Here is a 72,089-nt window from a genome sequence, read left to right as displayed (position 1 = left end):
TGCTTCTAAGAGATCCCTAAAATTTAAGAAGATCACATCCCTTGGTGATTGCCTAATCCCTGGGTTAGTGTGAACCCTTTTCTCCTGCTTCTCACTTCCCTTTCAAAGTACATGAGCCACACCCTTTCCCCTGTTCTCTTCATTCCCTGCCCCAGCTGAAAGTGAACAAGGAAGACAGTCATTGAAAAGGAGAAAAGGAAAGTATTATTTATGGAGCACTTGTTACAAGGCATGTTAGGTATTTCCAGATAAGTTTGCTATATTCATTGAGATCCTTACGAAAACCCCGTGAGGTGGGTAAAATCCCTACTCTGCACATGAGAAATTGAGCTTCATGGTGATTCATTTATTTTTTTTCTCTGTGCCAGGCACTAGGGCATGGGCCAGAAGCTGAGCCATAGAAACCTGCTCTGGGTCACAGAGCAGGATGGGGGAGGGAATTGAGGTCAGATCCTTCGGCTCATGCCTTTACAACTACATCATGAACAGGGCTGGTTCCCTGTTATCGAGATCTTTTGTGACTGGCACCCGTGTTCACACAGCTTGCCGAGTTTCTGGTTCGCTGGCTGGCTCTGCCTTTCCCTCCCAGTGGCATTCTCAGTTTATGGCTGCCTCTCAACTTTGGAGTCCTCATGTTACTTTGCCCTTGGGTGTCTGTAGCCTCCTGATTCCTGATGACCCACCTGGATACACTTCCTCTTCCATTTAAGGCCAGCTGAGAACTGTTCACCTGGCTGTAGTGTCTAAGTTCCATTTTGTCCCCCAAACTCCTGTTTGCCAAATATAGCCCAAGTAGGACCCAGTCTCTTCTCAGTTTCCAAGCACCTTTCACAGTCTCCAATCCAAAGCCTTCCAGTCATTTCTATCATACCCTTCAGCGAGAGAAATCTTTCAAAGCTGTTCTGTTTGCTCTACCATTTAGTATTTTTTAAATACTGACTTATTTTTCTAAATTAAGTCATAAAGGTACATGATGAAGTATTCATGCTCTCTGTTTTTTAAATCAAAGACAAGATCAAATTAGATCTAGTTAGGTTTTTTTAATAAATTGAATACAGACAGTAAAAAATATGCTTATGGGTAAATTTGGTTTAAATATATGGTCAGAAAATTACAAAACTATGAGATTTTTGAATGGCCATTTAGCCTACCTTTTACCTCCAGGCAGGAACATGGCTAATGTTTACTAAAAGAGAAAGAGAGAAAAGAGGGATTCCATTACATTAAAAAGAAAACAAAACAAATAGGAGATGAACTATCTCAGTTATCCATCACTTAGGGTCATTAGTATTGCAGATTGCCTTATTTATGAAAGAGTCTTAGCTAGACAGAAAGCAGGGGTTGAGTAAGTTTTATAAGGAAAGAGATTTTCCAGTGGCAGTTACCCAATTGGTAAAATTCAGTATGTAATGGCCAAAACTACAGATCATGATAGTTTACCATTTTTTTAATTTCAATAAATTTTAACTAATAAGAATGTATTTCCTGATCCAAGGTAAGATATGAATGATCAAATCTCATGCTTCAGGCTACAAAGTACTGCCAAAGAACAGAGTTCCCTTGCATTTGTTGACAGAGAGGCAGAGAGAGAAAGCAAGCAAGAAAGAGAGAGGGATTAAGAGAACCACAATGGGCCGGGCACGGTGGCTCAAGCCTATAATCCCAGCACTTTGGGAGGCCGAGGCGGGTGGATCACGAGGTCAACAGATCGAGACCATCCTGGTCAACATGGTGAAACCCCGTCTCTACTAAAATTACAAAAAATTAGCTGGGCACGGTGGTACGTGCCTGTAATCCCAGCTGCTCGGGAGGTTGAGGCAGGAGAATTGCCTGAACCCAGGAGGCGGAGATTGCAGTGAGCCGAGATCGCGCCATTGCACTCCAGCCTGGGTAACAAGAGCGAAACTCCGTCTCAAAAAAAAAAAAAGAGAACCACAGCGCACACGTACTATGCAACCCATCTTCCCTCCCTGGAACTCCTCACTGATTTCTCAATCCAGCCACTCCAGTTTCCCAATCAAGGACCTGTGACTTTGAAATACTGATGGCGTAGTGTTAGCCCCAATATACAAAGTGCTCCCACTTTTTGTCACTTCAAAATCTTCCCTTTATTTGCCAAGATAAACCTCCTCCCTCTAAGTAACATAAAAGTATGGTTTTTCTAAGTTAACATAAAGAAAATAATACAATGCCTAATATTAGTATATGACTTTTTTAAGCAACAGAAGACTGTTAAAGAGGCTGTTATTTAAAACTGATTGAAATGAATTCAGAGTACAGGCCCAGTGCCAGGCGGCATGCCTTGTAACCCATGCTTGACTCAGCTTTGTTATATTAATCATGGTAATCCAAAACATAACGGGTTTAAGTGTGTGTGTGTGTGTGTGTGTGTGTGTGTGTGTGTGTTATTAAGGTTGTATTCAAATTAAAATACTAAAAGCAGAAGAACAAGCACAGAAACTGTAGTGTGGGGATTTGAATTTGGCAGAAATGGGTTTAAACAAAGGCCTTGCCAATTACTAGCTGGATGGCATCAGACAACTAATGTAATCTCAGTTTTAGCTGGAGAGATTAAAACAAGAAATGTAAAGAAGGGAAGACAATGATTCTGATCTCCTAGAGAGATTGTGAGGATTAAAGGGATAATAGCCAGAGTGTCCCGCACATAATAGATATTCTCAGAAAGTGATATTATATTTTTATTACTAATTATAATAAGTTTCTTGAAATTTGGATTTAGAAATTTAGAGAAATTCCTATACCTTTTCCAGCTAAAATATATATATATTTGTGAGTAGTATATTTAGTAATAAAAGCCTCAATGCAGAAATTCCAGAACTAGCCTGCTTAACATTTTGCAGTTCCTTAAAAAATAAACATTCTTGTTTCACCAAAATCAGATTCCTTGGCTAATATGTAGGATCTCCAGGTCCTTGTTATTCAAAGCATGGTCAGAGAAGCAGCAGTAGCAGCACCGAGGAGCTTGTCAAAGCTTTAGAATGTCCAACGCTATTCGACTACTGAATTAGAAAACATATTTAAACAAAATCTCCAGGTGATTCATATGCACATGAAAGTTTGAAAATAACTGCTCTAGTACAATGGTTCTCAGACTTTAGTGTGTGCTGGAAGTTCCCTGAGAACTTGTTAAAACAGATAGCTGAGCCCTAAATCTAGATTGTTAAATTTAGTACTTATGGATTAGGGCTAAAAATTTTGCATTACTAACAAGATGATGCTGATGTTGCTCGTCCAAGAACCACACTTCAATAATAATGAAGACATTCAATAGTTCAACAATTAGAAAACAAATAAAGTGTTTAAAAGAAAGAAAATATTAAAGATTAGAACCAAAACCAAGGAAACATACAACTGACAAATAATAAAGAAAACACATAAAACCCAAAGTTGTTAAGAGATTAGTGAAATAATAAACTTTATATAGATTGAACAAGAAAAAAAGAGAAAAGGTGCATATTACAGATATCAAGAATAAAAGAGAATATGTCTCCACAGACCCCAAAGGGATTAAAAGTTTAATAGGATAACATTATGGATAACTTCGTGACAACAAATTTGAAATACTGATGAAATTGACATATTTTTTAATGTCTTTGTATTTTAAAACTTTATGTGATTTAGAATATTCCCACAGAGAAAATTCTGGGTCTGAATGGCTTCACCAGGGAATTGTATCAAATACTTATGAGAAAATAATACCAATCCTACAAAAATCTCTCAGAAAATGAACGATAAACATTTCCGAGGTCATTTAATAGGACCAAAATTACATTGATATCAATGACACTGCAAAAAAAAAAAAAAAAAAAAGAAAACTACAATTGTCCTCCCTTATTTTTAATTTTGCTTTCTGAGGTGTCAGTTACCACAGTCAACTGCAGTCTGAAAATATTTAATGCAAAATTCCAGAAATAAACAATTTACACGTTTTAAATTGTGTGCCATTCTGAGCATGAAGAAACCCTGCAACATTCAGCTACACCCTCCCTGGATGTGATGTAGGCCTTTGCTTAGTGTCTCCATCCTGTATACTGTCTGGATCTTCAGATGGTTGTGATATTGCAGTGCATGTGTTCAAGTAACCCTTATTTTACTTAATAACGGTCCCAACGTGCAAGAGTAATGATGCTGGCAATTTTTGTTTGCCAAAGAGAAGCCATAAAGTGCTTCCTTTAAGTGAAAAGGTGAAAGATCTTTGTTTAATAAGGAAAGAAAAAATATGCTGAGATTGCTAAGCTACTGTATGAATGAGTCTTCTCCCAGTCATGAATCGTGAAGAAGGAAAAAGAAGAAGGATGCTAGTTTTGCTGTCACACATCAAGCAGATGATCCTCCTTCTGTCTTATTGTCAGAAGGTCAGTAGTAACCTAACACTAAATCACATTGCCTGTATCAGTCACCTCACTTCATCTCATTGCTTAGACATTATGTCATCTCACACTGTCACATGAAAAAGAAAGATGAGATCAGTACAATAAGATATTTTGAGAGAGAGAGAGAGAGAAGTCCTCCATGAATAAGGAGAGACTATTGTACCAAAGACTTTTCCTAGTGAAACTCCTTTATATTGTATTAGCAAATACGATTCAGTAATACAGCATAATAGGGTAAAAATAATATGATTATCTTACTAAGTGTACTCTAAGCATTTGAAAAAATCTAACGTACATTCTTGATAAAACCTCTTAGCAAATTAGAAGTAGAGGGCAAATACTTCAATATGATAAAGGCCATTTGTGAAAAAACTGCAGCTAACATCATAATCTATAATTGAAAATTGAATATTCTCTCTTTGAATATCTATCTCAAAAGCAAGAATTTCTACTCTCATTTCTTTAATTCACTTTGTATTCAAAGTCCTGGCCAGTGCTACATAACAAGAAAAAAAGTAAAAGACATACAGATTGGGAAGGAAGAAATAAAATTGACCTGATAATACCTACAAAAAATCCTAAGAAACCTAGAAATAGAAGCCATTAGAACTAATATAAGTGTTTAGAAAGATGATAGAATACAAAATCAAAAATCCAAAATTAGTTCTATTTCTATATGCCTGAAGTGAACAATTGAAAATTGAAATTAAAAACAATATAATTTATAATACTGTCAAAAACTTAAAAACATAGGAATAAATTTAACAATGCATGTGCATGCCCTCTACACTGGTAATTACAAAACTTTGCTGAAAGAAATTAAGTTAGACTTAAATAAAAGTAGATATATACTATGCTTATAGTTTTGAACAATCAATACTTTTAAGGTGTCGCTGAAATAAAATGCCAAATTCTTAGCAAGCTTTTATGTAGAATGTGACAAGCTGATTTTAAAATTTATATGGAATTTCAAACGACTAAGAAAAGTAATTTGAAAAAGGAGGAAAAATGTTGAAGGTCTTAACACTCATAATTTCAAGATTTACAATCAAGTTTAAAAAATCAAGACAGTAGGATGTTATAAGAATAAACACATAGATTAATAAAGCAGAATAAACTGACTCTCTACCTCCTGTTTCTTTCTCTCTTCTTCTGAGCCCCTCTGTTTCTCCTTCCCTCCCTTCTTCCCCTCCTCCTCGTTCCCTCTCTTCTGTCCTCTCCTTCTTCCTCCCTTCTTTTCTCCCTCCTTCCATCATTTCATCTCTTCATATTTATCTGTCTTAAACTTATATTTGATACAGATATCAAGAAAACTGAATGGGGAAAGTATAGTTTTTCAATAAACCATACTGAACAATTAGATACCTATATTGTGCTAAATGAAAAGCAAACCATTTACAAAAGCAATATTATACAATTCCACTTATATGAAATGTCCAGAATAGATAAACAGTAGAGACAAAACATAAATTAGTGGTTTTCTGGGGCTGGGCAGAGACATGGGGGAAAATGAAGAGTGATTGCTAATGAATATGGGATTTCTTTCTGGAGATGATGAAAATGTTCTAAAATCGATTTTGTTAATGGTTACACACTGTGAATATAATAAACACCATTGCATTGTACACTTCAGTGGGTGAAATATGTGATACATAAATTATATCTCCATAAAACTGCTATATTAAAAAATATATAAAAGAAAAAAAGGTAGCATTTGAATAGATAGCACCCAGCAGTCATTAATTACTTCAACATGAACAATTTCAATTTGAGTTCAGAGAAGGGTTATAGAAGCCAAATTATGTTGTTTGTTGTTAAAGTTAAAAGGAAGTTGTTGAAAACAATGAAGTAGACCACTCATTTAAAAATTCTACCTGCAATGAGTAAGCAAAGGCATAGAGAATGAGGTAATGGACTTTAGAGACCTGGAAGAGGAATCTCAGGGAGGGCTAGGGATCAAAAACTATACATTATGTACAATGTAACTACTTGGGTGATAAGTACAGTAAAATCTCAGAATTCACGACCATATAATTCACCCATGTAACAAAAAAACCCTGTACTCCCAAAGCTATTGAAACAAGAAATCTTTTGAAAAGTCCAAATAACAAAAATTTTAAAAATTAAAATAAAATATCTAGCTGCAAAAGAAAGAAAACAGTCAACCGGCAAGATCCGTGGTAAATGAAATGACATCATAGGAGGTGAAAGGAAAAGATAGAGAAGAGGGCTATGGGAATGGGAGCTGATGGTGAAAGGCTTGAGGGGAAATGGAATCTAGAGAAGTAAAAGGAATTAACCCTGGACATTTTGACATTAGCACTCTGTAACCGACATGAGAAGGAAAAAATGAAGAACAGGTGTTGCTCACAACTCAAGGCGTAGCAGTGTGGCTCTTGCTGAGGTGACATTACTCAGATATCCCTAAACCTCTCTAGCATTTGAATACTATCCATCCAGACACTTGGAGTGTTTGCATGCATGTGCATGTGTATGTGCATGGGTGTGTGGTGGTGAGGAAAACAGTCCTTCTCAATGATGTGTAAGTAAGAAAAAATGACAGTACTCATGAGGAAAGCTGACAGTTTTGAAAGTACGGCATTTATGGGGAATTCTCAAGCCAAATTTAGAGATTTTAAAACCGGGACTGACAGCTCAATGCCTGCGAGGTTCAGGTGGTTAATACACCCACAGGGTATTGAGCACATATTATATGCAGGCACCAGTCTAAGCACTTTACATTCACAAGCTTATTTCCCCTCACAACAATCATATGAGGTAGGTACTCTCAACCTTACAAGACAGAGCATCAAAGCACACACAGGTACAGGAACTCACCAAGGACAGAGAAAGTATGTAGAGCGGGGTGTCGCATCCAGGAGGTTTGACTGAGAGCATATGCTTCTCAGGAATGAAGCCATATTGGCTCTCGGCAAAGGGATATCCACAAGGAAATGGTCCGACCAGGGCCTACAGGGAAGAGAAGCACCTATGACTACCCTGGAAGGAAGCAGCCATTACTTATGTCCAGCCCATTCCTGACACACACAAACATGAGCCCAGCGTTCCCAGATCATAAGAGGAAGCCACAATCTAAACTTATAAATAAAACTTCACACTTTTTAAACATTGGAGACTTATTTTTCAGTTTGAATATTATTGGCAAATGTGTCAACAATCCAGATATGGCACATGATAAGCCAGTGTGTGACCTCTGCTTTAAAGAGACCTGTAGTTGCTAAGGCTGTCCAAGATGAAGAGGAGTATACATTCAAAATAGGAAGTTTGATAACTTCAGAAGCTTGAGGTATGTAAAAATGAAATTTTTAAATGTACACTGTAAGGGGCAAAAGTACATAAAGGAACAGGCAACCTAACAAATATGCATGAAGAAGCAAACTTGGTAATACCAGCCCAATGCAAAGAGGAGAAAAGGAAAGACATTTCAAAGTAACAAACAATGCCAACAAGAATGGGGGGATCCTGCACTGACAAGGACAGTTGGAATGAGACATCACTCACCAAGGAAGTTAAATGTGATCTGGAAGAATACATCTTTGCTGTGAAAATCCTGCCCCACTGACATCAGACATACTGTATTCAATGAGACATTAACAAGTAAGTAGCAAATCCACACCTCACAAAGTCATTGGAAAAAGAAGGGAAGAAATGCAGATTGGTGTGGGCCCAAATACATCCCATCTTTAATTAAATATTTTAAAACTCTGACTCTCCCAGGCAGATGCAACCGGGAAATGTAAATGGTTCGAGAAATCCTTACCAAGTTTTTTTATTCTTAATAAGGTTGAATACTTTCCATCTACTTATTCGACATTTGTGTTATTATTTTATGAATAATCTTTTCTTATCCTTTGCCCATTAATCTATTTAAAGTACCATTTTGACTATAGAGTTATTATAGCAGTTCTTTTAAATCGCATCATGTAATACAAGTTAGCAGGCGGTGACACTGGCATTCTCACCCATGACTGACACTTTGAAAAGCAATTTGATATATGCGTCAACACAGTGTTACATCTTTTTACTTAATAATATCACTTTTGGGAATGTATTAACAAATTCACCTGAGACACAGAAAAAAATGTTTTGTGAACAAAGATATTCAACATTGGAGGTACTTATAAGACTGCAAAACTGAAAACACAGTAGGTAAAGTAATATTTATTTTTTTAAAAAATAGCACAGAAAATGCTTAAAATATCTCAGAAAAAGGATGTTGAGATGATATTACCACCGCTGTGCAAATATACATAGAAAGATTACTAGAAGGAAAATATCAAAGTATCAACGAACAGGATTATGGATTATTATTTTCTACTCTAGTGCATTTTTCATATTTTCTTCAATAAATATGTATTGGTTTTAATCATACACCACTAACATGAGACCTGAAATGCCATAATTAGAAATACATTTCTTTACATCATGAAAACTCAGATAATCAACTCACATATAAGGCCAGGCACAGTGACTCACAGCTTTAATCCCAACACTTGGAAGGCTGAGGTGGGAGGAGTTTGAGACCATCCTTAGCAACATGGTAGTATCCCATCTCGACAAAAAAATTAAAACTTAGGCATGTGGTGTGTACCTGTGGGCCCAGCATTCCCAGCTACTCAGGAGGCTGAGATGGGAGGATAACTTGAGCCCAGGAGTTTGGGGCTGCAATAAGCCATGTTCCTGCCACTACACTTGAGGTTGAGTGACAGAGCAAGACCATGTCTCAAAAAAGATTTATATAAAGATGGCTTGATGATGGATGAATGGATGCCTGTGTTATATAAATGTCAAGTGGCAAGTGACAAGTGGTAGGTAGAAGGTAAGTAGCAGAGATTTTCTTTGAGGATGTATCAATGGAGGACCCCATTTGCAATGAAGAGAAACACTCTATTTACCTGCTGTACACATAATAGAAGCTGTCAGTCACTGGAGCAGCTGCCACTGCAAGTTGGGTATTTATTCTGCAGAGCACAAATGGTCTCATCTGCATTTCACTACTAGCTTCTGAGTCGACATCTGAAGTGGGCCCATCTGATAGGTGGACCCAATGTAACATGCTCAATCCAAACTGCAAGGGGGACTAGAAAGTGAGTACCTAGCATTTTAGCTTCTGTCATGTGAGAAGGGGTGTCTATCTCAGGTGAGGAAATTCCCCAAACTCAGGAAGGAGGTTCCCATATGATGGCAGAAAGGACAAATGCGCAATACGGAAGGTATATCACTGAGGACCTATGAAGGGATGGCTCTGCCTTGCTGCACTGGATGCCTTGCATGTATCCATTCAAGCAAGAGTTAGACCACAGCTTTTCTGAGTCTTGGCAGAAGTACTTACGAATCTCTAAGAACATGATGGCCAAGAACATATCTAAGAAACAACTATGAAGCCATCTACTATGCGCCTTCCTATTCCTGCTTCTTGTCTTGGGTTTCTGATGAAGTGCAAGCCTTTGTATCAACCTTCTTGGAATAGAGGTGCAGAATATAAAATTTCTTAGCTGACACCTAGAATTGATTCCTCAGAAACAGGGTATCTCACAAACAGTGATTCATCTGATATTTTTTTTTTTTTTGCTTTTTTAAATCATATGTTTTTATTAATTTTTAACACAAAAAATCTGTAAATAATTAGGGTATATAACCTGATGAGGCTAAATATAAGTGTATACCCATGAAAATATCACCACGATCTGTGCCATAAAACCATCCATCTTTTTTGGCTAGCATCTATGACACTCTTCTGTTAGCGCTCTATACTGTATGAGTAACGAATTATCCAAAAAAAGTGGCTCATTGTATCTTTACAGGTCAAATCCTTTAGACCTTGGTTTTGGCCGCACCTTTTCTTACATATGTTTCCAACCTAAACCATCTCAAACAAGAAAATTGATTGAGCCATGGAACTATAAACTGGATCCAGGAGCTCAAATGAAATTATGATGATACGGTTTCTCTTCTTATTACAGATTCTGTTATCTCCAGTTTGGCTTTTCTTTCCAGAAAGTCTAGCTCCACAAGATGGTCTCTGGCATATCCAGGTTCAAGAAATCCTTAGAGCAGCAATCCAGTGGAAAGAGTTTATCTTTTCCAAACAGTCCAATAGGACAGGAACCCCAGAAATTAATCTCAGGATGGATTTGGATCATGAATAGATTATAAAAACTTGTCAGGGCGCCACCATGTTCTTATCCTTGAAGGTCACAACAGAACTTTTCCTACCCAAACTACACAGTCTGAGTTTGGAGAAATGGGATTCATTAAAGGAAATGCCAGAAGGGGAAAATACATGGGGCTCAACAAGCAAACCACTGATGTTCACCTCAAAGAGTAACGTCTGAGGCTGTTACCAGCTTACATCATGTTCAGGTGTCGTTGAAAGGGAGATTGTGTTGAACTTACAAGAATTAGATGTAGTAAATAATGGGTGAGGGTGGACATGAAAATGTGGAGGAGATAGAAGAATGCTGATGAATAAATAGGAAGCCATAAAATGCTGACTTTATAAATACTCCCAATGTCTGCTGGCACTGACCTTGACAAACAGAAGGGGTCAAGGTACCACTCATTCCATAATGAACATATAAGAGCCTATCCTAATGCAGGGAAATAGGTAGATATTTGCAAAGTCAGAAATAAGACATACGCATCAGGCACACATTTGCAAGAGATGCTTTATAATCATGCATAGGAATTACCTCGGGTCTTGGTTAAAGGCAGACTCTGATTCAGTAGATTTGAGGTAGGACCAGTGATGCTTCATCTCTAACAAGCATGCAGGTGATACTGAGTCTGCTGGTCCACAATGGCAGCAACAATCTAGGCGGCAAAACTCCGATGTGCTATTCATAGCTTCATTGGTGGTGCAAATCAAATCTTTCATTTTGTTGTTGCTGTTTTTTTATCTTTCTGCTCAGGATTCATATACCAGAGAGCATAGATATGATTGGTCTAACTTGGGCCATATGGTCACGTCTTGGCTAAGGAGCATTAACTGATGCATGGATAGGAGAAAGGTATTTCCCCAAAGGCAAAATTAGTCTGCTGGTACGATGAGAAGAAATAGTGTGTGTTGAATGGTTTTGCAGGGGTATGTATTGTGGTAAGGTACACAGCAAGAATCTGAAAACAGATCACCAGACCAGGACTCTTCCACAGTGGCCTGGGAATATCATACCTAGACTGATGTGATGTGTCTAAAACAGTGCTGTATGACCTATTCACAGTCCATTTTCAAACATTTCTGTCTGCATTACTGAAGGGGCTGAAAGTTACAAACTGCCTTTGAAGTACCCAGCAATAATTACAAACCAATCACAATGACAAGACCAAAGGACGCACAAGCGTCCACTGTTATCACACTGGACTAGGTAACAGTTCACTGGGTTGTCCCTGTCTGGAAGAAACTGTTTATTGACCCAAGAGAGTTCTATTTTGTACACAAAATTGTCTTTTGTGCCTGTAAAGAAACTCTTAGTTGCCAGCTTAACCATATGCTACACCTCCTGCCTCTTACAACTCTGTTAAATCCCATGACCCCCCCAGGCCAAGGTTCCATCTGGCAGAATTGCTCAAACCACAAAAACAAACAAACCAGCAGCAACGTGAAAGAATGACAATTTTATGAATGTGTACTGTGTGTGGGTCCTTCTCTAAGATTTTACATGTATTGTTTCGTTTATGATGCAATATATGATTTTGCACTAGGTCTTCACTTCCCGGATTCCTTTACCCATATAGTTCCAGGTTAAGTTTGGCCACAGGAAAAGCTAAGTTGAGATTTGGTGAGGTGGAAGTGAAGTGATAGCCATTACACTCTGGTCATCATTGGTTCGAGGTGATGAGACACAGTTGCAAAGGTGCTGGTGGGTTTTAGGCTATTCTTGATTTTTCCTGTTTTATGCTTGCTTCTTTGCCCCAACTGCTGGCCTCACTGACCAAAAGTTGGTCACCAGATTTAGCAATAAAAATACAGGAATATTCAGCTAAATTTGAATTTCAGATAAGTAGCATTTTTAAAAGCATGACTATGTTCCATGCAAGAGATTATGTGCAATTATCTCAAATTCAAATTTAAAAGGGCATCCTGTAGTTTCTCTGGACCCTAAAACAGGCATACCTTGAGGTGCTTTACTGAGAACTCAGAGAGGCAACAATGGCAAAGAGCCAACCACCTTCACTTCATGGGCTTCTACAACAGCTGGATGCACCACGCTTCTGGAAATTCACAAGTTTTTTTCCGATGTTTTTCAGAAATTTATTTCCCTAAATTCTTCCCATGGTTGTATAAGGTTGAATTCCTACAATGCATGCTTTATTCCTAACACTCATGAGACGTCTACTTCCCTGATTAAATGCTAACTAATACTCCATATGACTTTAACAGAAAAGTGGTATTATTCCTACTTCACAATAAAGAAAATGCAGCAAAAAGAGGTAAAGCTACCTGCCCAAAATCACACAACTGATCATCAGTGGAACTAGAACTCAAACCCAGTAACTCTGATATAATAGCCGAGTTAACTTCCATAACTTATTTCCATAGCAGTATTTCTTTTTTTTTTTTTTTTTTGACAGAGTTTCGCTCTTGTTACTCAGGCTGGAGTGCAATGGCGCGATTTCAGCTCACCACAACCTCCGCCTCCTAGGTTCAGGCAATTCTCCTGCCTCAGCCTCCTGAGTAGCTGGGATCACAGGCACGTGCCACCATGCCCAGCTAATTTTTTGTATTTTTAGTAGAGACGGGGTTTCACCATGTTGACCAGGATGGTCTCAATCTCTTGACATTGTGATCCACCTGCCTCGGCCTCCCAAAGTGCTGCGATTACAGGCTTGAGCCACCACACCCGGCCAGCAGTATTTCTATGTAGAGACAAGTATTATATAACTGTCACATCAATATTTATAAATACATAATTTATATTATGTATATCTAATACATATATAAAGCATGCATTTTGTGGGTAGTATGTAAGCTTGTATATATAAACTATATAACTGATTGGATAGATACAAATATTTACCCTGTATATAAAATTTAGCTCCAGAATTTCATAAAAACCAGTTTTTCAATGTTGTCCCTGGCGGATATCAAAAAATACCAACTGTGTGCAATTGAAAACTCTCAACTGCATAGAGTTGGTATTTTGATATCTGCTAGTGACAACAGTTGAAAAACCAGTTTCTGTAAAACCCTGGAGCCAAACTGTCATACAAACAAAAAGATGAGTGCAACTGCTTCTTTGGATAATATTGGTTATTTAAAAAGAAAGAGAGAGAGAGAAGAAAAAAAGAGACTGAGTTCATTAATGTTCAAATGAGGATCCATTTGAACAGAGAAGGTTAATGAGTACACAGCGTGGGACGAGTCCTGAGACAGTTTAAGGCTGTGAAACAAATGCAATGTTTAAACGAAAATGATAGATAATTCCACTTAATGAGTACACAGCAGACTAATTATTGCAATAAAAAATGTTTAATTAAAAAGAAGTCTGCTTTCTAATGATTGTACTGACTGTAAACCGGTTTAGAAAATCCCAAAGACAGCTAAAGACAATATATGTAAAGACTGCAGGGAAAGTTTACACAAAGAAGATAAGTGTATTTGTTTATTATCATGGTGTATAGTTAGCATTCTAGCAATGCCAGCCTCCTTTAATACAATGTTTCCTGATCTCTTAAGGAAACACCCAGGTGAACATGGGAGAAGAGAGTAGTTGGAAACAAAACGAAGTCATAGCAGAATCATTTTAATACATTTTAATATTAATTCAGAGAAAATACATTTTAACACAAATTTGTTTTTTAAAATGTGAAATTATAGCACATTCCATTCAGGTCATTAGTGCCAAAATCCATTCCCGGGATCAAACTATTAACCAAGCCTATATAGCTCCAGTTTGTGTTGGGACTTGAGAAAGTTAGATAAGGAGTATTTTCACCTTCTGCTTTACTTCAACAGCCACCAGTGTCTCAGTGGACAGGGCACATAACTGGAAGAGAGTAGAACTAGGAGTTTCAAAGCAGGGCTGCAAAATGTGATGCTTTCTGCCTCTAATTTCTCTGTGAGTATAAGAGTGTGTGTGTGTGTGTGTGTGTGTGTGTGTGTGTGTGTGTGTGAGAGAGAGAGAGAGAGAGAGAGAGAGAGAATGAGAGAGAGAGTAGCAGGTACACTGATTTCCACATTTATCTTGCATCACTTCAAGAGAGAGAACGAGACAGAGTTCAGGTATGGATAGTGTTAGTTATCAAGCAGGTACACTGATTTCCATATGTATCTTGCATCACTGACAGAGAGAGAGAGAGAGAGGAGAGAGTTCAGGTATGGATAGTGTTATTAGTTATCAATTTCAATATGGGGGAATCCATAACGATTCATTTTCTGGGCCTATTCTTCCCTTGACTTGCCCATTTCTCTTCCTCTTCCCAGACAAATGGAGAGATGAAAGCAGTGGTGTGGTGGGTCAGCCTGTACCAACTCATGAAAACTGTCAAATTTTTAAATAACTTGCAAGATCCCTTTTACAAAATTTATAACCATATTAAAGTTTAAATTATATACACTTACAAGTAGATAAATTATATTAGAAACAAAAGTAATATTCAAACTCAACAATTTTGAATGTTGCCCTGGAGCTTATCTACACTTGTCATTTCTGTTGAGTGTATATATTACTGCATACCTCTTTGTAATTCTACCCTCAGTGACTTCACATTGGTAGCTTGAAATTGACCATGGCAGAAATATTTACACCACAGAATCGGCATGTGCTAGAAATTAGAGCTTCCCTCTCCCCACAGTGGTTGTTAAACATTTACCAACACAGCACTGAATAGAGGCCTTCATGGGGAACTGAGCCATGGTGGGTAGATTCTATGTTTAAAGGTTGGCACTTAAACTCTGGCTGCTGTTGGAGCAGAGGGAAGTGATAAGAGCTGAGTCTACAAAAGAAAACCCATACAGATGTGATCTCAATGCAGTGATCTTCTGAAGTAGCTGGTGAGAAAGAAATCAAGACTGGCTAGGAGTTGTTGAAATGAGAATTTAGAAAGCCCAACAAAAGCAGAAATTATTTTTTTTAAAAAGTAGACTGATGATGAAACCTCAGAACAATTATTCAACTGAGTAGATCAGCATGTTTTATCAGTTGGTATGAGACATGGATAAGGGAGAAGCATTTAAAAGCAGGTACACTGATTTCCACATTTATCTTGCATCACTTCAAACACAACTTTGGTTTTCTGAAATTATTTATTTTTTCTCTATTCAAAGCTCTCTACCTCTCAATACCTGATCTACATTTAAAAAGAATGAAATTGGATTAAAATAACTTACACTGAGGTATTATTAACATTCCTGAATACTAGGATCAATGTTCTCTCTTTCTCTCTCTCTCTCACACACACACACCACACACACACACACCCACAGAGAGAAAAAGAGAGAGAGAGAGAGAAAGAGAATGGGAGTCTTGCTAGAATAGAATTCATTGATAAAAACTATTGGAAATAGAATTAGTAGCAGATTGGTAGGTTCCTAGTTGTGGAATAACTGCACATAAGAATCAGATGACCCTAAACTGAGCTGTGAAGTTGTAATCATGCTACATGATTAGAGAAGCATTGTTTCACCTTGCCTTTGTGATTATCTGCTGTGATGTGGCACATACTTGGCTCCAACTGTATCCTACCTGTTTATTATTCATGAATAGTGAGAAACAAGAGTCTCTGTCCTGGGCATTGTGGTCTAAGCCCTGTGGTTTCAGTTATATGATATACCAAACTAGCAGTAGAAATTGCACCAACAGGGTTTATGGTTGGAGGCACATCAGTCCTGCCCTGACATGATCGAGGGTTGGAGTTCAAGCCTTGCATTCAACTAGGATTGATGACCCTGAGAACTGGGACATAACCAGTGGCACAGAGTTTGCACAAAGTCAGCCCCTTTTCTGGGAGGTCAGTCTGCAGGGGATCATTCTTGGACAAGTTTATCCTTCTTTTTCATTGACATATATTCCCTGGATTCTTCAGGAAATTCTTGGAATGTAATTGATGAGTTAATTATAATTATATATATATAGTTACATATATAGTATATATAGTTAAATATCTAGTATAGTATATAGAAATATATAGTATATATAGTTACATATGCTACAGATATATATGTTATATATAGTATATATGTCATATATGTATATACTGTATATACAGGTATATATATAATATATACATATATATAATATATATACCTGTATATACATATATGTATATATTATATATGTATATGTATATATGTTTATATACATATATAACATATACTATATATAACATATATAACATATCTATAGCATATACTATAGTATATATCTATATAGTGTATACTATAGTACAGACTATATAATTACATATATTAATACACAGACAGAAATATAATATATACTATATCCTATATATCTATATAATATGTAGTATATATTATATTTATATATGTAGTATACATTATATATCTACATACTATATGTTTATATAGTATGTAGTGTATATTTCTGTCTGTATATACTATATATGTCTATGTATAATCACTTTAATTCATCATACATATATACATATTTGTGAGTTTGCATGTATATATGTATATTGATAATTTATATATGTACACATACATATATGTGTGTGAGAGAGTGTGAGCTAGTGAATGACCATTATATAAGATACAGCGTGAAGAGTGTTGGACAGTTACAGAGATCAAAAGGAAAAACAACAGAGGGCCTTTTGAAAGAGGTACTTTTCAGGCAGGATCTTAAAGCATAGATCAAATTTGAATATTCAAAAGTTTAAGGAGGGAGTTGGGATAAATGGAGGGATGAGCAAAGGCACAGAGATCAGAATGTGCAGACTTATGAGGTATAACAAGTTGTTCAGTTTCTCCTTTACTTGGGATGCAATGGGCAGCCATCAAAAGCTACTAGGAAGGAAAGTGGCATGTCTAGGCTGTGCTTTGATAAAGTCAATGTGACAGAACTATTTAAAATTTAGCAGCAGATAAAAAGACTAGACACAATAAAATCAGATATTCGAGAAAAAAAGAAGAGGTTTAATTGACTAAAAGAATAAGGCATTGTTTTAAGTTTTAGGAATAAATGAATAAGACAGATGTATGAGATATCAAAAAAGTAAGATTGCAAAGATTTGGAAACTGGATATAGAAGTACACTAGAAGAAAGGTATTTTTGTACAATGAAATTAAAAACTGAATAACTGGGAATATGGTAATAGCAAGAACAGAAGAAACACAAGCAAAAGGTGAAGTTTCGTAGAGAAAGATAAAATTGCCTACAAGATATATTGTATCAGTCTGTTCTCATGTTGCTAACAAAGACATAGCCAAGGCGGGTAATTTATAAGGGAAAGAGGTTTAATTGACTCACAGTTCTACATGACTGAGGAGGCCTCACAATCATGGTAGAAGACGAAGGAAGGGCAAAGGGATGTCTTACATAGTGGCAGGCAAGAGAGCTTGTGTAGGGAACTCCCCTTTATAAAACCATCAGATCTCATGAGACTTATTCACTATCAGAAGAACAACATGGGAAAGACCTCCACCCCATGATTCAATTACCTCCCACTGGGTCCCTCCCATGACACATGGGAATTATGGGAGCTACAGTTCAAGATGAGATTTGGGTGGAGACATAGCCAAACTGTAGCATATGTTGAGCTTAAAGTAGATGTTCATTCCAACAGACAATTGAAGCAGAGGTCTGAAGTTTGAAAGAGAAATCAGAGTTAGGAGTGTAGATTAGGGAGTGAAGCAGACAATGTCATTGCTTTCCCAGATTCCTTCAAATCCCTTTACACCATTTCTGTGCACCCATGTTTACACCATTTCTGTGCACCTGCCTTTACACTTTGGTGTGGATTCCATTATCAGCACCTATGGCTCATTTTTGGAAGACAACTTTGAGCTCCTAAGGGTGCATTACTTGCATGTGCAGAGAACTGGAAGAGTTTGCAGTCTATGTTCCTCCTTCCCCTTCCTCCTTAGCCTTCAACAGTGATAGATAGGTGAAGACCTGAAGACAGAAGAAAGCCTTGCCTCAGATTGTGCAACACTGAGTCATAACTCACATTCCAAGTTTTTCTGCCGAATTAGGTTGACTTTTGCCTGAGATCATACTCTTGGCCTGGCTTCCTCTCCCTTGTCCTGTTTTGCTTACCTTTTTTATCCCCTCAGACTCAGCACAAGAGAGTACTTCTTTAATCAATCAATCACTTGTATATTAATCTGTATCTCAGGAAGCCAGGCTGAAGACAGGGCGTTGTTTGATAGTGTTGATCAAGCCTTCTATAGTGTCACTGATTTTCTCATTTTTTCTATCAAATACTGAGAAAGAACTATGAGATTTCTAATTGTGGATTTCTGTACTTCTCCTTGCATCTTATTATTTTGCACCATCTATTGTTAAAACTTTTATAAGGTGTATTAACATTTCAGAGTGTAAAGCCTTCTTGATAAATTGACCCTTTTTGTCATTATGCAATAAGCTGCTTTGTCTTTCATAACTTTCCCGGCATTAAAACCAATGTAGCCTGATATTAACATGGCCCCTTGGGTTTTCTTTTGCTTATTTTTTTCATGAGATACTTACTTACATCCTTTCGCTTTTAATATCTTTGTGTCTTTACATTTAAAGTAAGTTTTTCTGTAGATAGTATATAGTTGTGTCTCACTTTTTATCAAATCTGATCATCTCTACCTTTAAATTGAAGATTTGGAGGGAATTTGCATTTAATGTAATTAATGGTCTAATTTTAGCATCTTCCTGTTTTCTATTTGTTTCATATATTCTTTGCTTCCATTTTCATCTTTACATGACTTCTTCTGAATTAATTTTATGTTGCCTCTGATTCTTTTATATCTCCTTTGTTGACTTATTAACTATACCTGCCTTTTTCTTGTTTTCTAACTTATTTAGAGTTAATAGTATACATCTTTAATTTTCCACAGTCTATCTTCACATACTATTATAGCACTTCAAATGGAGTATAAAAATTTTGGAACACTACTGTGGCATTTCCCTCTCAAGACGTTGGTGGTGTTGTCATCATATATTCCATTTTTGCATATATTATAAATGTTAAATACACTCATAATTTTTCTTTAATCAAAGACTATAATTTAATTTTTTTTAATTTTCAATATGTCTTGTAGTTACCTAAATATTTACCCTTTCTGGACATTTTATTTCTTTGTTTCAGGCAGATGTAAATTGATACTAGTTGGAATTTCTTCAAATTTATGCCTGAAAGACTTTATCATTTCCTTAGTGCATTTTCTGCTGCTGTCAATTTTTTTCTGCTTCTCCATATCTGAAAAATCTATATTTCATTTTCAATTTAAAGGATAGTTTTGTTGTGTATAAAATTAAGTTTACAGTGTTTATTTTCTTTTAGCAGATTAAAGATGGTCTACTTTCTTCTTGCTTAAATTGTTGCTCTGTATGTAATATGTCTTTTTTTGATGTATACTAAAAGATTTTCTCTTTATCATTGCTTATAGGTAATTTGATTATGATGTACCTTGGTTTTGATTTTATGTTTCAGTTCTTAAGATTCGTTGAGTTAATTTGATCTGTGGGTATAATTTACAACATTTTGAAATCTTTCAGCCATTATTTCTTTAACATTTTTCGTGTCTTCCTCTCTCTTTTCTCCTTTTGAGACTTTAATTTCAAATATATTAAAACATTTGGCAGGCCTCCCTACATGCTGGGATTAGTGGCTCATACCTGTAATCCCAGCACTTCGGGAGGCGGAGGTGGGTAGATCACTTGAGGTCAGGAGTTTAAGATCAACCTGGCCAACATTGTGAAATCCCGTCTCTACTAAAAATACAAAAATTAGCCATGCATGATGGTGGGCACCCATAATCCCAGCTACTTGGGAGGCTGAGGCAGGAGAAATACTTGAACCCAGGAGATGCAGTTTGCAGTAAGCTGAGATTGCACCACTGTACTACAGCCTGGGCAAGAGAGCGAGATTTCGTCTCAAAAAAATAAAAAATAAAAAACACTTAATGTTGTACTGCTGGCTAATGCTCTGTTCATTTTTTCAGCTATCTTTTCCCTTGTGTGTTTCATTTTAAATAGTTTCTATGGCTGAGCATGGTGGCTCATGCCTGCAAGCCCAGCACTTTGGGAGGCCAAGGCAGGCAGATCATGAGGTCAAGAGATCGAGACTGTCCTAGCCAACATGGTGAAACCCCATCTCTACTAAAAATGCAAAAATTACCTGTGCGTGGTGACGCACACCTGTAGTTCCAGCTCTTCTGGAGGCTGAGGCAGGAGAATTGCTTGAATCTGGGAGGTAGAGGTTGCAGTGAGCCAAGATTGCGCCTTTGCACTTCAGCTTGGCAACAAAGCAAGACTCCATCTAAAGAAAAAAACCTTTTTATTTTCTGTGTCTTCATGGTAACTAATCTTTTCTTCTGCAGTAACTAACCTGTTGTCAATCCTCTGCAGGTATCTTTCATCCTAGACATTGTAGTCTTCATATCTAGAGGTTGTTTGGATGTTTTTTAATGTCTTTTGTGCTCAAATATTTACTCTATTTTTCAACATAAGATACATTTATAACAAGTGTCTTAATGTTCTTTTTACTACCACAATCAACTGTGCGATTTCTGATTCTGCTTGTAGTGAATAATTATATCCTCACTACGGATTCTATTTCCTGCCTCTTTGTATGCCTGGCAATTTTTCATTAGATGCCAGATACTGTGAACCTTATCATGATTGCTGGACATTTTTGTATTCCTATAATCTTCTTGGGCATTGTTCTGTGATTCATTTAAATCATTTGACCCTTCTGATGGTTTTTATAAAGCTTTGTAAAGCAAAATAAAAGCAGCCTCTTTTTTTTTTTGGTCTAAGGTTGACTTTGCCCAGTTCTCAGGCAATATCCTTCTGAATATTCTATCCAGTGCTCCATTAATTAGATTTTCCTCTCTGGATGGTAGAAACATGCACTATTCCTGGTCCCTCATGAATTCCTGGGATCCTTCCTCTGTGCCTTTGGAGTGTTTCTTCTGTGGCCTTGGTTAAGTCAGTCATGTGGTAGTCAGTACTCAGTTAAAGATTTAAGGGGGACCTTTGCTGGCCTCCCAATCTTTATCTGTATGCAGCTCTTTTCTCCCCAGTACTCTGTGAACTCTGGCTTCCTTGGCCTCCTTAAATTCCCAGCTTCACCACCTCATCTCATAGAGACCTCTAGCTTCCCGCCAATGTCTCCCTTCCCTGTGCTCTGAAAACTCTCTCCCAGCTGAGGAAATCGCAGGGCTCACATCGTTTTTTTCCCATCTCCAATGGATCACTGTTCTGCGTTACCTGAAGTGCGATGTCTGAAACTATTGTTACATATGTTTTCTCCGGGATTTTAGCTATTTCGTGCAAGGAAGGTTAATCTAGTCCTGGTTGTTGTATTTTTGACTGGAATTACTCATTGCTATTTTTGATAAGGGGAATATATATATATTCAAAGAGGAAGACTGCATATAAAGCAGAAATTGAACATTAAGGAGAGAGAGAAGAAAAATAATGAATTAATTTCCTAAGGAAAATACAAAGGGGAAATGATTTAAAAAAATGCTGAGATGGGACTCAACTTTGCCCAGGGAAGAAACACTTCTTATGAAACATGAAGTAGCATAGTAACAATGAAGCATCGAAATTTAGATGCAGTCAGTGTTCACTTGGTCAGCTGATTTTGCTTGAGTTCCTATTATACAATGTGAATAAAATTCAACTGTTTCCTCCAATGAGGAAGAGGGTAGATGGAGGAGGGAGGAAAGTGAGGTGTGATTCCCAGCACAGTTCCTCCCCATTCCACTGCAAAAAAAAAAAAAAACTTCTTTCCAAATCCTCTAACTCATGAGCTTTTCATATTCTTGATAGAAGTAAGGGGTTTATAGATTGTCTAAGGAGCTCACAGTCAGCCCACTTTAAAACTTCTGGTGATCTGATTCACAGCTGACATTGGTATCTGATATGTACCATCTCCTGGTGCCTCCACTGAACTTTTCAACTTAATATCCTGATATAACACTAGCAAGGAATAGGAGACAAGTAAAAATCCAATTTCAGTTCAGTGAGATACGTTCTCTATGTGACTTAAGCACAGCAGGTTACAGAAACACACTGGGTGAGAGAGGTCCATACATAATCTTAAATGGGCAGAGAAAGGCTGCCAGAAAGATATATCCCTGTGACCCAAAAGATACAGGAAATAGGTTTCAGATATGGGAGGGGTAAAATTAAAAAAAAAAAAAAGGATGTTTCACAAAAGAGAGGAGAATGTGAAAATTTAGAGGCAGTAGATATTGAAGCTGTAGGTAGATCAATAAGGTTGGCCAGGTGGGCGAGCTCATCAGAAGCCATGTGCCAGAAATACCTTGAATGCACTCCAGGGCATCTGTAATTGATCCTGAGAAAAGCAGATAATTGGAGGTGTTTTAAGTAGAGGAGTGATTAATCAATTTTCTGTTTAGAGATCATTCTGATATTGGTGCAGAGAATGTAAGAGAGGGAAATTCACTGTCAGAAGCATATTCCTGTGAGAAGAGCATTGTGAGAGGGATAGTGAGAATCAGAACAATGGGAATGGAAAGTGGATATAATCTAGAAAATAAAATGGTAGCACTGTCAGAACCTGATAACTGACTAAATATGTGTCATGAGAAGGAGGTACCTAGGGAAACACCCAGGTGTTTGTCTTGGATAACTGGATTGATGGCAGTGTTTTTCAATGAAACAAGTATTACTGGTTAGATGTCCTAAAACATCTTGTAAACTAAAAGAAACTATGGAAGGGTGGAACAGCCCAAATTTGTTTTTGTTTGGTGAACATAATGTCTACTTGTGACAGGCACAAAGACAAGTAAAACAAAAGAAGCTGTGGAATAAGAACTGAGAGAAATGTTGCCAGGCCTGGGGGTGAGGGTGAGGTAAGAGGAAAGTGACAGCTGGGAATCCCTAAGGCCCAGCCAAGGTTAGACAACATGACTTAGTAGTGAAACCAAGAGTCTTCATTATTACCTTCTTTCAGCAACCCTTAGCAGCGTGATGAATGGTTCAGAGAGGCCAGATATAGATTGTGGGTTGAACTCAAGCTGAAGAATATGGAGGGTGAGAGTAAGTTAGAGTCAAGTACAAGAATGGAAGCAATGTGGGACCAATACGAGCATCACTAAAATGCTTTCCCATAATCACAGGCTGGATGTGGAAGCTAGAAAAGCTAGAAGGGGGCCCAATAAGAGAATATGAGGGATGGAAAGGCTGGAGGCTGAAGAACTGGGGATGAAAGCGAGAGACCAGTAGGAGACAGTCATCAGAATGTCAGCATCCAAGAGAATGGCAGAAGCAAAATTCCCAATCATAAGGTGAGAATTTATTGAAGCAAGTAGTTGTGAGTCAAGATTATTGAAAGTATTATAATATGAATGTTGACATTCCATAAAAATGGAGTTCAAAGGAAGTCTATGAGCTGGGTTAAAGTTATGCTGGGAATCAGAAACCACAGAAACAAGATGGGAAAAGAACAGAAAGGTGAAACTGTTAAGAGCTCATAGTTAGTGTCCTGCAGGAAGAGACGGAGGGGTGGGGTGGAGTGGAGTGGAGCTAAGTGCGTTTTCTTCCTTTGATTTGAGAGGTGTTGCCTTCACTAGAAGGAAACTGGTATTATCAAGAACAAACAGGTATTGGTAGTGATGATAAGAGGAAAAAAGTTCTAGAAAAGGGCTCTTTTCCAAGCAGATAATATGTTACAATAACAGAGCACTCGTTAACAACCTTTTTCATGCCACTGGTCACTGTGAAAGCAGGAAGTGGAAGCAAAGCAAGGATGGCTGAGGATACGCAGTACAGCAATGAAGGTGCAGTAAGAAACACAGTGAAAGTGTTCTCCTGGGTGGCAATGTTAAAATAAGCTCACTTGAGGCTCTTCTGAATCATTAGCCCTTCTAGAAGCTCCAAGGACATATTAAGTTCATTCACTAAAACATTTTGGGCATATTGTAGTTGCAGATCATCTCCATGATTACTTCTTTGAAGTCTCCTCTTTGAACATTTTAAAGTGCTTATTGAGAATTCTTAGGCAGACAATAAAACAGAAAGATCATCCCCTGCCAATCAATCAGTTTGAACACAGAAAGGGCTCATTGATCAAACGAATCAATGCAGAACACTTAAAATATCCTATTAAATAAACACCACACATTAAATACCAGAAAGTGGTGACTAACAGGTGGAGAGAGGAGGGATATACAAAAGGTTTCACCCACACCCTGTTTTGTGGTTTTTACCCAGATGCCACCACCACACCTATGAGTTTCACCTATTAAAATAATAGAGAAGTAGAGTAACCAGAATCTGCTGACCAGAGTATAGTGCTAAATATAGTTCCTCAAAGACTAAACCTGACAGGCAAGGTCAGGATTCAACTTAGAGAATGTCTGATGACATTAGCTAATGTTTTTTTCCAACCTGGTCTACCTGTGTGTGCTGATTTGCTTGTAGATTTGCTCATCTTGAGTAGAATCTTTGAGAAAATTAAGCGTATTCCTCTATTGCACTTGCAAAATGTTAACGTTAAAACCAAAGATAAAATGGAGATACATGTGATAAACTAGAGTAGGGAATTTGAACCATACATAGAATCCCTTAAAAAAAATCCCTTAAGCATTTAAAAGGCAATAAGCAAGTTATTTTATACCAGTGAAATTAATAATTAAAAGTTTTATGTAAAAAAAATATATAACCCATGGAACATCGTGTGTCCACTGGGCAGTTACACATGCCTGTGTAAGGAAAAGAACTATTATCATATCAGCTAGTATTTAAGGAGCTTACTGAGCGCTAAACTCTTTTCATGTTATCTGATCTAATCGGAGCATCTACCAGAGGATTTCACATCCGCGTTTCACTGACGAGAACACCGCAGGTGCACAAAGCAGCCACTGACCTGCGGGGACCCCGGGCCAGCGGCTGCTGCAGCTGACTCATCCGACTCCCACGCGCGACGCTGCCCGAGTGGCGTTTAAAAAGATCCCACTCGAGTCCCATTTAAAATACATGCACCCCGCTTTTTACGTGTGATTGGTGACCTCGATTTTACCTTGTGAGTCACAGCCCCAAGACCTGCGTATCTGTCAAACTGAGCACAGTGGGCGAGGGCGCGCTGTGAGAGTTGGGGAACAGACAGGTGGAGAGCACAGGTGCAGACTAAGGAGAGGACTCGAAAGTAAAAATAGCGATCAGGGGTGTGGGGCCGCGCATGGAGACGCCGGGGCAGCGCTGGCGCTGGCCCGCGGAGCAAGAGGCGAGGACCACGGGGCTGGGAGGACCGCACCTGACGGTGGCCGCACCTGTGCACGTGATCGCGAGCCGCTCGAGCGCCCGGGCGGAGCCGCGCTCACCTGGGCCCACGTGACGGGGCAGGGCCCGAGGACCCCCACGGCCACGCCTCCTCCCGCGCGGCGCGCCTGGACCCCGCGGAGCCGAGCGGCAGCGGCGGCGGGAGCCGGGGAGGCGGAGGCGGGCGGCGGCGGCGGCGCGCGGAGACGCAGTAGCGGCAGCGGCAGCATGTCGGCCGGCGGAGCGTCAGTCCCGCCGCCCCCGAACCCCGCCGTGTCCTTCCCGGCGCCCCGGGTCACCCTACCCGCCGGCCCCGACATCCTGCGGACCTACTCGGGCGCCTTCGTCTGCCTGGAGATTGTAAGTGGGGGCGCCGGGGAGAGGGTCTCGCGGGAAGCGAGGACAGAAGGCGGAATCCTTGTCCCCCGGGCTGTCTTCCTCTGCGCCCGCACCGGCTGCTTCTTTTCGACGTGGCCTTTTCCTGCGCCCCCTCCTGGGGTCTCCTCGGTGCCCTGAGCCGCCGCCCGGGCCCTCCCGTCTGGCACCTGTTAACGCGGGCACCTGCTCCCCCGCGGGCGACGGAAATGGCCTGGGGAGAGCGAGCAGGCGGCCCAGCAGGGCTGAGCACTTGGGAATGTGGAAAGGAGAAAGGTGTTGGGGCTCGGAGGCGCCTTTAGAAACCCAGGACACGGCCAGGGGCCGGGCTTGGCCGGAGTAAGCTCCTGGCTTTCGGCCTTGCCTGTTGCTAACCTGCCATTTTGTTGGGTGGTGCAAAGGTGTAGCCTGTGACTGGGTGACCTGGAGGCTGCCACGCCGTGGAAAGTGGGGGCGGAGGCAACAGGAAGAGGAGGAGGGCTGAGGACTTGAGCATGCTTTTTCCCCACTCACCCTTGCCATCATTAGTGCCCTTTGGATTGGAAAGAGGAGCTGGGCAGAAGGCAAGGCAAACAGAAAGGTGAGATATGTGCCATGCACTTGGCAGTTTCGAATCCAGTCGGCGCAAGAATGGTGGGGGAAAGGTGGAAACGTGGCTGTCGCATTCTTCTCTGCCTGCCTTTGTACCAACTCACTCACTTGTCCTCTATGCAACTCCAAACCTTTTCAGCACACTTCCTTGGGCCCAAGTAAAGGTGGGGTCACCTGCCTGTCGTGCAGCCTTTTTAGGTGGCACTTGAACTTTTTAAATGGAATCTTATGGAGTTGGAAACTTTTGAAGCTCCTTGTAGACAAGGAGAAAATGTGCAAATATAAATTGGGCAACCTGAGGTTGCATCACGCCCTGAGAATGGCAAATAAAAAGAGAAATGTTAGCGAGTTAGTGCCTTTCTGGCAGGCTGGTGTTGTTTGCTGGGGTTAGGATTTTCATCTCTCCCCTCACCCTCGCCTTTTGAGTTTGCATAACCTGGATTTGGGTCGCTTTGGTTTCGCTTTTCTGCTTGTGGAGCTGGAACACCTTATGAGCACTGTTCTATTACGCTAAGGCAGCCAAACCATCCTAAGTTAAGTTTAGCCCAGATTGGAATCTGAAAGAGGACATGTGAGTGAGTTGCAGGCAATGACATAAGTAATGGGATCCTGACTGCGAGGCTGATTTGAGTTTGAGCCTGGTTCAGAAGCAACTGAAGTGCTTGGGATGAGGTGCAAGCATCCATGTGGGAAGAGCAGAGAGAGGATGGCATTGGGCTGGCTGCCTTGCTGTGGGAGGGAGACACGTTTAGAACAGGAAGATCTGCAAGGAATGATTTCTTAGGTTCTTGGCTACTTCATTCCGTGTTCCACAAGCTTTGCCTACCTCTTTGAGAGGCAAAAGTTTTTTGCCTACCTCTTGGAGAAGTTTTGCCATATCTTCATTCCACCTGTCCTAGAATTTACAGACAGTTCATTGAAATACCTTCTAGGCTTCAATACTTTAGCCTCTTCTTAAGCAATAATATGAAATTTCAAATTTGATATTCTGGTTATATTTTTCTGTTTATTCAAATTTATATGTAAAGATACATGTATGTAAATATATACATATGTATATGCAAAGAAGGCTTATCCATATGCCATCTCATCAAATACCATCTCAAGAACCTGTAGTCATGTCAGACTTTTAGAAAACAAGGCCTAATTCAGAGGAAAAAGAGTAGAAAGTGACTTACTCAATTTTCCCCTCCCCCTACCCCGTTATATCTTAAAATCTAGCTCAGTGGTTAGTTCTCAATTCTTGCTGTACTTAATAACTTGGACAGCTTTTTAAAGTACTGTTGCCAGCCCAGACTAATTAAATAAGAATCTCCGGGGGAGTGCCAGAGTTCACTAGTTATTTTTTAAAGCTTCCCTGGAGATTCTAATATTCAGACTGTAATATACAGCAGGGAAGCACTGTAGAGAAGACAGCTCTGCTCTCAGAGATGTGAATTCTCTCTACTGCTAAAACTTCCACCACTCCCCAACCTAGGAGGAATCCCAGACTCACAGCACTGTCCAATCTATTCCTTTTATCTCAATTCCTCTGGTCTCTTAGCTCCTGAAACATGCCTCACACTCTTGGCCAGGTAGAACATCATCTCTTTCAAAAGCTTATCAGTTTGCTTTTCTCTTTTTATGGCGAACTCAATAAGTTTACATTTTAGGCCCCCTTTACCTCCTTTATTTGAATATAAATCTCCCCCACCCCATTGAAAAATGACCGAAATGTTCCAATGAAACTGGTGACCTTAGAGAAAAAGGAGACCACACTAGAGTCAAACTAGCTCCTCAGCTCTCATCCCTTAGGACTGTTTAGAGAAATGGGTTTACATGCTTTAAGAGAGCAGAGCTCAAAGCTGCCTTATTTCTCCTATATTTAGAATACCCATCTTGAGTGGATGTGCAGATAGGAGCTCCGTTAGCACTTTCGAAATACCTTAGCTCCTAGATGTCTCAATTTCCCTCTGATTCTTTTAAAATTTTCCATCTCCTATGCTCCTCCTCGAAAATTCCTCAACCTGTAAATTAAATGTGCATATTTCTCAAGCACAGTCCTAAATGCTAAGTGATCTCTATGCTGAGGACCCATTATTTTAACCTCTGCCAGCGTTTCTGGATATCCTCAAACTCCATTTTAATTTTGACCTTCTATTCAAATTCATTTGTCTTTAAGAGTTCTTCATTTCTGTCCCATTGCCTTCTGAAACTTAGCATGTGAACATTGTACCTGACAAGGGATGACTGGGCTATCAGGAGTTGACTACCCTACTCACACCACCTTCTTGGAGTTTGGTTCTCACAATAACCATTTAACTTGGCTCAAGGAATGCATTCCCAATCCCCCTTAATGTACTATATTCACAGTCTCTCAGATGTAAGTCATTTGTTGGGGAGATACTACAAAATATATAAATAGTGCCAGTCTCCCAGCACCAGGTAAAGCATTATAGCACTGGCTTCTTAGGTGGAGAATAAGAAGCACTCGCTTCTTAGGAGTGATGTTTTGTTTTAAGATAGGTGTGTTCCACTCCTGGATACCTAATTGTCAGCCCCTTGATTTTGGCCTTAGCAATATTTACCAATGCATACTTGTCACAGTTTAATACTAAGTTAGTATTGCAAAGCAAGCTTTTTAGTTTAGGATGGAAGACATTACCTTGTAGATTCTCATTTTCAAAATCTCAGTTTTCTGAGTGAATATTTTCTAAAAATCACTCATTGGGCATTTACTGAATATACCTACTATGTGCAAGGCACTCCTCTGAGAACAAAGATGTTTAAACTCTTCCTCACCAGAAAGACCTATAACCTAGTTGAGACAATATGCACAAAAGTAACTATCATTCAGGGAAGAAGTAATTAAGAATGGGAAGTAAACTGCAGCTAAAACATTTTCCGGGTGGGTCTGTCTACTTTAAAAAATGACATTGAAGCATCTGCACTATTGGGCTGAACAAGATATTTAGGGCCCCTTTTCTCAATGGGCTTATCTTGTAAAATGCACAAGAAAAAATGAATTTTAATAGTATTAATTGCAAAAAAGAACACAGATCATCATTGAATTCACTGTGTTGTATTTTACAATTTCAGTTTTTAAGAAACTACTTATATTTGCCAAGTTATTTATTCACATTTATCTTTGTGAGAGATTCTCTGGGACTCTAATTTACATGCTTCCAATGGCAGTGTTTTGGGTGACACCATAATTTTCATTTACTCAGCATGTAATTAAAAACATACTATGCATGAAGCCTTCTTTTATGCCCTGAAAATGGAGCAACTAACATAGCTCCTGCCCCTAAAAGAAATTACTGTTTGGTAGAATATAAAGTCATGAAAAAATTACAGTGCTGTGTATGAAGTGCTAATATAGCTTTATAAGAAGTATTGTGGAAAAGCAGGGTAGAGTACCTCTGACTTCTGAAGAGGCCAGAACAAGCAGCTTTAATAAGTGGGGACATTTGAGGTTGGCCTTCAATGATGAGCCATAGTTTATTAGAAAATGGGAAAGAGAATTTCAGGTAGAAAAAAGGACACGTGCAAACATGGAGACAAGGACAATGACAAGAAGGTTCTGTCAGTTGTGAGATTTTGGTGGGCAGATCAGGTTCTGGTTTGCTGAGAAATGCTAGGCCAGGGCGTTGGATTTATTATCTGTGATGGGAAGCTGCTGAAGGACAAGGATAAACTTGATCCAACTTGTGACTTAGAAACTTTTGAGTGATAAAGTTTGGTTGTAAAAGAAAGAGATCGAGGGCAGGGGGAGCAGTTAGGGCGCCTATTGCAATTGTTTATATAAGAGATGAAAAGAACCTGAAATAGGACCAAGGGAAGAAGGATAGCAAAGAAGAGAGAGAGGTTTGAGGTTTCAGAAGTCAACTAAGCATGTAAAGTTTGACTTGCCCCAAAATGATACCTAGATTAAACTTAAATATAAGATGTAACTCAGAGGAATTATGCCAGAAAAATAAATGTTAATAAAAGGATGATTGTGAGGGAGGGGCTGTGGGAGGGACAGATGGAGTCATCCAGATAAATCTATGGAAGGGACTTCAAGTTATTTTCAACTGAAAGCTTTGACTTTGGACTAGATAACATGTATATGTTCTGATGTATAGAGTTTTCTTTTATTGCCCAGAAAATAAATTTTGACTGTGAAGGGACACTGTTTATTTGCAGTGTACAAGAGAGCTATCCATGGACATAGTTGTCTCCTAAATGGGTTTTAAAATTTTAAGTATTTTTTTTCTTTTGCCTCTGGATTAAAAATCTTCATCCACATTAAAATAACCTTTAGGCCAGGCACAGTGGTTCATGCCTGTAATCCCAGCACTTTGGGAGGCCAAGCCAGGTGGATCACCTGAGGTCAGGAGTTCAAGACCAGCCTGACCAACATGGTGAAACCCCCATCTCTACTAAAAATACAAAATTAGCCAAGCATGGTGGTGCATGCCTGTAATCCCAGCTATCTGGGAGGCTGTGGTAGGAGAATTGCTTGAACCTGGGAAATCAGGCAGAAATTTGAGGTTTAAGAAGTCAACTAAGTATGTAAAGTTTGACTTGCCCCAAAATGATATCTAGGCTAAACTTAAATATATGATGTCACTCAGAGAAATTATGCCAGAAAAATCAATGTTAATGAAACTTAGCTCACTGCAGAGGTTGCAATAAATAAATACATAACCTTTGAAGTTTCTAAGAGAAAATAAACCAGTGGCCCCACCAGAGATTACTATCAACAATCATTTGCCCCCACTGGCAGTCCTTTAAAAAAAACTATGAAGAACTGAAATACAGAATACTTTAAACCAAGTAGCTGTAAAAATTCACCTTGAGCCCCAAAGGAAAAAGTCATGGAGAAGAGATTTGTTTGGTAGAGCCTGATAGAAATATTGTATGTGGTGGTAGGAGCTGTGGACATTTGCAATGATATGGCTGAATGGAAATGACTGAGTTTCATGTACGTGCAGTACTCAACAAATGCTACTTGTTTGTTCTATAGTACAAACTGAGCAGTGTGTGAAAATAGTCTGGAGACACTGGCTGGAGGGGAGAAAGGCAGGTTGGAAGTAGATGCTTTCTTAAATCTTGCCCAACATGTAAACTGCCATAATTCTTCTCCAGGTTTCTACCCTTTGACCTGAATTTCCTAAGTGTCCTATTTCATATGAGAGGGCCATGTCCTTTCATAGACAACATATATGACAATCTGAACTTTTGTATAATAGCTATGAGAAGGAGGAAGGAAAAAAGAAAGTAAGGAGAACATGATTTATATGGGTCTCTCCAATGTCAGTGCATGCAGGAACAATTTTAACCTAAAAGTGATAGTTACTTACAAATGTGAAAAGAGAATTTTCCAAATCCAGGGGAATTATTATAAACAACAATAAAAAGAACCAGGACACATTTCTCCTCTGTAATATGAGCTTTCCATTTTAGGGTCAGTGTCAGCTATTTAAACAGCTGAATTGGAGGTTTAGGTCAGATGGGGAGGAAGAAAGTAGAACTCTCTGTAGCACTCTCAAACTTATTTTTAAAGCTTTCCAATGTAAAGATGAAAAGTAGAAGTTCTTTTGCAATGAGTATCAATATATTTTGGTCATTAGCCTTGTATGTATGTCATTTCTCATTACATCCAAGAATTGTTTGTTTTCCTTTTCCTAATTAAAATTAAAAAAACACACACACACACCTTGCTGTCTTGCATCTCTAATGCAGGCCTATACCAGGGCAGTCCAGAAGCAGTTTGGGCGGAAGTCAGCATGGTTGCAGGACAGATGGGGACTGATGAGGGGAGCAGGAGGCACTGGGAGAAGGCACAAGACTTACCCAGGTCAAAAGTTCCAGGAGCAATAATAGTAGGAATAGGTCATGTGGGCAACTACGGAGCCCAAAAAAAAATATTTAAATTGGGTGTCATGAACTCAACTGGCAAGAGGTACAAACTTTCCCATAACTTTTCATCTCAGCCTCCTGAGATCTGATAATAAGTGGTGGGTGTTGCCAGTAATAGCTTGAGAATTGAGAAGTACATGTTCTTGCTTCACTCATTTTCTTTTCTTTGCTTTTTTTTTTTTTTTTTGAGACAGAGTCTTACTCTGTCACCCAGGCTGCGGCGCAATGGCGCGATCTCAGCTAACTGCAACCTCCTCCTCTCAGTTTCAAGGAATTCTCTGCAGCCTCCTGAGTAGCTGGAATTACAGGCACCCGCCACCACACCAGGCTAAATTTTGTATTTTTAGTAGATACGGGGTTTCACCATCTGGCCAGGCTGATCTTGAACTCCTGACCTCATGATCCACCTGCCTCGGCCTCCCAAAATGCTGGGATTACAGGCGTGAGCCACCATGCCCATTCGATTCACTAGTTTTCATGCCTATGTTTGGACATCCAGCATGAACCAGGGAGTGAGCTGGGTTCCAGACAGCAATGTGTTCCTAGCATCCCAAGCTGCACTTCTAGAACATTCTCTCCTGGAACCATTCATTACACATGCTGGTTGGATTCCATTCATTACACACCCAGTTGGTTTCCATTCATTTCAAGAAGGATGGACTGAGGACCTTGTGTAGAAAGCACCATCCTAGGTTCCGAGCATACAGAGATGTTAAAGGCAATGTCACCAATTCTGACGTCACAGTCTAGTGAGTGAAATAGGCATGTGGACCCGTGATTTTAATCCACTTGTAATTGCTGTGGAGAATACATGCACCAGTAACCGTGGAAGCACCAAGGGATGGCATCTGGTCAGGGAAGTCTTTCTGGAAAACGTGGTACTGGGTTAGTTATTCAGCAGAATTTTTACTGGCAGCATAGACAGAAGCATGGGCAAATGTGATCAATTCTCTATTCTCGGGTTGAAGGGCAGAGGCTGGAGTGCAAAGAGAGAGGGCTGTAGGAAAAGAAGCATTACAGGGGAGATGGTGAGCTTGGGAAGGGGGGCAGCAGTATGCCTAGCAGTGGTACCACTGAACTACAGTTGCATTGTGAATGAATCTACACTTGTGTGGGCTGCCTTGTAAATATATCTACCAGTCATTATATCTGTTGGTTGAAGTATGTTTCCAGTTTAAAGAAATATTTCAAAATGCAAGTTGTACATAAAATGGAGCTAATGTAGGTAATCTTGTTTTCTAGCTGATAAATTCCTAAACATACTACACCCATCTGTAACCATGATGTTTCATGTGCAGCACCCCATAAGTAAACATCCATTAAAACACAAGGGGTTACAGGTGATTTTGATGAAAGGTGTGGACCGTGTCCTCAGAAAAATGCATGCACTTATCTACCCAATTTTATATGATTTTAGGGAATCATGTGGAAAATGGGTAGAAACCTGCTTTAGAATGAACACTAAACCGTGAGAGGGGCAGAATAGCATAATGTTAAAATCATATGTTCTGGAAGCCAATTGCCATGTTCAACTTATTAACTATATAACTAGGGACAAGTTATTAATGGATTTGTACTTCAATTAACTTATCTACAAAATAGGAATAATAATATTGTCTCAAGGTTTGTGAGGATTAAATTGGCACAAATAAAACGCTTATAACAATGCTTATAAGAGCTCAGTAAATATTAAGTAATATTTCTGCTATCACCATTAGCTTCAACCTCTTACTCTAACTCTACAAACCAGGCTGGGAGACACCTTTTTTTTTTTTCACCTTTCCTCTATGCTTGCTGGTTGTTCATTCTCACTGCAGTAGAATAATGCAATGTCCAATATATAGATAGCAGGAGGATTAGAAGGAGGTAACTTAATACGGAAAGTTCTAAATAATGTTTTTCCTTATGGGTAGTTTAGCCAGTCTTCTATACTTTCAGATTCACTTACCTTTTACAGTTCTCATTCCAAACATTAACTGAAAATAGGTCACAGTAGAAATTAGCCTGTTTACTTTGTGGGTATACTAAGATGGAGGTGTCAAATTGAAAAAATTGTTAGCTGTCAGAGGGCATGTTTAAAAGCAGGTAATTAGGAAAGAAGTGACATTTGAAAAGAAAAAGGGCATTTACAAAAGGTTTCCTTTGGGAACATAAGACCATCCAAATAGGAGATTTGTTAAGGCGCCTGTAATCCGTGCACTCAGAATTGCAAGGGTTGCTGCTTGCCCAAGAGCATGTTTTCCCATGGGACGATGTATTTTTCCCATTCCACGGTTTCTAGTGAAAACATGTTTTAACACCAACTCTGAGGGTTCAGTTTAGTGTGATTTGCAGATAAATACTTCTGTGGTTTTCTTATGCGTGGGATTCAGCCAAGTCATACCTTTCTGGTCTGCGGAGACCAAGTGAACATAACAAACCTATGTTAAACCACAAAGAAGATCAGTTGTTTTAGGAATGTGTAGCAATTTAATACCTGCAACTCGGAATATATTTGAGGACTTCTGGTGTGTACCCAGTACACCTAAAGATGGGTTAAGAAGATAGGAGGTCACCGAGTCTCAGGGGAAGACTGATACCTACTTCTGGGAGGTTTTTACCTTTGTAGCGTCTGGAAGCAGAGGTAGTCTTTTTGTTAGAGCTTGAGGTTTGAAGTCATAAGCACTGACTTAGTTTCTTAAATTTCAAATTGAGGAGCATTTGGCTGTTTTATATATAATTATTGGACTTTTAAAAACACTAGAAAGCAGTGGAAGGTAGTGATAGGGAAGGGGTCAGAATGTGGATTCAGATCCAAGATGATGAGAACAACGTGGGCGAAACATATGATTGTTCTGAATACCTTTCTTCACAGTGTGTACTCTGCAGTTGCTACGGCATTTATCATCTGTTCTCTGTCAGATTTAACCATGTTTGTGCTCTGCTTTTTACCTCCAAAAATGTGGCCGCCTCCAGTGTCATCACTACTAAACAGGAATGCTGATAATTAAACTGTTTTTGCAAATACTCTAAGCTCACTAATGCCCAGAATTAGATGAAGTGAATAGTCTGAGCATCGGTAATCTCAGTTTTTTAAGTTCAGTTTTTTCGTTGGATCCAAGTTGGGAAGCTCAAGAAGAAAAGAGCTTTTGTCAAAAGGAAATCACAAAGTAGGGAATAACTGAGTTAAGGCCAGAGTGACCTGTACACCAGTATGACGGTCTCAAAATGAGAAACGTGGCTCTCCAAAGTCGGCTCCATTATATTCTTTCCCCCGTCCTCTCTCTTGCAAAGCGAGCCTAGATTTCACAGAATCTCAGACCTAGGGATGTATCATATGTATGTATGTGGGTGAGAGAGAGGGGGTGTTCATACACTTCTTCCTTCTCCCCTTTCCATGCAGCAACACCCCACAAATCAGGAGGTGAATCTGACCCCCGCTCATGTGGCACTTAGTTTCCTTTCCAAGCCTTTGACCTGTTTGAAGAGCTGTAATTCTGAGTACATTAAGAACAGTTCATCTATACTGTTTTACAATACAGCCTCTGCTGTCAAAGCCTTGGTCTGTCTCGAAAGCTTCCTTTGAAGCCTGCCTCCCCTGCCTACCTTTCCACATTCTTCCCGTTGTATTTTTTTCTCCCCTCTCCCAGCCTCTCAGCGCACACTGTGTTGAGCTCTTTTTATAGCACCCCCCACAATCTGCTCCTGAATCCATTTAATGGTGTCTCTTTCTTCCTTATTTCAAGCTCCTGGAGATGGAACCTTGCCTTTTTTGTTTTTTTCTTGAGTGTTCTTCTACAGTGCCTAGCAGTAGGTTTGGGGCTGGCCTGTTTGAGATCCAGTCTGGGTTTAGTCAATGCTGTGTTTAATTCCAAAAGATCACATAGCCTCCTCTTTAGAGGTGTGAATGTTTCATAATCCCTAACTCATTATGTTTATGTATTTGGCTCTGCCTGCCCCTAATAAACAGCAGACAATTGCTTTTTGTTATCCTTTATATTTGCACATAAGTTCTCAGGAAATAACCCACAAGAGCTATTTAATAATGAGGTATGCTTCTTAAACTAAAGTTTTGTAGGTTATTCTTTGTGGGAGAGTAAGAAAATGCTACAAGAAGAAAGTGGGGAAAAAGGAAAGATTGATCTACGAAAGACATTCTTATCACCGTCAGGTATTTATTTGATAATATATAAAAGTGGATAATCTTTTTTAGGAACAAGTTTGTTCCTTCTACAGACATTGATAAGGTGGTGATTAAACTTTTAATCTGCACTGACATTCATTAGATTTATTTCATAACACTTTCTGGATCAATTGTTAATCTTTTATTTGACATTAGGACTTCAGGTATACACCACAACTACACACTTTTTAGACTGGTGATTTGATTATCTTTGCTCAAGTGATCATTTAGGCTTTCAGAAATGTTTCTTCAAAGTAGTAACAAATTATATGATTGGGCCTTTTCTTGAAGCCTGAATTAAAACTTGTTTTTAATATTCAGAGACTTGTGAAGTAAACTGGATATCTAGACACTTAAATGCAATGTACAGATGAGTATTTTTACTATTTGGAGCTCCAGCTGTTCTCATGAGCATTCGTTTGTTCACTAAGCAAATAATTGGGAGCTTGCTCTACCTCACTGTCTCTCTGGGTGGGTGTGTGTGTGTGTGAGAGAGAGAGAGAGAGAGAGAGAGAGATTCTCACTTCCTTGAGGTGTTTTCAGGGCGGGTGTGCAGGCCTAAGGTTTTGTGCTGCCAAATCTAGCCTAGTACCTGACTGATGGTTAGGAAAGGATTACTGTGTAGATTAATAAATGCTTTATATGTGCAGAGACATATAAAGCAGTATGTTCCCAAGAAGGCCTGGTAGCGATCGAGAGCCAAAGGGATTTAATTACAGTGTATCTCATTGATGTAACAAAGCCCTAACAGGGAGGTTGCCCAGAGGAGGGAGGCATAACTGAGCTAAGGGTGGATCTCAGGAAAAAATGTTGTAAATGATGTGTTCATGATTAGATATGAGTGGGAGTATCTCAAGTACACATAGGGAGGGAATGGCATTCACAGCCAACAAGTAACAGGCTACTTTGACGTGAAAGATCTTTGTCGTGGAACTGTGGATTTTTTTCTCCCTGTAATACAAAATGTGAGGGCATAGTAGCAAGAGACATGGATGAAAAAGACATGTCAGATCACAAATGGCTTGGAATACCATGCAAAGAATGCATAGTATGGAGGAGACCAATGGTGACAAATGCATAAAACTCTATCTTCACCCCGTTTCTCCTGCGGTATTCTCCGGTGTTCTCTCAAGCCTAGTGACTCATGCCAGAAATCTGGGTATTTTCCTAATCTGTTCTTTTTCTGTTGTGTCCCACATCTGATCACTTACCAATTATTATGTCTACTTTTAAATGTTTCTCTAATCTAATCCTTTCTCTCTGTCCTCAGTGTTCTGATTCTTATACTCTGTTGGTATGACAGCCTCCTGTGTGGCTCCCCTGCCATCCACCCTTTCCTCCCCAGTTCATTCTCACATTCTAGCCAGAGAGAAATTTCTAAAGGCAAATCTTGACCCTGCTAGTTTCTGCTCAAGATGATGCTGGCTTTGCAGTCACCCTTAGATGAAGTGCAGTTCCTTGTCCTCAGCTTTGGCACCTCCTTGCCCAGTCTCCAGTGCCGTTTTCACCAATCCCCACCCGCGCATGCCCCTCCTGTCTTGCTGGGCTTTGTTCTTCATCTGTGCCGGGCTCCTCTCAGCTCCCACCCTGGAACCCGCTTTCCTCTCTGCTTTATGCCATAGCACTGTGCTTTGGATTGTTGCTTCTAGGAAGTATTTACTTTCTTTTCAAATACGGATTTAGAGCCCTTGCTGTGTGGACCTGCAGTGCCCAGTATTTGCCCAATTGTCACATTTATGAAGCAGCTTTATAATCACGTGCTTGTCTTTTTCCTCTAATAGACTGTGAGTTCGGTAGTGACAAAAACCAAGAGTAACCTGTTTACCACTTGATTCCCAGCACCTGGCATAATGCTTGAGATGTAGTAGGTATTTATTATTAGATCCACAGATATGTGAAGTACTTATTCCAGTGTCCAGCACGTAATAGATACTCAGTAAATGATGGTAGTTTTTTTGTTTACCACCGTATACAACAGCTGTAATTATTATTCTAATCATTTGTATTAACAAACTCCCTAAGAAGAAGTGCGGGCAAAAGCTGGTTTATAGTGATGTGAAGACCAGGTCAAGGAGAGGAAGTAGAAACCAAGCACAGGTGAATTTGTTAAAATGGCTGACTGAAAAAATACCTTCACTAAAAGGGTGGTAATCAGAGATTAATGAAGTTAAAGGAAGGTATTTTTCTTTTCTTTTTTTTTTTTGTAGAAAGTGATTTACTTATTTAGAGAGAGAGAAACAGGAGGAGAGAGAAAGAAATAGCTAACTCTCACACCAAGTGAGACAATCCAGAAAGATGGAATCCAGCATAGGAAAGCAGCTTCCACACTGAGTGGAAGGGAATAGAGACAAATGGAGTTTAGGAGGGGAAGACAGGCTTCCACGAGAGACTGTGGAAGGGGACCCTAGAGTGGAAATCCAGGAAAGAGAAAGATGGCTTCCACGAGAGTGTTCATGGAAGGGTACCCAAACATGGAGTCCCAAAGGAAGGTATTTTTCAATGATGAGGGAATGCTGGGCTTGTACATGGGTTAAAGAAGAGAGTCCAACCTGAAGATACAGTTGTGGAGTCAGATCAGTCCTCCAAGTAGGAGGATTGGTCTCGCATCTAAAAATAGAAGGCATCTTGCATAATAAGGAGAAAATAGAAAGGGTGGGGTTGCTGCAATATGTGCAGGGGTCTGGGGAAGAAAATAAAAGCATCACTGAGGGTAACACAAGCATGTTTAATTATGTTGCATCAAAGATATCTTTTAAGCAAAGCAATTACCCTCTGCTTTTTTTCTTTCAGCTGTTCGGGGGTCTCGTCTGGATTTTGGTGGCCTCCTCCAATGTTCCTCTACCTCTGCTACAAGGATGGGTCATGTTTGTGTCCGTGACGGCATTTTTCTTTTCGCTCCTCTTTCTCGGCATGTTCCTCTCTGGCATGGTGACCCAAATTGATGCCAACTGGAACTTTCTGGTAAGGGCTTTTTAAGTCTGTTGCAAGAAGATGAAGAAACCTACATCCCATTCTGTTCTGAAAAGCCAGAGTCCTAGTTCTGTCTGTTGCCTCTAATGTCCTCAATGGACAACAGGGCCCCAGTTTGTGAAATCTCTGTGTTACACACAGAGATGTTTCTGTACACAAACAGAAATAATTGTTACTCCTATAGCTTAGATGACTCTTAAAAACTGTTTCATTTCATACAGCAAATGAATGGCATTACAATTTTTAAAAATTTGTTATACTTTAAGTTATGAGGTACATATGCAGAAAATGAAGGTTTGTTATATAGATATACATGTGCCATGGTAGTTTGCTGCATCCATCACCCTGTCGCCTACATTAGGTATTTCTCCTAATGCTATTCCTCCCCAATCCCCCCACAGCCTTCTAGCCCTCCCCAAACCCCCTACCCATCTCCTCCACCCCCCAACAGACCCCAGTGTATGATGGTCCTTTCCCTGTATATGTGCCACATTTTCTTTATCCAGTCTATCTCTGATGGGCATTTGGGTTGGTTCCAACTCTTTGCTATTGTGAACCCTGCTGCAATAAACAGGTGTGGGCAGGTGTCTTTATAATAGAATGACTTATATCTTTTGGGTGTATACCTAGTAATGGGATTGCTAGATCAAATGGTATTTCCAGTTCTAGATCTCTGAGGAATCACCACACTGTCTTCCACAATGGTTGAACTAATTTACACTCCCACTAACAGTGTAGAAGTGTTCCTATTTCTCCGCATCCTCTCCAGCATCTGTTGTCTTCTGATTTTTTAATGATCGCCATTCTAACTGTCATGAAATGGTATCTCAGTGTGATTTTGATTTGCGTTTCTCTAATGACCAGTGATGATGATCTTTTTTTATGTTTGTTGGCAGCCTAAATGTCCTCTTTTGAGAAGTGTCTTTTCATATTCTTCACCCACTTTTTATGGGATTGTTTTTCTCTTGTAAATCTGTTTAAAGTTCTTTGTAGATTCTGGATGTTAGCCTTTTGTCAGATGAATAGATTGCAAAATTTTTTCCCCATTCTGTTGGTTGCCAGTTCACTCTAATGATAGTTTCTTTTGCTGTGCAGAAGCGCTTTAGTTTAATTATACCCATTTGTCTATTTAGGCTTTTGTTGCCATCGCTTTTGGTGTTTTAGTCGTGAAGTCCTTGCCCATGCCTACACCCTGAATGGTATTGCCTAGGTTTTCTTCTAGGGTTTTTATGGTGTTAGGTTTTATGTTTAAATCTTTAATCCATCTTGAGTTAATTTTTGTATAAGGTATAAGGAAGGGGTCCAGTTTCAGTTTTCTATATAGGGCTAGCCAGTTTTTCCAACACCATTTATTAAATAGGGAATCCTTTTCCCTTTGTTTTTGTCACGTTTGTCAAAGATCGGATGGTTATAGATTTGTGGCATTATTTCTGAGGCCTCTGTTCTGTTCCATTGATCTATATCTCTGTTTTGGTATCAGTACCATGCTGTCTTGACTACTGTAGCCTTGTAGTATAGTTTGTTTGAAGTCAGGTAGTCGATGCCCCCAGCTTTTTTTTTTTTTTTTTTTTGGCTTAGGATTTTCTTAGCTATGCTCGCTCTTTTGTGGTTCCATATGAAGTGTAAGGTGGTTTTTATTTTTTTCTAATTCTGTGAAGAAAGTCAATGTTAGCTTGATGGGGATTGTTATTTAGTCATTTTTTTAATTGCATGGCTTGCTTTTGATAGTTTGGTAACATATTTTATACACTCTCTCCCAGGAAAACTTTTTAGCCATGTATATAATGGAATTGTCACAAGTTGGTAACAATTTTTAATTGCTGCATTCTGGAACTGTTGGCTCAAAAATAATAGTTTCCCCCTTTGATAATAGTTTATTACCACTTTGTGCCATGCTTGAAGGAAGCAAGAATGCATTTTGATAAAGAACTTATTTTTTAGATATATTTGTTGTAGGATATTGAGTTTACTATTTCTTCTAGTTTTTAAGAAATTAAATTTACAGTCATGATTGATGGCTTCAGTAGTTTTTCCTGAGCTTTCTAGCTTTGAGTATAGTGAAGTAAAATATAATATCTAAAAACAGATATAAAGTGCTAAATACTTGCCTCATTGTATTCCAGGCAAATAATGAGGTTTTGGTTTTGAAATAGTTTTTCTGTATTTGTGTGTGGGTGGAGAGGAAAAAATACCATTTTTGTTGAACTTTAAACAGAAGATATAAATTTATACTCTCCTTTGTATAGGAAAGGTACTAAGGAAAGAGATGTTTTTTAAAAAATAGAGCTATTTAAAAGTCCTATGCAGCTACACGTTTCCCTTTATTCCCCCATAGAATAACTGGCACACATTTGGTCATTTGCCTGTTATGGACATCACTTAATATATTTTCAGTTTTTAATTTTTTTTATTTCAAGAGCTTGTAGGGTATAAGTGATTCTGTATTACATGGATGAATTGCATAGTGGTGAAATCTGAGATGTTAGTGTACCAGTCCCCTGAGTAGTAGTATACATTGTACCCAATATGTAGTTTGTTTTTTTTTAACCCCTCCCTCCCCTCTCCTCACCCTACAGTGCCATAGCTTAGCTCCCACTTACAACTGAGACCATACAGTATTTGGTTTTCAAATAAGTGAGTTACTTAGAATAACAGGCTTCAGCTCCATCCACTGCTTAATATCCTACATGTCCTCTATTCTTCTCATTTTTACAAATGAGAAAACTAAGATTCAAAATGGGTGTCTTCCTTTTTTTCTTGCTGTTAATGTAAATTAGCATCCCCCTATATACAATGCAGCTTTTTTTTAACTAGTAGATGGAAGTTTGACCCTGAACTGAAAAGCAATGCATGGGCTTAAGACAAGAATGTGGGATATAGTCACTTGTGGAGAAAAAATAAACAAAAACCAAGCTATGCTTGAGGCTGAGGTTGCCCAAGGAAAATGGGAACACAAGTGGGTAGTGCTCTGGGGTGTGTGTGAGCATCGAGAAGGTTGGTGGAAGAGCAAGAGCACATGAAGGTGACTAAGAAAGAGGCTGGGTTCGTCTGTTAATAAGTGGAGGCCAGGGGCCTAGGGCAGAGGTTCACAAATGGTGGTCCTGGCCAGACGAGCAGCAGCATCTGGAGACATGTCAGAAATGGACATTCTCAGGTTCCACTCTGAGCTGCTAAGTCAGAAACTCTGGGAGTAGGACTCAGCTGTCTGTTTAAACAAGCTCTCCAGGTGGTTCTGATGCAGGCTAACATTTGAGAACCACTGGCTTAGCAGAAATGATGTGAGCTGTCAAATGTCATGAGTGAGCCTTGTGGAAGAACTTCTTACACAAATTAGAATGATACATTCAGGATGGCCAAATACAAATATGGGTAGAGCTCTCCAGAAGTTGGGAATATTTACTGAGTAGTAAGCACTATATGAGGCCCTGGGAATACAATTGTGAAAAACAGGTCCAGTAGTCACTCTAAGAGTTTGTTGTAGTAGACAACATAAGTAAAGAAATTGTTACATAATTAATGCATTAATTAATGTTATGTTAGTAGCCAAAAAGCAAAAGCCTAGCATGTGAAAACAACGTATGTGTCATCTCAGATCCACTGCGAAGCAGACTCTAAGATGGATTTAGAAGTACAAGAGTTTTGGTTTGGGCTTTTTGTGCATTTTGTTGTTGTTACTGTTTGAGGGAAAGGGGAGATAACACTTGTAAAAGAAAATAAAGGAAGATAAGGAAGAAAACCCAGATTGATATACTCCACAAATGCTTGACCACATCAGTATAAAGCTTCAGAGCATGGCCAATCCTTCAAGAGTTTTGTGTTGGGCACAAGTGGCCAAGCGCTAGTATCTCCACTGTGCTGTCTGTCAGTAGTGGGGTTGTGGGGATATCCTAGAAGAATGTGGCCTTGGCTCACCCATTGTAGCAGATCCCAAATCCACTGAGGCTGGAGGCCATCAGCTACCTGCACTCCTCACAGCTCAATATCAATTTCTTTCTTGATGGAAAATGTGTGCAGTGCACAACTAGATGCAACAGGTTATTTTCTTTTTTTTGAGTTGGAGTTTTGCTCTTGCTGCCCAGGCAGGAGTGCAATGGCATGGCCTCGGTCCACAGCAACCTCTGCCACCCAGGTTTAAGTGATTCTCCTGCCATGGCCTCCAGAGTAGCTGGGATTACAGGCATGTACCACCACATCCAGCTAGTTTTTTATATTTTTAGTAGAGATGGGGTTTCTCCAATGTTGGTCAGGCTGATCTCAAACTCATGACCTCAGGTGATCCACCACCTTGGCTTCCCACAGTGCTGGGATTACAGGTGTGAGCCACTGTGCCCAGCTTTTTTTTTTTTTTTTTTTTTTTTTTTGATACAGAGTCTTGCACTGTCGCCTGGGCTGGACTGGAGTGCAGTGGCGCGATCTCAGCATACTGCAACCTCTGCCTCCCCGGTTCACATGATTCTCTTGCCTCAGCCTCCCAAGTAGCTGGAATTACAGGTGCACACCACCACACCTGGCTAATTTTTTCTGTTTTTAGTAAAGACAGGTTTCACTATGTTGGCCAGGCTGGTTTTGAACTCCTCTCATGATCCATCCACCTTGGTCTCCCAAAATGCTGGGATTATAGGCATGAGCCACAGCGCCCAGCCCAAAGTTTCTTTTTAATTTTTTATTTTTTTGAGACAGAGTCTTGCTCTGTTGCCACACTGGAGTGCAGTGGTGCGACCTTGGCTCACTGCAACCTCTGCCTCCTGGGTTCAAGCAATTCTTCTGCCTCAGGCTTCCAAGTAGCTGGGACTATAGGCATGCTCCACCATGCCTGGATAGTTTTTGTATTTTTAGTAGAGATGGGGGGGTCCACCATGTTGACCAGGATGGTCTCGATCTCTTGACCTCATGATCTGTCCACCTCAGCCTCCCAAAGTGCAGGTGTGAGCCACGGTGCCCAGCCTCAGTCTCTCCTTTCATAATGTAGATCCATTTCTCCATATGCCTCTGGGGAGTTGCTCCTCTGGGGTTCCAGCATACCTTTCTTCCTGAGGAAAGAATTAGAGAGGTTAGAGGGATACATGACAGCTCCTTTCACTAGAGTTGGTCTCACGGCCAACTGGTACTTACCTTCTTCATCTTCCACTGACTGTTTTACACTCCTCTTCTCAGCTTTTCTGTCTGCTGGTCTCAGTGGTTTCCGGGTGGTGAATCCAAACTTTCATTCCTGAGAGAGTAAGAGCCCCTGGTAACCACATCTGCTTCAGGCCAGCATTGCTACACTTGTTTTTAATCACAGTAGGCACAGAGGGCTTCCAAGAAGCCCTCAAGGAGGTCACCTGAGTTCCACATATAATTCCCCTCACCCTGCAGTGGCACATACACTGCGGCAACACGTGCTCCTTACTGCCGTCCTGACTTCCAGCAGCTCTGTTTTCTCTTGATGATTAGGGGCAGCTACCTTTGTCAAATGGTAACTCCTCTTCCTGCCTTTGTGTCCCTGGACAGAAGAGTCCAAAATGGCCAAGGAGTAGCCATAGCTTGTAGCTCAGTGGGACCATTGCTGTATCCTCTATGAATAATACCCCTTTGGGGACAGGGACCCCAACCAGGAACAGCCTAGAGTTGTAGGGACAGAAATCATAAAGAATTTCAGCAGGTTATTATAAGTGATGACAAGTGGAGAAACTCTTGCTTTCACCCCGAAGTTTCCATTCTTCCAATGGGGACACAATAACATGTAAGGAACTCTTCTTCAGTATATTGACTGCATCCTAAAGGATGGCTCCCATCCTCACAGACTATGCTCCAATCTTCATCCAGACATTCCTCTGTGCTATCAGGCCAGGCCAGCAACTGCTAGGTGGTACAGTATGAGATCCAGCCCATGGGTGGGCAACTTCTAGGTGGTACAGTATGTGATCCAGCCCATGGGTGGGCAACTTCTAGGTGGTACAGTATGTGATCCAGCCCATGGGTGGGCAACTTCTAGGTGGTACAGTATGTGATCCAGCCCATCAGTGGGCAACTTCTAGGTGGTACGGTATGTGATCCAGCCCATGGGTGGGCAGCTTCTAGGTGGTACAGTATGTGATCCAGCCCATGGGTGGGCAACTTCTAGGTGGTACAGTATGTGATCCAGCCCATCAGTGGGCAACTTCTAGGTGGTACGGTATGTGATCCAGCCCATGGGTGGGCAGCTTCTAGGTGGTACAGTATGTGATCCAGCCCATGGGCGGGCAACTTCTAGGTGGTACAGTATGTGATCCAGCCCATCTGTGGGCAACTTCTAGGTGGTACAGTATGTGATCCAGCCCATGGGCGGGCAGCTTCTAGGTGGTACAGTATGTGATCCAGCCCATGGGCGGGCAGCTTCTAGGTGGTACAGTATGTGATCCAACCATGGGTGGGCAACTTCTAGGTGGTACAGTATGTGATCCAGCCCATCTGTGGGCAACTTCTAGGTGGTACAGTATGTGATCCAGCCCATGGGCGGGCAGCTTCTAGGTGGTACAGTATGTGATCCAACCATGGGTGGGCAACTTCTAGGTGGTACAGTATGTGATCCAGCCCATCGGTGGGCAGCTTCTTGGTGGTACAGTATGTGATCCAGCCCATGGGTGGGCAACTTCTAGGTGGTACAGTATGTGATCCAGTCCATCTGTGGGCAACTTCTAGGCGGTACAGTATGTGATCCAGCCCATGGGCGGGCAACTTCTAGGTGGTACAGTATGTGATCCAGCCCATGGGTGGGCAGCTTCTAGGTGGTACAGTATGTGATCCAACCATGGGTGGGCAACTTCTAGGTGGTACAGTATGTGATCCAGCCCATACATGGGCAGCTTCTAGGTGCTACAGTATGTGATCAAGCCCATGGGCGGGCACCCGTTTCCACTTCTGCTTTGCTGAGAAGTGGTTTCCTTGGTCAGAGATTGGAATGCCTGTGAATTGGGCACTCTGTAAATCCTTGTATATAGCTGGTGGCTCAAGCTCTGGGAGAGAGAAAAGCAAATTCATAAATCTGCACCCTAGGTAATTCTGTTTTTGTCAGAATAACCATTATGCATGTCTGTTTTTGAGAGTGAAATATTTTGCCCTCCAAGAAGGTAGGAGCTCGGTTTTCATTCACTTACTAAAGGTGACTGGTTGGTGGTCCCCTTGAGAATAATACCTTATCAGGAGCTCAGAGTCGGTCTCTGTTGCTGGCAGGTTCAACATTCAGAGGAAGCAGTGGGTAGATCAGCTTTGGCAATAAGGATTCCATACTCTTGGGCCTTTCCATGGCCATTTTCTCTGACTATGGGTACTCTGTTTATGTGCCCACAATGCCAGGTATGAGGTGGTTGATGACAAAGGCTTGCTGACATCAACTAGAAGGGTCCTTTTGTCTATACAGCATTCTAAAGTGATGCTTCTGGTAAGCATTACCAAATGACAGAAAGATGGTTACATTTCATGCCTAGTCCCTTCCTTGTCCCTCAAGCAGTGATCTCTTTTATCCTATGGCCCTGACAAGTGCAGTAGGCTATTTGCTATGGACCATAAGTCTATATAATCTCTCTGTGGGGTTTTTTTTTTTTTTTTTGAGACAGAGTTTTGCTCTGTCACCCAGGCTGGAGTGTGGTGGCAGGATCTCTGCTCACTGCAACCTCCATCTCCCGGCTTCATGCAATTCTCCTGCCTCAGCCTTCTGAGTAGCTGGGATTACAGACATGTCCAGCTAATGTTTGTATTTTCAATAGAGATGGGCTTTCGCCATGTTGCCTAGGTTGGTCTCGAACTTCTGACCTCAAGTTATTCACCACCTCGGCCTCCCAAAGTGCTAGGATTAGGCATGAACCACTACAGCCAGCCATAGGCCACTTTCCTTTCTAAGCGAAGTGTGTGACATGTGTCATCACTCAGCTCCACCCATTGGGAAAATATTCCCTAACCACTGTCTTTCAAAGCCAACTCTAAATGTGCCTATAATACACAAATAGTATAGCTGCTGTCCCTTTCCACCTTGCAACCACCCAGGAGCCCACTCTTCATAAATGAAGCTTGGGGATTTTTTCTAAGGAAACCCCTCCTTCCCTGTGGCCATAGGTATGAACTGAGGAAGGAGAGCAGTTCTACTCTGGTGGGTAACGTGAGAGTCTAGGCTACCAGCTCACGCAGTTAACTCTTGTCTGGTCTTGCTCAGATCAGTATCATATGTGCCTTTACCATCACAAGGAGACAGCCTCTGGACCACCTGACTTTTTGAGTTAGTGGCTTCCGAGGAACGCAACTCAAAATAAGCAGATCTGGATGCCTGGTCACTTGGCATCTCAAAATCAAGTGTTTCTTCTCTACCAGGCTTGGCACCAGGAGCTGCTGTTCAGACTTCTCACTCTCCAGTGCAGGTTACTAGAGGCTCTAAAACTCCAGGAACCTCCATAGTAATTTTCACACTGGCATTGCCATAAATTCCACACTATATCCTTCCTCCCAACACTAAGAGTATATATGACCCTAGCCAGGTAGGATGACCCAAGTATATGGAGTGAGGAGCGCAAGAAGTGTATTAGGAAGTAACACCTATAAGAGATGAAAGGGGAAGAAACAGGATTGGACAGGAAAGCCTTGAAACTGCAATTTAATTCGGATACTCCTGAAAAGTAGGGCGGAAGAAGTAACATTGGCAGGAATAGAGAGAGATGGGAAGGGGCAAGCAGTAATTGCTTGTGGGCAGAATCCTCTCTGGCAGAAACAATACCATGTGTAATGAGTAGCAATCTTGGCCAGGCGTGGTGGCTCACGCCTGTAATCCCAGCACTTTGGGAGGCCGAGGCGGGTGGATCACAAGGTCAAGAGATCGAGACCATCCTGGACAACATGATGAAACCCCGTCTCTACTAAAAATACAAAAAAAAAAAAAAAAATTAACTGGGCATAGTGGTGCACGCCTGTAATCCCAGCTACTCAGGAGGCTGATGCAGGAGAATTGCCTGAACCCAGGAGGCGGAAGTTGCAGTGAGCTGAGACCGCGCCATTGCACTCCAGCCTGGGTAACAAGAGCAAAACTCCATCTCAAAAAAATAAAATAAAATAAAAAAGAGTAGCATTCTTGACCTATGAAATGCTTCCTAGAGACCAAAATGAGGCCAATGTGGCCAACAGGAAATGGTGTGTAATGGTAAAGAGGTCAAGGGATCAGATCACACCAAGAGTTGCCAGTCCTGTCACTGAATCGCTTTATTACATAATCAGCTGAATCTGAGGATTCACCTCAGTAAATTAAATGAGTGTTAAGTGATCTCAAATTTCCTCCTAATTTTTCTAAGATCCAGCTTCATTTCATTTAGCCATTAAAAGTGGTGACATTTGGATTTGGAGTTGAACCTTCGTCAGCTAGTATTTGTTGAATAACCGCATGTATTTAGCATCTCTCCTATAGATTAGACATGTGGCCAGTATGTAACACTTTTCTTAAATCTTAAGGCATTTGTGAATCAGTTTACAAATGAGAGTTATTTAATAGAAAGCACACCTTTGTAGTTTTTAACCCATGGTTGGTTAAATTTGTCCTAGCAGAGTATTTTAGATATGAGAACAATTCCTGTAAACAGTATCATTTGCTGTATGGCATTTACAAAGGCAGTACAATGCTCTCCTTTGTAATATTGCTATGCCACTAATAGAAATCAATAATAGGTTTGATAGGAAAGAAAGTGGACTTCAAAGGGAACCCTTGCACACTGTTGGTAGGAACGTAAATTAGTACAGTCATTATGGAGAACGGTGTGGAAGTTCCTCAAAAAGTTAAAAATAGAACTACCATATGATCTAGCAATCCCACACCCGGGTATATATCTGAAGGAAATAAAATCAGTGAGATTTCTACATTCTCATATTCATTACAGCATTATTGATAACAGCCAAGATACAAATTCAAACCTGAGGATCTATCTGCAGATGAATGGATAAAGAAAATCCAGTATATATTTTGCAATACTAATTCAGCCTTTAAAAAGAAGGAAATCCTGTCATTTGCAATATACATGAACCTTATGTTATGTAAAGTAAGCCAGGCACAGAAAGACCACATGATCTTAAGCTGAATTTACAGAAGTAGACAGTAGAATGGTGATTCCCAAGGGATGAGCTGATGGGGGACTGTGGAAAATGTTGGTCAAAGGATACAAATTTCAGTTAGGAGAAATAAGTTCAAGAGATCTATTGTGTAGCATGATGACTATAGTTAGTAACAGTGTATTATATTCTTGAAAAATGCTAAAAGAATATATTTTAAATGTTCTCACCACAAAAAAAAGAATTATGGGAAGATATATGTATATGCTTTATTTAGCCATCCCACAATGTATAAATATTTCAAAACATGTATACAATAAATATGATTTTTGTCAAGTAAAATAATTTAAAAAAAATAAACTGAACTTTGGGACCAGACACACTACAGGTTTTTCTCCCTCCTAAAATTAATATTTACATGGCTTTAAACAGTCATTTAACTGAAAAGAAATTATTTATTTAATGGAGATAATTAATGGTGGTTATAAGGTTGAGCAATAATGCACATAAGGTATCTGATATGTGGGAACTGTTACAAACAGTAATGTGTTGATACATTAATTCAGGTAAGACCACATGAACTATAACAGTGTTAATGCTTCGCTGAATGTCAGCAACAAAGAAGCCTAACAAATGAGGTCTTATACTTCTTGTGGAAGTATATAACATGTTAGTTTTTAATGAAACAAACATGGATATATGTTATTGAATTATATATTTAATTAGTCTTCTGTATTTTCAATGGAAAATCTCTAATGATAATAACTGGTCAAAAATAGTTTATATAATTTATATGAATACATATAATAATGTTATTTAAATGCTACTTTACTTGAATTTTAAAGACAGCATATGTATGGCTTTTTTATATTATCCTAATTAACATTGATCTCTATGGGCATCTTAATCCAAATTAAAATATTATATAATTATAAAATTCAGTCTATGGAAAGGTTTGCCAATTTACCAATGTGCCAGTTAAAATGGGTTGATTTTCACTTGGATTCTAATAGTTGCTATAGAAACGTCAGGCCAAGATACACAGAGAAGGTAATTAAGATGGTTTAATTAAATGTTTTGATCTTGCTAAACCTAGCCTTCATTTGAAATACAGAATGGAAAATGTCTTATTAATTGCAGATGTCTTTTCTCTCCTCTTTTAGGATTTTGCCTACCATTTCACAGTGTTTGTCTTCTATTTTGGAGCCTTTTTATTGGAAGCAGCAGCCACATCCCTGCACGATTTGCATTGCAATACAACCATGACCCTGCAGCCGCTCCTGAGTGATAACCAGTATAACATAAATGTAGCAGCCACAGTAAGTACTCAATGAGTACTGTTCACCAGCACTTCCGCTCCACTGTCAAGGCCTCCAAGAAACTCTTCAGGCAACAGTACTCTTTAATACTAGCCGTTAATGTTAAATATATCATAGCTGTTATCTGTACAGTAACCCTGTGAGCAAAGTGCCATGATCACTTTGCTCACAGGGTTGCAGGTGATTAAACTGAAGCATAAAGAGGTTGATGTTCACATAAGACCACAGCAAGCCACCGTCTCTCATTAAGAATTGGCTAGGCCTGGTGTGTTGTGCCTGTAGTGCCACCTGTTTGGGAGGCTAAGGTGAGAAAATCTCCTGAGCCCAAGGAGGCGGAGGTTGCAGTGAGCTGAGACCACACCACTGCACTCCAGTCTGAGTGACAGACCAAGACTCGGTCGAGGGATGGGGGGGAATGGGGAGTAACCAGTATGACTAAGGAACTGTATTTTTAATATTATTTTAATAATTTTAACCACATGTGACTAGTGGCTATCATATTAGACAATAAAGGTCTGGAGTCTGAGTTTTGAGGGGTCTGCAAAAAGAACTGTGTTTTTGCTTCTTATAACTTTCAGACATGGTAAGGGATATTTCCCAGTTTGGTTCTTTAGTATTCAATAGCTGTTTGCACGTTAATTTTATTCAATGAATAGATACTGTGGGCCTACCATATATCAAGTAATTTTGCTGGCTGTTGAGGATGGGGTGGATAAGCTGCAGTTGTTGCCATTCAGGGAAGTGCAGGTGAGGAAGGGAGGCAACTATGCCAGCCATTGCAGTAGATGGTAGGCAGATGAAATGCATTCCTTGGGGCATTTATAAATTTTTAAATCATCTTTAATTCACATACTGGAGTGAATTTGTCATTTTGTATTGTATAGATAATAATTTGAAGAACTAATGTATTATTTTTGTTGTTAAAGATCACTTTTAAGATGCTAGAAGTCCAAATTTTCTGAAATAGTGTGATATTTAATATAAATATATGGCAAATTAGTGACCCTAATGTTTTATTATGTTTCCCAGGTAGCCTGTAAATAACCCAGTACTCCCCATATAGGCATTGAAATCTGTCTGGAGCAGCACTGTCTAGTAGAACTTTCTTTTTTTGTAAGTGCTGTCCAATATGTTGGCCACTAGGCTCATGTGGCTGTTGAGCAATTGAAAAGTAAGCCAAAGAGTCATGGCTCATGCCTGTGATCCCAGCACTTTGGTAGACCGAGGTGGAAGGGGACTGCTTGAGGCCAGGATTTCTGGAGCAGCCTGGTCAACATAGCAAGACCCTGTCTCTCAAAGTGGGGAAAAAAAAGAATCAAGAATTGGCCAGGCCTGGTGGCTTGTGCCTGCAGTGCTACCTGTTTGGGAGGCTGAGGTAAGAAAATCTCTTTAGCGCAGGAGGCGGAGGTTGTAGTGAGCCGGGAGCACACCTCTGCACACCAGCATGATGAAGGAACTGAAGTTTTAGTATTATTTTAACCACATGTGGCTAGTGGCTATCAGACAATAAATACCATTCTAGAGTCTGAATTTTGAGGTGTAGAAGACAAATGATTTCAAGACCCATTATAAGTTTCCCAAGTCTCTGATAGGATTTGTCAAAATTTATTGAGTGCCTACAATGAATTAGGCTGAAGGTGGGATTACAACAAAGAGTCATGGTTTTAGCTTTGAAATGTCCCATCCATGGGACATCAGATTGGGAGGCAAATTCCTTTTCCCTAATACATGTATCAAAAGCTATTGCTGTCATTTAGAAAACAATGTCTAGATTAGAAATTGTCAGAGAATCAATCAGCAGAAGAAGGGTGGAAAGAATAGCAGAAAAGCAATTAAACTGTGAAAATGATCTATAGGTGAATCCAGTATTGCTTCCCAGAGCTATAGTTTCCTCGTTAAGAACCCTTGTGCTAAACCATAATATTTATCATGTTGAACTGCTTTTGCTTTGTCTTTTAGTCTTCTATGGATCATAAACCCCAAAAGGGTGAGGACATTATCTACTCTTTGCTTATATGTACCAAATGTAGTAATATACACACAGTTGGTGTTGAAGAAATTCTCATTAAATTCTAAGAACACAGTAGAGTGCACATTTGTGCATAGGACTGTCTCCCATACGAGAGAAAGCCAACCTGATCATTCATTTCCACTTGTCTTTGTTGACTTTTAAAGTTACTTTCCATTGTCATGGAAATTATTTGATGCATCCTCAGGTTCCGAGGGTTGCTGGTTTTCTTGGCTGTGAAACCACTACATGTATAGAACTTCATGATGAATTTTTAAATATGGTGCCTGGGGGTTCACAGATACTTAATAAGTGAGCCCAGCATGTGAACAAACGTTCAATGTAAAGTTATCTATAAATGAGAAAATTAATAGGGCTAAAATATTTAAAGGAATTGGGGGGTAATTGTATGAGGGAATAAAACAGTTGTACAAGTCATCAAAAAAAATCAATATAAAATATTTTCTAAGTGTCTTTAGGAGATTGTTCAATCTTCATATGGCTGTTCTTTAGGACACTGTGTTTAAATCAGTGTTGTAAATCTGATGTGAATTTTTGTTTCTTTTTTCTTAGATTTTTGCCTTTATGACGACAGCTTGTTATGGTTGCAGTTTGGGTCTGGCTTTACGAAGATGGAGACCGTAACACTCCTTAGAAACTGGCAGTCGTGTGTTAGTTTCATTTGTCTACTTTATATTTCTGATTAATTTGGTTACCATTTTGTCCAGATGTAAAAACATTCCAAAAGTAGTTTGCTTAGGAGGGAGAGACTCTAAGCTCAAGTTTTGGTTTATTTCATGGATGGAATGTTAATTTTCTTATGAAGTTAAAAAAAAATGGCCTTTTATATTTCTCCCCTTCTTCCCTTCCTTTTTTCTTTTCTGAAAGTTTCCTTTTATGTCCATAAAATACAAACATATGGTTCATAAAAAATTAGTATACCTTTTGTCTGGTTGCTGAGTCACCTGAACCTTAATTTTAACTTTCTAAAAACACATTTCAATGTTCCCACTGACCTCCATATTTTAGCGTGAAACAGGAAACGGTACACTTTGAGAATGGGCCAGATGGCAAATAGTTGTGCTTCATGGGCCATACAGTCTGTCACAACTATTCATTTCTGCTGTTGTAGCATGAAAGCAGCTATTGACAATACAGAAATGAATGAGTGTGGTTATGTTCTAAAGAAACTTTATAAAAACAAGGGGAGTCTGGGTTTAACCTTGTGGGCTAATGTTTATCGACAAACTGGTGTAAAACAACCCATCATGAAAACGTATAAACCTAACTAGACAAGCCACATAATACTTAGCCTCATTATTGCAATAATCACATTGCCTTTGTGTTAATAGTCAAATGCTTACCTTTGGAGGGGCGTATAGTTTCTCAAACTGTCTCAGGCAGAGTCCTGAATATAGGAAAAAGTAATTTATGAAGTAAACTTGAGTTGCTTAATCAAACTAATGATCTAACAACTGAGCAAGATTCTCATCTGAGAGTCTTTAAAATGGGATCCCCAGAGACCATTAATCACTACTGGAACTGCTATCTAGCTACTCATGTCTGTCTTGTAATTTATTTATGCTTCAGAATACAGTTGTTTTCCCTGTGCATGAATAGACCCATATTTGTGTGTGGAATGTGAAGCTTTTCCAAATAGACCTCTAAGAATAATTAAATTTTTACTTCTAATTATTTTGCATTACTTTGAGTTAAATTTGAATAGAGTATTACATATAAAGTTGTAGATTCTTGTATGTTTTTATATTAGCCCAAACATCTATACTGTTTTTGCATTGGTGACCGAAAGACAAAATCAGTTTTATAAGGATAGCCAGGAACAAAAACTATTTCTGGCTGAATAGCATAGAAAAGTATTTTAACCTACCTGTAGAGATCCTGGTCATGGAAAGGTGCCAAAATGCTTTGAATGGAAGAACAAGTTAGAGTGAGGCCACAGTTCGCACCACATTAAGGTTTTTGTATTGCTCTGCTCTTTCAGCCTTTTACTTTCTGGCTGAAGCATCCCCTTGGAGTGCCACGTGTAAGTCGGGCTATTAGAGTTCATGAACGTAGAACAACTGTGAATGAGTGGCACGATCAGTACTTAATGATTAAGTGTTACTTGTCTAATAATCCTCTAGAAAGAACCCTGTTAAAGCCTGGTTTGTGATTAAAGACAGAAGACATGAGGGGAACAAGAAGGCTTGAGGAAATCAGGCATATGACTTTATACTTACGTCAGATCTTTTAATATTCTACTTCCTTGGTTTTCCTAGCTACATACCACACACCTAAACCTGTATTATGAATTACTTATGTCATAAATGTGCCATAAGGATATATAGTCCATTCTAGTTGGAATTGTTTAGTCTGCTAAAATTTAGTTGTGAAATTTTATTTTTGTTTCCCAGGTATAGCAAGCTTATGTTTGGTGGCATTAAAGTGATTTCTTTAAAATGCTTTGGTGGCACTTTTGTAAGTAGATTGCTTCTAGATTGTTACAAACCAAGACTAAGACACATCTGTGAATATTTAGATTTGTAGATTAATTGCATTCTAGATTTGTGAGTTGAATGACAAAGCAGTTGAACAAAAATTATGAAATTTAAAAATTTTACATATCTTAGTTGTAAAAATGAGAAAGTGTTGGTTGGTTTTAAAATCTGGTGACTCCATGATGAAAAGAAATTTATTTTATACGTGTTATGACTAATAAAGTATTCCTTTGATAATCTTTGTGGTCATCTAGTTATTGTACCATTTACTTTGAAATTCAATTAAAGGTTTAATATAAACAGAGCTTCTAGACTTACAATGTATAAAAAGTTCTGCTTAAAATATTTCTGTGCAAAAGAGTCTCTCAGGAATTGTCAGAAAGTCTTGTTTCTTTGATGAAGGTGAAAAAGGTAAGTCTTTGAAAGTAATGTTGCAAAGGAAGTTTAAATGAGAATTCTGTTTTGCCGAGTGCAGCGACTTATGCCTATAATCCCAGTATTTGGGAAGCTGAGTCAGGAGGATCACTTGAGCTTAGGAATTCAAGACCAATCTGGGCAATATAGTGAGACTTCATCTCTACAAAAAAATAAAAAAAAATAAAAAATTAGCTGAGCACATGCTGGCACGTGCCTCTAGTCCCAGCTACTTGGGAAACTGAGGTGGGAGGATTGCTTGAGCCCAGGTAGAGGCTGCAGCCTGGGTAACAAGAGTGAGACCCTGTCTCACCAAAAACAAACATATATATTATAAATTATATAAATTTATAATATATATAACCATATAATTTTATATATATACACATATATAACTATCCATGCCAAAAAGAGAGAATTCTGTTTTATTTAAAAAGCATTCATACTATGTTTTATATATTCCAAGCATTTTTTTTCAAATATTACTTCATATATTCCTCCTCATAACAACCCTATGGGGTGTATAATCTTTTCCCATTTTAAAGCCTTAGAGACTGAAACACAGATGTTAAGAAACACCCAGTGCTACCTACCTAGCAAGTGAGAAAGCTGGAATGTAAACCCTGGCAGTCTAACTCCAAAGTGCAGACTCTTAATTTCTGTTTACCTCAGTTCACCCAGATTTTACATACATATCCAAAAGTGTGATATTTTTTCCCTCCAAGGAAGTTTTAGCAGAATGTTTAACAACATAATTATGGTAAATTTCATATCTTAGAACATTTTTGTCATAACCAAGGACTCATTATTTTAACTGGAAGAATTTAAGCCAAACGTGCATGCAGGTGAAAAGGTTAGGCCACTTGCATCTAGAATGGTCCCTGAGTGCTTGGCTACCTAAGTATGTTTCCATTTGGCCAATTCTAGCATGAACTTACGGTTGGGGCTTCAGTCTGCTGTATTACCTTACATCAAGTCAGCCTTTTCCCAAATTATCCAGGCTTTTAGGGATGCCTGGAACTGACTTCAGAAGGGTTTTTCCAGTCTGAGATATGCCATTCAATCTTGACGCATGGACTATTAATTTCCACCTCTATATATTCCAGAATCTGGAATTCTGGATCATGTCATGAAGGTTCTATCATTAACAACATGCCTCAAGTTTGTTAGTTTGGAGACTCGGTGTCTCAGATGGCAGCTTAATGTATTCATTGAGCAGGGGTCCAGAGTTTGGAGATGGCAATCATCTTAAACCCATTTATGCCTAGTGCTCCATTATTGGAACACTAAGCTTGTGGGAGTTGTTTATATCCTACTGCTAAGGTCATCGCCAAGGTCTGATTTTTCACAAAAAAATATTTGCAACCTCTGGCAAAAATGGGTTATGCTTAGTGTTTTGAATATCCAACTTAGTAATGAAAAAGCATGTTAGTTACACTTTTATTAGGCTGTGCCCTAGCAGAAGGGCAACCCTAGTTCCTCTTTTCTTGAGTTACTTACATGGTTGGATTTCTCACCCTCTGGGTTTTGGTTTGTCGTCACCTTTATCGTGAGGTCCTACCTCAGAACCACATTCACCTCAAATCTCACACTAGCACTCCCTGTTCTTTTCTGCATTTTTCTCCATGGCACTTAGAACATATTTTACATACAGTGTGTATGTACACAGCACTAATTTATTATACATTTACTTTGCCCTCTTCTCCACCAGAATGTAAGGTTTGTGTTTTGTTAATGTTACATAGCAACTAAGTTTGTGCAACTTAGTTATCCCCTACTGGAAAATTACATAATATCATATTTCTTTGTTGAGAATTCATTTGTTCTATGAACAAATTTTAACAGTTGTCTCGATTTTTGAGCATATATACTTTATCCATGCTCATAAAATAGAATTAAAATATTTCCTTTGTCACTCTATGTAATTACCTTGCATATTTCTTAAAGTGCACACACTCCATTTTAGAGACCATAGGAATAGAGTATTGGCTTGGAGGGCATAAAACTGACTATATCTCCTTTGTTGTTTGATGGAAGTGTCTAACACAGAGGCTGGCAGCCATAATTGAAATTGGTTTCTCAGTAAGTAGATAGATATTCCATTTCTTCAGAATGACAAAGTTAACTAAATCTCAAAAATTAACTCTTGGCCAAATATGCTTTTATAGAACAAATAAATTCCCAACAAACAAATATGAAATGTATTTTTCCCATGTGGAACAACTAAGTTGCCCAAACTTGGTTTTTCTTTTATTTTAAATTTAATAGTTATACTTTCCATGTGATTTAGGGAATTATAACTTGCACATCAATTGCATGATTTCATGGATATTATTCAGTACAAGAATAAAGTATTATGCAAAAACAGTCCACTGAAGATTTGTGGGACCTGAGGTGAACCACTTAATTTATTCAAGCCTAAGTTATCATCTACCAGTGATGATGACGCAAGTCTCAGAGAGGAAGATCTTTGGAAAGCAGCAGCCAAGATGCGGTTCCAAGTACAAGTTGTTTGTTGGAGATAATACTTCTAAAAGACAAAGAGGAGAGGGAGCACAAGTAGGAAAAGAAAGCTTTCTGCCCCTGATGCAGGTTTGACTTTTATGAAAGTAGAAGAAGATCGGGTGGTAAGACCCTCAGACAGTGCTCATTCTGAGAAAGTCTCAACCAATTTAGCAGTGAGCTCCAGCACAAAGATTGCCCATTGAAGAGCCTCACACCAGCTAGAAACAATGAGCTCTGGTACCAACACCATGTGCAGTCATTGCTTGCGGACTGCCCAGAACGAATGGCCTCAGCTCCTTGTCCTGGACAATGAAGGAAGAACCTGAGGGCATCTGCAACTGGTGCTGTCAGATAACTGCACTCCCTGTGAACCATTCTCTTTGGAGATTTAAATAGCACACTTCGTAACTGTCACTTTTCACACTTTCTACCAAATAAATCCACTTCTCCATGCATATCCTGGGAGCCACTCCTTAGTGGGCCTCTCATCCTGAGGGCAGGACTTTTAGAAAAGGAAAATTAGTGGGTCAAACAGCCACATCACTCCAGTTGGTCTTGGGGCCACAACTGGTATTCATCTCTCTCTCCAACCATCCATTCTGAATTCTCCTCGCAGCTATCGCCTACCTCTGCAGGTCTGGGTGAGTTATCTGGTGGTGTGACCCTCACCCTCATTCCTGAAGGGTCTCAATCCAAGACAATAACTTTTCCAGGTGGGGCGTCACTGCACTTGTCCGTCCACAGTCACAACTGGGCAAGGAATTACCACAAAGGTGCCCATGTGGATCACCTGAGTTTCATACGTTCTCCTCCCTATTTCTCTGGTGTAGTATCAGCCCTATGCACCTTTCTATCAGGATCAATTACTGCTGCAAAGAGGGCAACTCCTTCCTGCTCGCTGGTGCTTGAAGAGTCAAAAATGCCTCAAGAGCTGCCACGCCTTATAGTTCAATAAAGCCCTTGCTCTGCATTTAATTCTCCACTTCAAAGGGCAGGGCCTTGCTGCAGAACCCACAATCTCGGGCCTAAATTATGATTCTGTTTTTACCCACACCTCCACCTGAATTCATATGTTGAAGCCCTAATTTCCAATGCAACTGTATTTGGAGATAGGATCTTCAGAAGATAAAATTAGATGCTTCTATAAAGTTTGGGCCCTAATCCATAGGACTGGTGGACGCACTAGAAGAGGAATGCTTTGACTCTGTCATGCGAGGACAGAGCAAGAGGATAACCCTTGAAAGCCAGGAAGAGGCCCTTAACAGGAATTGACTCCGTCAGAAATGAATTTGGGACTGGTGGCCTCCAGAACTGTGAGAAAATGGATTTCTATTATTTAAGCCACCCAGTTCTGAGGCATTTGGTTATGGTAAAGTGAAGTCACCAAGACAAGCTTCTGTGTCACAGCCTGGATCTGCTGCACAGCTCTTTCCTGTTCCAGACACCACTCAAAGACCATCCCCTTTTATGTCAGTGTGTAAGCCAAAAGAATATTCCTACCCATGGAATATATTGCCCCAATGAGACCTACAAACCATGGTACTTCTGTTTTGGAATTAAGAAAGCAGAATGCAACCATTTAACTTTTTCTATGCCCCTGACAAGCAGATGTCTAAAATTTTTATAGAAAGAGCAAGTGCTTGAATCTTTAGAGGGTTCATCTCATGCCCTCTGGAGTGCACATTGTACCAACGTTTTCATTCTGCCCTTGCTCATTCTGATATGAATGATGTAATGAGCCCAATATCATGTTTTGCAGTCATATCCAGGTGGTCTTCAGATTATGACACGCAGCGGAATTATGCCAGTCCTGCTACAAATCTGTCAACATGGAGGAGAACACTCTGGCCAATGTAATGATTCAGGCCTTTGAAAGTACAGAGGGAACCATACTTGAAAGTATGTTTAGTGCTGTCTGATCCATGTAAAAGTAAACTGTTCCTGATGTCCTTTTCTGGCCAAGAACACATTCCTTCACTATACCATATTCCCCATACCTCATCTGGCACCACAGTTGTCATCAGGATCACCACTTGGTTCAGCTTGTATTCTACAGTCTCCAGGATGCATCTGATTTCTGCACAGGCCATACTGTTGAATTAAGCAGAGATATAGTAAAGACAAATTTCCTTAAATCATTAAGATCCTTAGTGATGGCACTATTCTCTGTCAACCCCCTTCCCATGAAATGTAATATATATATTTTTTAAATTAGTACATTGGCTGAGGGGCTGCACAGTTTCAGAAACTTTTCCTTGGGCTTCCCCACTATGATAGTTCTTAATATACAGACTAAAAATTCAATACAAGGTTTACACCAATTGCCAAGTATACAAACCCATTTATACATTTAGGGAACAGGGAGATGGCCAAAGCTTAGTTCATAAACACAGTAAGCTTAATGAGATGGACTTTGACCAGGGTTCCATTTATTACCCTTCTACTTATGTCCCCAATCTAACAATGAAATGATAATGATGGTTTGGGCCTTCAAATATGAATGTCAACTCAGTCCCTGTGTCCAAAACCCTCACAATGTCTTATACTTCCCCTTGACCCAGTATCAATCGCTTGAGTAAATTCTCATACATGTCTTTGGGAAAAGACCAAGGGAATCACCACAGTATGTAATTGCCCTGGTACTGCAGGGTTCCTTTTTGTGGAAAACCATCCAACTCGTCAGTCAAAAGCTTCCTGGTCTTAAAACTGGTTCAGATTTGTTACCTTACCAAGAAAATGTGAGCCCTTGCCAAAAGCTTCCTGCTCAACTCTTCTTGCCTTTTTTTACTGTGTATAATAAGCAGTACCCTCATTCACTGTCTATTTGTTCTTGCCCCTAAGAATGCCATGTTCTAGTAAACATCTGCATAAATCCCTGTGGGCTGAGGCTCTATGACTACCTCTCCCAGAATGTGCAGCCTTTTGAAGTGGGTGGTTAAGCCTCACCATTTACTCTTACCTTGGGGTCTCATCATCTTCATTATTGATGAGTCAGGCTTTGTTAATGTCTTTAATACCATCAGTCCTGGTCTTTGGAGGGGCTCCATCACTGACCTTAGGATGACCTTCTTGGTTCCTCTCATCAGAGCCTGCCTGCGAGCATGGGCTAATTATGTGTCTTCCACAACTTCCTATAAAATAAAATTTTAGTATTGTTCTCTCACATAATATATTATCCCAACATGCCAACTTTGCTGACTTTTCCAATCCCTTCTTGCACTGTATTCTTTCATAATTCAGTTATCTCAACCCCTGGAATTAAAGCATTCTTTCTTATCTAGTCCTATGTTCTGCTTGCTTGATCAAGCATCCTTAAACTCCAATCTCACTGGTACTCCCCTGGCTCCTACTAATACATGCTAGTTAGCTCTTGCAACTGCTTTAGGGTATAATCTCCTTATTAGCATACCCTGCACTAATTCAGCTGGGATATCTGAAAATTAACTGTAGTCATCAACCTGGCAGCCAGAACAGTGGGGACATATCCTAAGGAGAGCCTTCTGCTGCCTCCTGAGGGAGAGGCCTCTATGTGGAGACATTTCTAGCAATTAGTAGGGAAGGATTAAGGGAGGGAACAGCAGCACCTCTGCAGGCGCTTAGCAAAATATGCACAAGTTTTAATAGCCAAATTGATCAAGCAGAAGAAAGGATATCAGAGGTCAAAGACCAACTTAATGAAATAAAACGAGAAGACAAGAATAGAGAAAAAAGGATAAAAAGGAATGAGCAAAGTCTCCAAGAAATATGGGACTATGTGAAAAGAACTAATTTACATTTGATAGGTGTACCTGAATGCGATGGAGAGAATGAATCCAAGCTGGAAAATACTCTTCAGGATATTATTCAGGAAAACTTTCCCAACCTAGCAAAGCAGGACAATATTCAACCCCAGGTAATACAGAGAACACCACAAAGATATTCCTCAAGAAGAACAACCCCAAGGCACATAATCATTAGATTCACCAGGGTTGAAATGAAGGAGAAAATACTAAGGGCAGCCAGAGAGAAAGGTCAGGTTACCCACAAAGGGAAGCCTATCAGACTTACAGCAGATCTCTCAGCGGAAACTCTACAAGCTAGAAGAGAGTGGGGGCCAATATTCAACATCCTTAAAGAAAAGAACTTTCAGCCCAGAATTTCATATCCAGCCAAACTAAGCTTCACAACTGAAGGAAAAATAAAATCTTTTATGAACAAGCAAGTACTCAGAGATTTTATTACCACCAGACCTGCTTTACAAGAGCTTCTGAAAGAAGCATTACACATAGAAAGGAACAATCAGTATTATGCTTTCTAAAAATATACCAAAAAGTAAAGAGCATCAACATAATGAAGAATTTACATCAACGAATGGACAAAACATCCAGTTAACATCAAATGGCAGTAATCCTAATTTTAAATAGACTAAATCCCCCAGTCAAAAGATACAACCAAAACCCAACGGTATGCTACATCCAGACCCATTTCACATGCAAGGATACACGAAGACTCAAAACAAAGGGATGGAGAAAGATTTACCAACCAAATGGAGAACAAAAATAAATAAATAAAAAGCAGGAGTTGCAATTCTCGCATCTGATAAAATAAATTTTAAAGCAACAAAGAGATAGTGGTAAAAGGATCAATGCAACAATAAGAGCTAACAATCCTAACACCCAGATACATAAGACCTATAAAGAGACTTAGACTCCCTAGACTCCCACACAATAATAGTGGGAGACTTCAACATCAATATTAGATCAATAAGACAGAAAATTAATAAGGATATTCAGGACTGGAACTCAGATCCGGAACAAGTAAACTTAATCAACATTTATAGAGCTCTCCACTTTAAATACACAAAATATACTTTCTTGTCAGTATCACATCACTCCTACTCATAGGTTTAAATGAAATATTGATCGGCCATTATTAAGCACAATTATTGGCATAAAGGAGGTTTTCAATACCCATTTTTAGAATAAAGCAACATTCCTGTTCTCTCTCCCTCTTTTTCTTCCTCTTTCTTCTTCTCCTTCACTCCTTTTTTTTTTCTTTCCTTCTCTCCTTTCTTTAAAAAAAAAAAAAGAATATATGGTGGCCTCTTCCTATGTTTCCAGGACCTTCTCACCCCCTCTTGCCTTCATTCAGTGTGCTCTCAGCATCCCACACTCCTCCTGCCTTGGGAGCCTCCCACACACTATGCCTCTACAAAAAAAAAAAAAAAAAAAAAAAAAAGGGAGAGATAGAGTCTTACTATGTTGGCTGATTTTGAACTCCTGGCCTCAAGCAATTCTCTTGCTTAGGCCTCCTAAAGTGCTGGAATTACAGGCATGAACACACACACACACACACACACACACACACACACACCAAGTCCTCCTCTTTTTCTGTTTTTAACCTCTTCCACTTTTGAATCTATTGGTTATTTCAGATAAATCAAACATGGATATTTGAATTGTTAAACTATGTCATGTGGGGTAATTTAGGGGTGTGCAAATAAATAATATTGAGCATACTTGCCCATTTAAAAAAAAACTGAGTGCTTTTGCATGGCTCTAAAGAAATATCTGATTAATGAATAAAGAAAAGAGGTTTGACTCATGGTTTTGTAGACTGTACAAGAAGCATGGTGCCAGCATCTACTTCTGGTGAGGGCCTCAGGAACCTTCCAATCATGGTGCAAGGCAAATACAAAGCAGGTGTATCACATGATAAGAGATAGAGAAGAAGGTGCCAATCTTTTTAAACAATGAACTGTAATAGTGACTAATAGAGTGAGAACGCACTCACCACCAAGGGGATGGCACCAAGCCATTCATAAGGAATCCACACCCATGACCTAAACACCTCCCACTAGGCCCCACCTCTAACACTGGGGATCACATTTCAATATGAGATTTGGAGGGGACACACATCCAAACCATATCAGTCATTTGTTTTGCACTATATATTTTTTGTTTGTGTATAATAGAAAAAGAGACCACTCTTTAATTTATGCACTTAATTCAGCAAATATTTATTGAACTCCCATGTATTCTATATGCTCCAGAGACAGACAGTAAAGAAAATTACATTCCTGTCCTCATAGGGCTTCCATTTTGGTGTAAGGAGAGAGGGAATACATAAATGCAAGGTACATACATGATGTATTACTCATGAATACTAAGGAAAAAAGCAATGTAAGATAAAGAGGGTGGATGTGCCAGGAAAGGGGGAGTTGCCATTTTAAAGAATCTAGAAAAGGAAAGCCTAACTTGGAGGCAATTAGCAGAATTCTAAAGTTGAGGGAAGGAATCATGTAGGTGTCTAGGGGAAGGAAGAACCCTTTAGAACTGACATAAAAGCATGGGGATGTGATCAAATTCAGCAAAGGCAGCAGTGTATCCAGAAAATGAGTAGGAGTAGGAGTGGCGTGAGATGAGACAGGAAGCTGTGCTACTGGAAGTAGCTCACACAAAACCTTGACATCTAATGAAAGGACCCTATATATTTCTGGGATATGTGGGAAGCCACTTCAGACTTTTGAGCAGAGGAATGGTATGATCTAATGTGTATTGTTTTTTTTTTTTTTTTTTTTTTTTTTTTTTTTTTTTTTCTTGAGACAGAGTCTTGCTCTGTCTCCCAGGCTGTAGTGTAGTGGCATGATTTCAGCTCATTGCCACCTCTGCCTTCTGGGTTCAAATGATTCTTCTGCCTCAGCCTCCCAAGCAGCTGGGACTATAGGCGTGTGCCACCACTCGTTTTTGTTTTCTTTTGTTTGTATTTTTAGTAGAGACAGGGTTTCACCACATTAGCCAGGCTGGTCTTGTCACTCTAATCTCTGCCTCAGTTGTCACCTGGCATTCCCTCTGCATGTCTCTGTCTCTTCTTCTTAGACAGACACCAGATTGAATTAGGGCCCACCCTAATGACTGCATTTTAACTCAACTGCATCTGCAAAGATTCTATTTCCAAATAAGGTCAGTCCAAGGTCCCATGACTTTGGACTTCCATGTAACTTTCTGGGGGACACGATTCAAACTGTAACAAATATGTCGAGTTTGTTTGCAAGTTTGAGACTCCTTAGACATGTCTGAAGGTAGTTGGATATACAAGTCTGGAGTTCAGATGAAAGATCCAAGTTAAAAACGGTTAGGGCTGTCAACTCTGGTAACCACTTATTTACTGGATATGCTTGGGAAAACTACAAAGCAATCATAATTTCCTTCTTCTCTGTAAGGTGGGAAAAATACAATCCCCACTTAGAAGGGATCATTGTGAGAGTTTACGGGACAGTGAACGTGAAAGACCCCCCATGAAGTCTCAAGAGCCATGTGAGTCAAAGCTCCTCATATTGTCTACCGTTTAGCAGTCATATATTTGGCACAAATATTTTTGGAATATAACATGCTTTATGTTTTAATAATATACCACAGTTTGTATTTAAAGCTAAACATCAGCTTGATTTGGGGCAGTTGATGTATACAAATAAGTTACACATTGGTGAAATGTTTTTAAAAAAAAAAGGAAAAGAAGAGTTATAGGTTATTGGTTGATCTGAGAGATTTTAGACTCTTAACATTTCATTGAATCAATATCCAAAGCTTATCACAAGAATAAGGTGAAATCACCACTCAGAGAACTTCTCAAGCGGAAGTTCTGCATGACTCTTAGAGTAACGGAATCCTTTCAATTACTCAAAACATAAATTGAGAATATATTTTAGGCTGGGCATTATTCAAGAGATGGGGCTACAATGATTAATAAGACCCAACGACTGTCCCTAAGGAGAGATACCTACAAATAAGCATACAATTAACACAGAGCAAGTTAATTTTAGATATAAATATAAGATGCTATTGGAAACACAGGGAAAGGCTAGCTAACTGGATCTTGGAGTAAGGAATTGCATACATGCAATCTGACAGATAAATCAGAGTCAATCAAGAAAATAAGGAAAGGGCATTCCAGACAGAAGGACTCACCTGTAAAGGTTCAAAAGAAAGAAATAATGTGTTCAAGAAGGAAAGTGGTTCAATGCAGCTGGCATGGAGGATAAGATGGTGATGGATGTTCAGACAACTCTGCCATTGTTAGCAGGAGCCCCTTATGAAGATCCTTCTGTGACATGCTGTACAGGCTTTGTCCTGTGAGATTTGAAGCCACTTTAAACCAAATTGCACCTGCCCAGGTATTTCTTAATATTTCTTTCTTTACCTATATGCTATTTTTGTTTTACTTAAGGACTATTAATGCTGAAGTTTTCCCAACTGCCCTGGAAGAGTTTGTCCAACATCTTGGCTAGAACACTCTAGTCCAAGAATTCTAATGCTTGGTTTCAGAAGCATACAGCAGATGACTCACAGGCACTCAGAGGTAGCAGGTCCGTTTTTAAGTTTGCCTTCCTTTCTCTTTGCCAACTCACTCTCTTAATATCCTAATCTGTTGCCAGGTATTCTGTTACCTCGTATTCTAACCTGGCAACATTCTAATTCACAATGATCTCCCTATTTCTGAAATAAAGAATGGTCAGAAATCCCTATTCCTTTTCCACTTTTGCTAACAGATTTAAGAGCAAAGGTGCATATCTGATATTTTATAATTATGTGGCCTTTCTTCTTTAGTCAGAACTGCTGGCATGATGCTAAATCGAAGGCAAGCACCTATGGGAGCTCTGTAGTGAGTGGAGCACTCAAAGGGTACTTACCATTGCCTGGCCATTGTGAATCTGTGTTTTCCCTATGATCAGAATAGTGAAGTTTTTCTTCCCATCCATCATTGGATAAAAGGAATGATGCCCTTCAAAAAAATTTCCATTAACTTGTAAAACTTCAAGTCACTTCTGACATTTTGAGCTATTCACTGGATACTTGGCCTGAAGATATTTATAATGAATTTCTTCTTCTTCAAAACAGCAGCAGCAAAAAAAAAAAAAAAAAAAAAAAATCTCCGTTTGTGGGTTGTGTGGGTCACAGTCAGGAAATAAGGTATATATGGCAGATCTCAGGAAAGGAACAAAGATCTAGAGAGGGTTTTGAGGTCAGTGTGATTCTACTAGACACATCAAATCTGTTAGACATGTTGGTGGCAAGGAACAATTTTATGGTTCCTCTGCTGAATGGAGCTTTTAACAAGTTACTGATCCTACCCCTCTTTTGACTATTGAGCTAACATTTATTGAGCATTTATCCTGTGTTAGCTGCTGATTTAAGAATTTTAAATGTATCAAATTTAATCTTCATGGTAATCCAAAACATGCATTCATGATCACCATTTTACAGATGTGGAAACTGAAGACACAGAGATTAAGGGGCATGGAAGGTAACACAGCGCGGTGCACAGATGCATTCCAAACCCAAGAAATCTAGTCTAAAAGGCCAGGAAATATTGGCATCTAAAGCATTTGAAGTACTAGAATTCTGAACCAGAGGCAAGGAGTTGAATAGATATACACATTTTAGGTTATTATCACAGCCAAGAATTTGGTAGATGAATGCTGGAGAAATGCTGAAATGTTTTACAATGAAAAACACAACATTTTCCATGGATCTCCAGCTACCTCTGCACTTTTACACTTCAGCCTAATATCAGTCTCTTTATCTGCCATTGAGACACCCCAAAGGGCACCAGGCTACAAAATACATATATAAATTAAAACAAATGCAACATTGGTCTCCCCAGCTTCCACTGGGTTCTGACAGTGTATGAGGCTGAAATCAAACCTATCCAGAACTTGGATGAGTTCTGGACACTCATAAGAGGTAACTGTGGGACAGCCCTACTGACTAATCGGCCCTAAAGCAAGACTTTAGTCCAACACTGGAGTCCTTTTTCATGGGATCTGGTGACTCAGAGTTTATGGTTGCACTGCAGAGTCACATCTGAGAAAGTCTTTCTCTGCCCCATTATTTTTCTCTTTTGATCACTAGGTAATTTCCATTTCTATTAAATTCAGATTTGTCAAAGAGCACGCAATGAATGCTAAAACAAATGTTCCTAACTTCTCTTCCTGCTATTCCTACATTCAACCAGGAGAGGGCAGTCAGAGTACATTTTAGAGACATTAGGTGGCTGCTGATGGTGGGAAACCTCAGAAAGATTTTCCCTTTTAATGTGAGGTGTCCCGAATCCCTTTCTTCAGGGTAATGTGAAAACCCAAATTTTAAAGCGATATGTAACATGCTGTCCTAAATAACAGCAGAGAGCTGTGGTCCCTTTTAAGGCACTAGTCAAAGTTTAATCTTTAAAAGCACAGATGGCAATAAATGTAATCAGAATTCAATTCAAAGCACAGAAAAATATAATCAGAATGCAAGTTTCCATTAAGCAGGGAGTTGAGGGTGGCTCAGACTGAAAACACCAGTGTCTTTCGTGTCCTTGAGACACTCACTGTGGTATAATTAAAAGTTATTTTTCAGAAACTTGTAATACGTTTCTGTTTAAATACAATTTTGGAACATGTAAACTGGGCTCTGCTCGCAAAATTTGGATTCTTCTACTGAGGTTGGGCACAGGTCTTTCACTTTTCACTAAAAAACCTTAGCAGCGATTGAGTTATTAATAACACGGGCTTAAGGCCATCAGACGTTACGTGCAGGAGTAAAAGTAAATGAAAGAAGGCTACATCTTATAGTAAACTTTCTATTTTTGTCTTTGCCTTCTTGATTGAAGTTACAGTTATTCTCACAACCAGCTTTATCAGGTGGTTCCTTAAAAGGAAGACAGGGTTTAGAGCAGGTAAACTTGTTTCATAGTTTGGCTCAGTGAAAAGATTTGGGGCAAGCCTCATCATTTCTGGGTCAGATTTTCCCCCAGCAAAATGAACATTACTCTGATCTTAATTGAAGCAGGAGGAATAAGAATTGAAGCAGGAGCTGCTGCTGCTGCTGTTTTTGTCATTATTCTGACCAAACTAGCCGGATACTAACCAGTGACTTCCTTCCAAAGAGCAGTTAAGCTTTGCTTTGCTCTGGCAATGCAAACGTAAGTCTAATGATTCTGGCTTTTACCTAACATGCCAGTTTTCAATATTAAAAGATAAAAATTCAACTTTGGGGATTTTGACCCCCCAGATAGTTACATTTCTCAAATTTCTTTTCTATAAAATCTTCTACATACTTTTCTTCCCTTTAGGAATGTGAAAACTAAAAATAATGAAAAATAATAGCAAAAAAAGTTCTCATTACTAGTCACAGTTGACTCTAAGTATGTGTAACAGTTACCTCTTAGGAACTAAATTTGGTTCTTAAAAAAAAAAAAAAAAAAACGTATTTTCAGTAAATACCATAAATATACCAAAAATTTTTCTCAGGTTATTTGTATATTGTCTTGCATTTTATGTGTGTAAATTTAATGCAGAAATAAAATTATCAGTTTTAACAAAACGCTTTCACAAACATGATTTGTTATTTTACAAGTCTTCTAAAGAAACAGATGTTACTTTATTCATATTCTACAGATAAATAAACTGATGCCAAAGGATCTACACAGATGTCAGAGACCAGGTTTTCAGACTCCTAGATCAGTCCTCTTTATACAGTACTGAATCATTTTTATAGCCCAATTTCCAGAAACTTTGATCAGGGTGCATTTATAAGGAATCAACAAGTCTACCAGCCACCATCCATGTTCTCAGCAGGCACACCAGTGCCCCGTTGTAACATCCTCTGACCACCCTTAATACGAAAAAGCCTAGTTTTATAATGCACCATCCCACCCCAGAAGTAACCAAAGATTTTTGCAATTTCTTAAGTCAAAAGTGTAATGAAGCTAGTCCATGAGAGGATACTAGCAGCTAAAAAGGCAAATTATTTGATCCTCAGGGTAATAACACCTTTGAGTGCTTAACTGTTGGTAGTCAGAGTGAAACTTAGCAAGACTAAGAACTAGAACAGTGTGCCGGCCGGGCGTGGTGGCTCAAGCCTGTAATCCCAGCACTTTGGGAGGCCAAGGCGGGTGGATCACGAGGTCAAGAGATCAAGACTATCCTGGTCAACATGGTGAAACCCCGTCTCTACTAAAAATACAAAAATTTAGCTGGGCACGGTGGCGTGTGCGTGTAATCCCAGCTACTCAGGAGGCTGAAGCAGGAGAATTGCCTGAACCCAGGAGGCGGAGGTTGCAGTGAGCCGAGATCGCGCCATTGCACTCCAGCCTGGGTAACAAGAGTGAAACTCCATCTCAAAAAAAAAAAAAAAAAAAAAAAAAGAAGAGCATGCCATCATTTAGATAATACAAACTGGAATAATTTGTTGCAAAGAACTTGCTTATAGCCATTTATTTAGTTTTTCAGTATGAATGATTGGCATATGTATGTTGTTAGTAAACTCTTTATTCTCAGAGAATCCCAAAGAATAAAGAATGATATTCTTTATATAAAATGATATTCTTTATATAAAGAATATAAAGAGTATAAAGAATACTGCACAGGCACTGCTAATTAAAAAGGAATTTCTAATGGAAGTGCCAGAAAAGGGTAATATATATTTTTAACAGGGTGTCATAATAATGTCAAGGGCTGACTATATGTCAGGACTGTGTGATCAGGGCTTTTTATATATTATTTCATTCAATATTCATGACAAGCCTATGAGATAGGGACTGTCATTATTAAACCAGTACAGATAAGAAAGCGAAGGCTCAGGGAGGGGCACTTTGCATGAGCCAAAGACTTTCCCAAGGAGATAATGAGAAAATGAGGTCACAGTAGAGGTGGGGAACAAATTATAACAGGCCTTGGGCGATAAGCTATAGGCTTAATATTTTATTCTACAACCTTTGGTGAAATACTGAAACCCTAAGGAATATTTTAATGGGATTACTCAAGCTGCAATGTGTAGGAGCAGAATGAAGGAGGGAGACTGAGAACAGTCAGCAAGCTACTGCTGTATTCCAGAGATGAAGGCCCAGGTAAGGACAGCAGCGAGAGGAAGGAAGGATTCCCTTGGTGATGGAATGCATGGCGGCCATGGTGTTTAAGATTTAGAGGCTCAGAGAGCCAGGGCTTCATATGCTGATATAGAAGGAGAAGAAAAATCAAACAAATTCATATTCATCTAGAAGTTTCTTTATAAAAATCAGCCTGTGGGCCAGGCACGGTGGCTCATGCCTATAATCCCAGCACTCTGGGAGGCCGAGGCGGGTGGATCATGAGGTCAAGAGATCCAGACCATCCTGGTCAAGGTGAAACCCGTCTCTACTAAAAATACAAAACTTAGCTGGGCATGGTGGTGCGCGCCTGTAGTCTCAGCTACTCAGGAGGCTGAGGCAGGAGAATTGCTTGAACTCAGAAGGCAGAGGTTGTGGTGAGCTGAGATCGTGCCATTGCAGTCCAGTCTGGGTAACAACAGCGAAACTCCATCTCAAAAAAAAAATCAACATGTGATGTTAAAAAGTGTGTTTTTTTCTCACAAATGTAGTTTTAAATGTGATAAAACAAATTAAAGGTCTTTATATATAAAGTTCTGCTGATCATCAAATATTATAAATGTTTCAGGATTCTAGGCACACGGTCGGCTTATCCTGTCTGGGGCCCAGGTAATGA

General features: G+C 39.5%; 1 protein-coding gene across 2 annotated transcripts; it reads left to right on the top strand.

Annotated features, from left to right (window-relative positions):
* The first annotated feature begins 25,943 nt into the window (after positions 1-25,943).
* Positions 25,944-55,903, top strand: MAL2 (mal, T cell differentiation protein 2). Of its 2 annotated transcripts, XM_035276574.3 has the most exons (5): positions 25,944-26,179; positions 39,624-39,794; positions 51,005-51,160; positions 53,120-53,147; positions 53,742-55,903. In XM_035276574.3, exons 1-5 carry the CDS (start codon positions 26,048-26,050, stop codon positions 53,873-53,875), a joined length of 621 nt encoding a protein of 206 aa, XP_035132465.2. In that variant the 5' UTR covers positions 25,944-26,047; the 3' UTR covers positions 53,876-55,903. The 2 variants fall into 2 exon arrangements, with proteins under 2 accessions (XP_035132465.2, XP_002759315.1); XM_002759269.6 differs by lacking the exon at positions 53,120-53,147.
* Positions 55,904-72,089: the final 16,186 nt, after the last annotated feature.

This window comes from Callithrix jacchus, chromosome 16 (genome assembly GCF_049354715.1).
Source record: "Callithrix jacchus isolate 240 chromosome 16, calJac240_pri, whole genome shotgun sequence".
Taxonomy (NCBI): Eukaryota; Metazoa; Chordata; class Mammalia; order Primates; family Cebidae; genus Callithrix; species Callithrix jacchus.
The sequence above is the reverse complement of the archived record's forward strand: the minus strand, read 5'-3'. Positions and strand labels throughout refer to the sequence as shown.

Coding starts and splice junctions, on each gene's coding strand:
- MAL2 (XM_035276574.3), top strand. CDS start 26,048: ATGTCGGCCGGCGGAGCGTCAGTCCCGCCGCCCCCGAACCCCGCCGTG. Junction 39,795..51,004: donor ATGCCAACTGGAACTTTCTG/GTAAGGGCTTTT, acceptor CTCCTCTTTTAG/GATTTTGCCTACCATTTCAC. Junction 51,161..53,119: donor ACATAAATGTAGCAGCCACA/GTAAGTACTCAA, acceptor TTTGTCTTTTAG/TCTTCTATGGATCATAAACC.